The sequence below is a fragment of the Cloeon dipterum genome, chromosome 3 (genome assembly GCF_949628265.1).
Source record: "Cloeon dipterum chromosome 3, ieCloDipt1.1, whole genome shotgun sequence".
Taxonomy (NCBI): domain Eukaryota; kingdom Metazoa; phylum Arthropoda; class Insecta; order Ephemeroptera; family Baetidae; genus Cloeon; species Cloeon dipterum.
Window position 1 is genome coordinate 6,785,768 of NC_088788.1, and position 54,441 is coordinate 6,840,208.

At 35.1% G+C, this 54,441-nt stretch overlaps 2 protein-coding genes across 5 annotated transcripts; both read right to left on the reverse strand.

The window, feature by feature from the left end:
- Positions 1-3,041: 3,041 nt before the first annotated feature.
- fw (furrowed) lies at positions 3,042-43,144 on the reverse strand. The gene is made up of 20 exons (XM_065483599.1): positions 42,981-43,144; positions 25,982-26,111; positions 24,703-24,770; positions 12,506-12,715; positions 12,183-12,275; positions 12,001-12,123; positions 11,253-11,549; positions 10,984-11,133; positions 8,809-8,985; positions 8,276-8,455; positions 8,096-8,214; positions 7,722-7,956; positions 6,632-6,805; positions 6,055-6,237; positions 5,756-5,998; positions 5,328-5,507; positions 5,043-5,216; positions 4,802-4,981; positions 4,629-4,740; positions 3,042-3,499 (listed from the first exon to the last, which is right to left on the reverse strand). The coding sequence occupies exons 1-20, from the start codon at positions 43,054-43,056 to the stop codon at positions 3,223-3,225; spliced, it is 3,381 nt and encodes a 1,126-aa protein (XP_065339671.1). The 5' UTR covers positions 43,057-43,144; the 3' UTR covers positions 3,042-3,222.
- Positions 43,145-48,113: 4,969 nt separating this feature from the next.
- Positions 48,114-54,191, reverse strand: fln (flightin). Of its 4 annotated transcripts, none has more exons than XM_065483785.1 (3): positions 54,031-54,191; positions 49,898-50,357; positions 48,114-48,542 (listed from the first exon to the last, which is right to left on the reverse strand). In XM_065483785.1, exons 2-3 carry the CDS (start codon positions 50,350-50,352, stop codon positions 48,509-48,511), a joined length of 489 nt encoding a protein of 162 aa, XP_065339857.1. In that variant the 5' UTR covers positions 50,353-50,357; positions 54,031-54,191; the 3' UTR covers positions 48,114-48,508. The 4 variants fall into 4 exon arrangements, with proteins under 4 accessions (XP_065339857.1, XP_065339854.1, XP_065339855.1 ...); XM_065483782.1 differs by having other exon boundaries at positions 49,832-50,357; XM_065483783.1 differs by having other exon boundaries at positions 49,832-50,354; positions 54,031-54,166.
- Between the last annotated feature and the right edge of the window lie 250 nt (positions 54,192-54,441).

The window sequence follows — 54,441 nt, forward strand, 5'->3', positions numbered from 1 at the left end:
TGAATTAACAAAGGATTAATAAAGAACTAGGATTAACTCAAAGGTTTGTTTTTGTTACAAAATCAAAAATTCTTAATGGTAAATCACTAAAAATAAATATTTTTCAGTTAATACCACCCTGAATTTTTGTTCAGGAAGAAGGTTGGATTTCACAATTCGGCGGCGAACGCAAGCCTTTTTCGGAGGAAATATCCAAGATGATCGACGCTCAAGTGCACAAGCTTGTCGCTAGAGCCCTGAAGACCACAACTACTGATGTTCTCTCGCGACACAAAAAGAACTTAACTTTAGAAAGAAATTTGACATTTTAACTTTTTGATGCGATTAAGTATTATATTTGGGGTCGAACCAGATTGCTGAGAGCCTTCTTAAGGAGGACACCCTGAGCTCCAATGACGTCTCTGAGCTTATTGGACCTCGAACTTTTCTCACAAAAATTATAAAATGAGGTAGCTCTTTAGGGAAAAATATTTTTCAGTGAAACAGAGTAAAATTGACAAGAATTTTTAAAATAACTTTATATTTTTAGGGTTTTTAAATAAGTGGGTTTATTCATAGTTTATGTTTAAAATATGACGAAAAGTTTTATATAAAAGAAAACAGAGAAATGTAGAGAATCTATACTATCCTCAGTTTGCAAAGTTTTTATTGAATTTTCTCGGAGAAATTAAAGTAGTGTTGAGTATTAGGCAACTTGCGCAACACAAATGCAAGACAAATTGCCTAATTTCTAAAGTATTACTAATTTTGTAGTATTGTGTATTAAAATATAAATTAATAATTAAATACTACGCCCTGTCAAGAAAAAGACCAGCTAATTTTCCTGCCCCTGCATCGTGGTCTTTGTAGAAACGCAAGAAATTCATCCTGTGTAATTCACGTAATTCATCAACGCAAGTAGCAAAAATCGGGAAGCCTTCTAATCCTCCCAAATAGGAATGGACTCGAGATTACAATGCAAGAGAGCTAAGTGTAGGCCCAAATCAACCCGCACTTAACTCCCGAACATTACTTGGGTTCCCAAATTGCAACCATGGTTAGAATTTTAGATACGACCAAAATCATAAATAATATTGTATTGGGATAAATCTTTATTCTTTATCGAAAATATGGCTTTTTTAACTTAGGTATATTTGTCCTTTCATCGTAATCCCGAAAATAATTATTACCTAAAAGCAAATATCTCCAATTTATCGAAAAAAAATGGGAAAAGTTAGGTATTTGAAGCATCAAAGAAGAGAGTCCTATAATTTTTTCATCAATAAATTCACTCGCCTGCATTTTTAACTTTAATATTAGATGGAATTAACCGTTTAACAATTCTAACATCGAATATTTATCAAATTTCACGCCTCTAGTGAAGAAATTCAAGAGCGGAATTTGAACCCAGTAGTGTTATTTTATTTCAATGTACAGATAACAATCTAGACGATCTGTGAAAATATTCGAGTGATGCAGCTGAGGATGGCGAGCCAATGTTCCAAGCATTTTGTGAGTGAATTCACTTAATCCTGAGATCTCCTGGAAACCGGTCGCTGCTTCTCTGATATTTGCGGCTGAGCATACTTGAGGGACAAATTGTCAAAGGTAATTTTAATTTTTAGAGTGTGTGTGTGCTCGTGCTTTTTTATACAATACAACCAAATATAATGTTTGACTCATTTATTTATAATTTATAAAATTAGAAAAATTTTAGATTTTAGAATTGAATATATATAAACATGGATTATATCGTTAAATTGGAAGTATTTATTTTAATTCTTTTTTTTTAAGTTGCAATCAAGAGGGAAGTGTTTATAATATTTCTTTTAACTCAGAATCAGGTGTAATTTTTGTGGTGTTTCCTATTAGAATTTATTAAAATTTAAGCTTGACATTCCTGAAATTGTCCACATGTCTTACATATTTATTCATTCTTATTGCTCGTAAGGGACAAATAAACTAATTTTTCAAATTGCGTTTCCTGTTGGAGAATTAGGAAATTTTTACAATAACAGGTTTTGCTGGTAAATACCAATATGAGAGGCTCAGGATTAAATCTACTAATAATGTTGTGTAAATCGTGTTTGTTTCTCAGAAAAATGCCTGATAATTCTGGAAAAAAATGGACACGCACCCCCCGAAAATGCCCAATGTAGTGATGAGAGCCAAGCGAAAAACGATCGTTGAAATCGTTGAATTAGAAAATATGCTAACTATAATTCCTTCAAACTCTTTTGATCGTGAATTTACGAAATGTTTTAAGTGCAAATTTGTGGTGATTGTATCCTCACAATGGATGTTTTTCAAAAGTTGCTTGCAAGCAGATCGGACGTGATAAATTTTATTGTTTATTGTGGCAGCATCGGTTTGAAACTTTTTTAGGACTTGATGAACATTTGCTTTTATTCCATTTTCATAATGCTATTTATAGCATGGTCCTAATTCGAGGGCTTTTTACACCCTTCCTAAAATCATCGATTTATTTCGTTCAATGCAATTTTGCTGTCCAATTTATAAATGTTTCAGTTTTGTAAACCGGCTATAATGTTCCTGTGGAAGAAGAGAATCGTGAGATCAGGTCCCAACAAAACTCTTGTCCCTGCTAATAGCGCCCAGTCCGAGTTTTTACAATGTGTAATTTGTAAAAACAACTTTGTTTTTTCAAATCGAATTCATTCTTACCGTCCTTGCTACTCATTGTCAGACAATCCTGTTTTCGTCCTTGAAATGAAATAATTTTTATTTCCCCATGTTTCAAGAAAAATTGTATAGATTTATATTTTAAGAAAAAAAAATTTTAACCAGAGCGCATAGTCAAATGTCTTATTTTTCCGCTACCTGTTAATTTGGATGTGATGGTTCTTGCAGAAATAAAATAAATATTAATGAAAGTTCAGGTTTTAATTTTGCATTCCAGACACTTATTTGGTTCAATTTCTTGCAGAAAAGTTTAAGAAAAGAAAATCATTCTATTTTTGTATTAATTAAGAAAAATGCATTAAAATATAGTTTGGGTTTGGTAATAAAGGCAATTCAGGAATAAAAAAAACACATTGAGATTAAATTGTCGCACATAATTTAGACATACATCTAAAATTTATTCACGTATTCACACGCATCGGATCATAAAAATAAAAATTACCCAGCTATTATGTACACAGCTAACTAACTAAAAATAAAGGTTCACTCTCATTCGTCCTAAAGTCGTGTTCGTGTATCACAATTGTGGCGCCGCGCAGGTCAGCGAATGGCGACGCCGTTGATGGTGACCGTGCTCTCGACCCTGGTGGGCGTGGGCGACGGCTCGTAGTGGCCGCTGTCGCCGCTGTCCCGCCGGCCGGCCGTCTCGTACGGCGTGTCGTACGTGTTCGTCTCGCCGGCGATGTTCTCGTAGATGTTCGGTCCGCGGTTGTACGGGTCGCTCAGCGTCGCGTACGACATCACCGCCGCACGCGTCTCCTCCTTCACCTCGGCACCCTGCACGTTTTCAGAATTCTTCACCAGCGTTGGCCTCCGCCTGAAAAACGAGTTAATTTAGCTTAAAAATTAAAAACAATAAATAATGCACCAGTTTATTTTTATCGAGAAATTGATAAACGTTTAGTTAGTAGCCGCATTATAATAATTGTTATGAATTATGTTTTTGTTTGAAATTAAAGCTTTTTTTAAATTAAATTTAATTACAGCCGGTAATTTTTATTTGTAATTTTCCTATTGTGAGGATCGATGAGGCATCTTAAAACATGGAATAAAATAACGTATTAATTGAATTAGAGATCTTAAATACACCAGTTGCATAGGCACTAAATGTTCAAAGCCACCAACAGATGGCACCACCGTATACTTCCGTAATAAATTTAATTTTAAGGCACTTTCCGCTGCGATTTCAGACTCAATCCTTCCAATGTGCATTCTTCACATAATGAGCTTTCTTTTGACGTGCTGAAAACCAAAATCGGTTAGCCAATCGCCGTAGAATCGTGCAAAACCAATTTTTGTTTTTTGAAAAATAAAACATTTTCCAATCTGGATTTTCAGCACATCTGAAGATATAATTCTAAAAGCAGAATGCACAGCAGCAGGATTGAGTCTGAAATCGCAGCGGAAGTGCCTTAAAATTAAAATATTACGAAAGTATACGGTGGCACCATCTGTTGGCGGCTTTAACAACTAAGGGTTTATGCAACTGGTGAAAATCAGTAGGAAAACCCCTTGAAATTCCAATAAGACTAAAATCTCACAACTATCTAAAAACTACACACTCCGCCCCCTTTCATTGGGAACCAAACACCTTTAAAATGCAACTCCGGTAGCAGCAGGGGGATCCATTGTGATGTTTGATAGATATTCAGCTTATTAACAGTGTTTTTAAAGATAATTATGTTCAAATTTCCAGGAAATGAACCCATTATCCCATGTTTAATTTATTTTATCTCATAAACTACAATGCAGCTGCAGGATTTGTGACCAATCAGTCGCTCCTCTGTGACTATATTTTAAAGAAAAGCCAAAAGCAACCTCTCTCTTCTGAATTTCAATCACAATTCTTTACTGTTATTACATCTAAAAAATTCATACTTCCAGCCTGAGAAAGGGGGCATGTGTGTGACAATACAAAAAAAATGTTGAATTTCATAAAAACTCACAGTCTCATGTAAAAAACTCCGAGCAGGAGCAGCAGGAAGAGCAGCACTCCGGCGCAGATGCCGATGATGAGTCCCATCTGCTGGGAGGCTGCACTGTCCGCCAAGGAAGCTTCTGTAAAGTGATTTCCATTTAAATTAAATAACTCAAACTCTTACATATTAATTCAACTTACGTTCGCAAGTGGGCTCGTCTCCAGACCAGGATCCGTCCTCCTTGCAGCGCCTCAGGTATTGGCCAACCAGTTTATACTGCGGAATGCAGTGGTACTCGACAGGGCTCAGGTAGATCGTCGTCTGGTTGGGCAGCACCACGCGGCCGTTTTCGACTATTCCAGGGTGTCCGCAGTCAACGGCTAGAAAAAAAAATTAATTTTAATAGGACAGGTGCATTTTTGGGGGCTTGAAATTTTTTACCTCTGCAGGCGGGCATGTAGCCGCTCCAGGTTCCACCCTGGAGGCAGACGCGGGTGTCGTTGCCCTCCATGTTGTAGCCCCTGGGGCAGAAGTAGCGAGCAACGCCACCCACGCTGTACGAGCTCACCTGGGCGATCAGACCGTTGTCTTGCGTCGGGGACGGACACAGGATTTCTGTGGAAATTTAAAAATTAATACGCTTCAAGACAAAATTCTAACAGATTATTAATTTTTAAGACATTTAAATTAATCTCTGTAGGGATTCTATTCTTAGCAATGTTTTACCTGAGCAAACGGGAGGTGAGTGACTCCAAGAGCCATTTTCAAGGCACATTCTTCGCTCGTAACCGTCGATTTTGTAGTTCTTGACGCAGTCATAAAGCGCGACGACGCCGTAGTAGGTCGCGTTGGAGGCCAGGTTGACCCGTCCGAACGGAATTTCTTCCGGCTGACCACAGTCAACGTCTGAAAATTAATTAAATTGTATTATTTTCATGCAGTCAAACAGTCAACACAAAATAAAATTATCTTTTGACTATCCAATGTTCAATAACGGATCTTTGCTATATTTGTTTTTTAATTTAAAATTTTCCTATTCAATAAAAGATCATTGTATAAAAATACGATACTCTACATATTACCACAAAAATTATTACAGAAATAAAAATAATGTTTTAAATTTATAATTCTTCTTGATTTTTGTTTCAACTTACATTCACATTGTGGCACACCGCCACTCCAGATGCCCGACTCTTCGCAGGTGCGCAGCCCTTCGCCGATGAGTCGGTAGCCGCGTTCACACCTGTACTTGGCCTGCGCCGAAATCTTGTAGGTCGCGGCCGAGTTGGCGTTGCTCTCGGCCGCCGTCCTGATCAGGGTTCGTCCGTAGGCGCGGTCGTTACCTGTCACGCTCAGGATCGCGTGCTCGGCCAGCACAGGCTCCGGACAACGAATTTCTAGGAGAGAAATATTACATATTTTATCTCAATTTCATTAAAAATGTATTGCTAACCTTCACATCTTGGCGTGGATCCACTCCACGATCCGTCCTCCTGGCAAACGCGGTGCGCCTGGCCTCCGCTCAGTCTGTAATTCCGCACGCACGAGAACTCGACCTCGCTGTTCACGTAGGTCGTGTCGTTGAGCAACTTTACCGAGCCGTATGGCACAGGTGAGAATTTTCCACAGTCCACGTCTGCAAATTAAAGATTTAATTAAACTATTTCTTTTCTATACAGATTTTTTTTAAGAATCTTCGGAAGTCCAGACAATTCAGAAGAATTAACGGCTTGAAATAATTCCTTCAAAATAAAATGAATATAATAAGTTGCATTAAATTTATACCTTTGCATAAACAGTAAGATATATTTAATTTGTACATTGGTTGTTTAAAATGTAATTATTTTTTAATGTCAATATTTTTTTGTAGAAAAATTATTTAAAAAAATATTGAATATTTACGTATCATGCAATCAAACGACTAAAGACTTATACATCATTACGATCGAGGCTATTTGGGTAGAAAAATAACATTAGGAAAGAATTGGAGCAATTGTTGGAATTAAATGATGAAAATTGAGTCCACTCACATTGGCAGGAAGGAGCGCGCGAGGACCACTCTCCGTTGCTGTTGCACTCGCGCGTGGGCTCTCCACGCAGCAAGTGTCCCGGCTCGCAGTGGTACTCGATGCGCGAATGCACGTTGAAATCGTAGCCGATCACGAAGCCACCATTCGGCACCTCAGGCTCCTCGCACGTAATCACTGCAAAACGGGGCAAATTCGATATCAATCTCGACGCGTCAACCTCCCAAATCTGATCACTGCACGCATGCTTTCGCTGCTCGAATTAATTTTTTACACAAATAAAGATTCTATCTGCTCTGGCAAAATTGAAAATTATTTATGACCGGGTGTGAACGTGAACTACAAATTCAACAGTGAGGAACGAGATATTTATTGTTCGAGAAAAGGAGGAAGGAATTAAAATTCTCAGTGTGAAAATAAAAGATCTAAAAATAATTTTTAGCGTTAAAGAGGAATGATACTGGAAAAGCCGGGAAAATGCTTGTTGCAAATGCATAAACTCATCCCTTAGGATTCAGTTAAAGCCTAAATTGACCTAAAAAGCACTGTAATTTTTTGAGAAAATTGGCTGGAAAGTTAGCGTGCTTTTCAAATGGAAATGGCTGTCTCCTTACTTGAAATGCGATTTAATTTCAAAACCAAGAGTTTCTCCAATAAGTGGCATACACCGTTGGACAGATCTCGACGAGAGGAATCGGAATATGCCAAGAAAATATGTTCAAACACTGTACATTTTGGAGAAAATTGGCCAAATTTGAATTTTTAGTGTAGGAAGGTCCTTTTTTAATATTGCAAAATTGTTGAACAAATTGTTCATCGATCAATTGTTTAAGGCATCCAACAATTTAAATAATTTTCAATTGTTGCCCAGTATCATTCCACTTTAAATAAAATGATTTTGGCTGCCGGCAGGAAAATATAAATGTTTTCTTTTTCTGTAATTTGAATTTGTAGTGTAATTTTCATGACAATTAATTTTAAATTGTCTAGAAATGTTATTTGGCACAAATTTACCCGATTTAACACAGAATAAATATTTTTAAATAAAATATTTGAATTTTCACATTTATTTTATCCGAAATAGAATTCTTACGTTCGCAGGAGGGCGTGTGGGCGCTCCACTTTCCGTCGAGTCCGCAGGTGATGATGGAGTCGCCCTCGAGCCAGTAGTCGGCCTCGCACTCGTACCTGGCCACGCTGCCGGCCGTCGTGGTCGCGTTCAGCAACTCAACGCGGCCGTGGAACGTGTTGGCCGGCGCCCCGCAGTCCACAAATCGACACTCTGGCGCGCGGCCCGACCACGTGCCCCCCAGGCCGCAAGTCAGAACCTTTGAAAAAAGGGAAGATGAATTAGAAATAAAGGTTTCATAAAGTAAATTTTATATTAAAATTTAAATTAGCAGGAGAACGAAATTTCTTAATGCTGCGAAAATTAATTTTTGTTAAAATTATTGCATTAAAACTTACAGCTTCGCCGAGAAGGATGAAGCCAGCTTGGCACTTGTAGGTGGCAGTGGAGCCAGCTTTGCGTCCTGTCATCTCCACGCGTCCTCCGGCAACCTCCGGCGGCTCGGGACACCAGGCAACTATAAAAATAATTTAGTTTTATAATTTTGTTGTTTTAATAAATAATTGATGTTTGCTTACAGAGACACTGAGGCTCTTCTCCGGACCAGACACCCTCGTCACCGCACTTTTTCTTTGCGTCACCCTTCAGGGTGTAGTTGCTCTCGCAGGTGACTTCGGCCAATGCTCCGTGTGTCGTTCTTCCACTCAGCATCTGCACTGAGCCGTGTTCTGGAGCCTTGATCGAACCGCAGTCCACGTCTAAAGTAAAGAGATTAAATAAATTTAAATGGAAAGACTCAAATTAAATTAATGTTAAAAATATTATTAAATTATGTATTTAATTAAAAAACAATATATGCTATTTTTCTATTTCTTATTAAAATTTCAAAATAAAAAATAGGCATTTTTCAACAATTATAAGTTAGCCGATGCAATTTTATGTTTTATTAAGGCAAGAAACTATTAAACAGTAAATAATAAAAATTCTTTGAAGAGATCTCAAATTTGTATCATTGATTAAATGATTTATCATTCATCTGAGTGAAATAAATTTGCAAAAAATTAATATTTTGTTGCAATAAGGGAATGAGAAATTGCATATGTTAACTCACATTTGCAAGTGGGAGCCACGCCCGACCAGAAGCCAGTGTTGAGGCACTCGCGGGTCGCGTTCCCGACCAGCATGTGACCCTCGGGACACGAGTAGGTGATCGACTTGCCGACGACGTGATCTCCGCCGGCGATGCTCGTGTTCAGGTTGCGATCTGGACTGCCGCACGCGGCCGGCTCTGCAAAAATTAAACACAAATTCGATTACTTTCACGCACGCAACCAAGAAAATAACTAAAATTCGTGACTGTTTATTCTTTACTTTTATAAATACGGAATTTTATTTCTATTGGCTGCGAACTATATTACATTTTATCTTATTTTAAATTAATCTTGAATGTTTTGGTTATAAATTTTCAGTTTTTTGTTGTTTTTTCTGCCAAAATAATCACTGGTAGAAAATTAAATTTTATCCTTTATAATTTTAAATTACGTATATTATTTAAATTTTGAATCAACACAAAAATGAATATTATTAAAGCATGTTTGGCTTTAAAAACTATTACATAATAAATAATTTTAAATAGTAAAGCAATAAAAAACAAATTTATTAATGTAAATTATGCTTAAATACTATTTAAAAAGTGTTAAAATTGTAAATTTCTTTTTAATAATGACAAACGTATATTAAAATTATAGATAATAACAATAATGTTTTAAAAAAAAGTAATTTTCCTATAAAATTGCAAGTAAATTGAAAATATTTTTCACTTTACATCCTTTCAAATTGAGAAAGGCCGTGATAATCGAGAAACAAGGTCTCACAGCGCCGACAATTAAAAAATGATCCGGGCCAGTGACCGTGGAGAGAAGCAGCTTTTTACGAATCTACGCCGCCTTTCTTCTTTCATTTCATCGAAAGTGCGCGGCTCCATTTTTCTCTCTACGCAACGTGCGATCCGAGAGTGAAATTAATCGAGCGGGCGCCGATCGTTAAATCCGCGAGAGATGATTAGTCGCGTGTGAGAGAATGTCGCCCGCATTTCCAATGTGTCACTTTCTTTCGCGCGCGCGCGCGCGCGTAATTAGAATAAGAAATCGGCGCCGCGGATGAATGGAACAAACAACAAGACAGCACAGAGCAGCACGCCCGGTGAATAACAATAATGAAGGTGCCATGGGAGACTTTGTAATAATTGCAACAGCACTAATATTTCTTCTTTCCTTCACGCTGTAATGAGCTCGGTATGCAGCGGTACGTGCAAATATTCTTTTTTGGATGATTCTTTTTAGTTTTCTCCTGATGATTGTAAGTGAGAGAAAGTAATGTTTGATTTTAACCACCGAGATAAATTGTTCAAACAGCTACAGCTGTTATTAAAAATTGAAATGAATAAATAGAATATCATTTGATTACAAATAAATCATAAAATTTTTCTTAAGAATAAGTAGGTCTAATCCTAGATATTTTTAAAAGATTTTATTTTAATTTTTTAGCCAGATCAGTTGCTATAAATCAAGTTTAATGTTGCGACAATTTTAACAATTTAATCAAATTTAATTAAAAAAAGGAAAAAATATTTTATATTTTTTAAACTGTGTTAATTTAACTAGACATAATATAAATGGTTCAATTATTTTGACATTTTAAATTTGCTTAAAAAATTTTTACAAATGTTTGTTAACTTTTTATATTTATTTCATACCTGAATTTTAATTTTGGAGCAAAATATTTCTAAGCGTATTTTTTTGAAAAATTTTGGAAGGTATAAAATGATCTAAATTAAAAAAAATGTTTGTAATTTGTATTAGAATCACCCAAAAAGTGTTTTTAAGTCCAAATAAATTACGCATAAAACAGCGGGGGCGGGAAGTGCGGTAAAATTGGTTCGCACTGCGCAGATCCAAAATGTCGCCTGATTGTTGGAAATAAAAAGCTCGATTTGGATTCCCTTACGAGTGTCAAGAGTTTGTTTTTACGATCCAAAAGACACAATTAGTAAAAGTAATGCAAATTTTGTCACAATATTAACGAAAACTTGCTTCTTTTCGCGCATTTTCCCGTGACCGTTTTTTCGCGCCATATTCCACCGGCCGCCATATCTGCGCGTCACACGAATCTGGCCCTCGCTGATATAAAAAATGGTTTTATTAAAAAAAATGGTACAACACTTCTTGTTGCCTTGCATTTTTGTTTTGAGTCGGTCATCAGTAATAAAATAAAGCAATACACTCACGGTGCTGGCACACCCAGTGGAGGTAGTCAAGGTTGCAACCGACGTCGTTCCACTGCCACCCGCGGCCACCGTCCAAAACCACGCAGTTCTGCTCGCCATTGTAGTTATTTGGCTGGTCCTTTCCCCACACAGGCTTGCCAACCGCCTCTCCTGCAAGAAAAAAAATCCAAATAAGATTGAAATTTAAATATGACAAATTAACAGTCAATTTCAGCTTTAAATGAATCCATATTATTTTTTTTTAACAAAAAAAATATTTCTTCTCTTACCGTTGACCCATCGCCAGGTGCGGGAGGTGTATCCAGGGTCGCGGGTGGCGCCGAGCCACACGAGCTGAGTCTTCAGCTTGGGCTTCCTGCGTTCCAGTTCGGAGAGGACGAAGCCGTTGTGCGCTGTGCCAGGGGCGTGCAGCAGGTCTCCGCCGGGCACCCGCCGACATGAGGCCCTCGCCTGCTCGTAAGAGGCGCCCTTGGTTGTGTGGAACTCGTAGCACGTGCGCGAGAAGACGGCCGACTCGCTGCCCTCCTGCACCACGCCGCTCGGCACGCAACGCTCGTTCGAAAATTCTAAAAGGATTTTTATTCGTTAAATTTACACAAATTTAAGAATTAAATGCAAAACAGTCAAATATAATATTTCTAGTTTTTAATTTACTGACAAAATATAAAATTGAATATTAAGTTGCTATTTTTGCAATTTTAAAAATTTAGATTTTCTTTTAAATTGCAAATTTAAAAATTATTTTTAAATTTTTACAAAATAAATTGAATAATTTAGTTTTTTACACATTTGACTAATTCCTTTAAATTATATAATTTATTTTTAAATATTCCCAACTGTCTTCAGTGAATATTTATGTTACAAAATAATCGTCTTATTATTCTATAGATAAAGTCGTCGAATTCTACTGTACAAATTAAATTAATTTAACTAGATGATCAATAAATATCAAAAGAATCTCGTGACAATCAATAAAAAGTACATCATTTAAAATATTAATTTCAAAAAATCCCTTACCGTCAGTGGTGAAAACCTCCACCTCGCAGAGGGAGAGAGACCCTTCGACGCCGACCATTTGCACGGCAACGTGTCTGCCGACGATCGGCCTGGCACAAGTGAAAATTTTTGTCGTGCCCTCATCTGCAGAAAAATTAATAAATAAAAATGTTTAAAATCATTTCAAAAAATTATTTATTCACCTATCGTGCCTGGATACCACGCACAAAGAGGGTTTCTCTGCAAATCAGAACTGTTGCCCACCCTGATTTCCAGGTCCTGCAGCAATTGGTGACCTGAAAGCAGGAATTGTTATTGTTTATAAAGATTATTGATTTTTTGATACTAAGATAGACATAATTCAATTTTGAGCCTCCTTAATTATTTTTTTAATGATTAAAAGATTCATTTGTAGAGCTTTAATTAATTAAACAATCAGTTTCGTAAAAATACGGCTCAACGCATTATGATAAATTTATTTTAAAGTTTTTTAAATTAACAAATATTCAATTTTTGTAATTCCTACCGCAGCATCCTCTTGAAGTGAGTCTGACGGCCCTGACAGGGTACTCCCTGAGCAGATCAACTCTCCACCAGGGCGAGGGCTCCCTGCCCGTCTCGGTGCACCTTTTGCCGTCATGGATGACCTCTTTGTCACCGTCGACCGCGTTCGGCGCGGCGCCGCCTCTCATCGACGACGACTGGTTCGCCGGCTTCCTGTAAGCCACGTTTGTGCCTGAAAAAAAATTAAAACCGACAGTCATTAAATTTAGAAATTATTAGATTATTTGTCAACGAATTGATCCGGGTAAAAATTAGACTCAATTTTCGAGAAATTATAGATTAGCAATTTGAACAAGTAAGTGCTAATTTTACAAATTGTCCGAAAGTGAGCTAAAGTTAAAAATTTATAATTCAATTATTTCCTGCCATTATATCGTCTTTTGCCAATTAACGAAACGGGAGACGGAGATGAGAGAAACTTAATTTGAGCCGCAATAATTACGATAAAAGTAGAGAATATACGCTCGATCTGACCTCGACTCTCGCGCCGCGCGGCAAATGATTTTATGTATGTATAATGCGTGAATCAGCAGACAAAGTAGCCCATCCAGCACTCCATAGAAGCGGCTAATAAAAAAGAACAGGTGCTTCCGCGGCCCAAACACGGCGATTACACCGCAAAGTGCTTTCTTCCGAATGCGCGAGAGCAGCAAGCAGCAACTACTTTTCTTTCGGCCTGGCTGGCACAGTTTTCTTCCAAAGCTCTTTTTGTCTCACAATCCAGTGAGCGAGAAATATTTTTTTTTGCGTTGTATGCTTTCATTATGCTGAGATAATTTTCACTTCAATCTTACTTTTGTATTCTCTTTTTGTAATTGTTAGCGGATCGGACAGATTTTGATTTGGGGTTTTAATCCGTAATTAAAACACTAGTAAAGACATTTAATATCTGAACAGCTTTAAGAAGATATAATACTTTCTTACAATCTAATTTTTGTTTTACAATTGTTCCAGCTCATTTCTTTTTATGGATAAATAATTTAAATTATTTCAGGATGCCATATCAATGTAGTGCCATTAGAGAATATCGATTCCGTTAATGAAAAAGGTAAGTCGACTAACTATTAATAAAAAAAGGTAAAAAGTTAAGCTTCTTTAATAAAAAGTTGCATATTTTATCTTTAATCAATTTTCCTTGAAAAAATATATTAATATATTGAAAATAAAATAAATACAAATAAAAATGAATTTAAAATGCAAAACTATAAAAATATTTTTAGCATTAATATTTATTAAACTTAACCTAATTGTTAATTATTAAAATAATTACTACCATATCTACTGCAATTTAGTTATAAAAGTAATGTTTTCTGAGTCGAAATTAAAGGGTAAAAATGTCATTGTTAGCATACTAATTAGTTCGTCGAGTTTATTGTTATTGTTTGTGGAATGATACAGGGCAACAATTGAAAATTATTTGAAATGTTGGATGCCATAAACAATGGATCGATAAACAATTTGTTCAACAATTTGCAATAATAAAAAAGGACCATTCCTACATTAAAAATTCAAATTTAGCCAATTTTCTCCTTAATTTAGAGTGTTTGAACATATTTTCCTGGCATATTCCGATTCCTCTCGTCGAGATCTGTCCAATTGTGTATGCCACTTATTGGGGAAACTCTTGGTTTTGAAATAAAATCGGATTTCAAGTAAGGAGACAGCCATTACCATTTGAAAAGCACGCTAACTTTGCAGCCAATTTTCTCAAAAAATTACAGCGCTCCTTAGGTCAATTTAGGCTTTAACTGAATCCTAAGGGATGATTTTATGCATTGGCAACAAGCATTTTCCAGGCTTCCGCAGTATCATTCCTCTTTAAGCAACAATTTATCTCTGCAAAGTGCAATAAACAATTCACTTCTAACAGCAGTTATTTTCATCGAGCCGATTTTCTATCGAAATTTTAAATTTAGCTCTTTCCTCATTTTTAAAGAGTATATACGCGTATTTCAAGTAAAGGTTAAATGGATTTTTCATTGTTATTCTGTAAAGCTTTACTTTTCAAATTATCCCGTTCACGTTTGTGTTCTATTTACAGTCCCAGCGACAGCACCTCGTGCCAGGTGTCTACGGTTTTTTGAACCGGTGAGACACCTGTCATGCATAACAATGCTTTTTTGAACGTGTGTATCTTTTACTGTTTTTAGCCACACAAATGAACGTGATGGGACAAACTTGACCGAAAATGTACGTAATTCGTAGTTAAAGTGGTATGATACTGGGCAACAATTGAAAATTATTTGAAATGTTGGATGCCTTAAACAATTGACCGATAAACAATTTGTTCAGCAATTATAAATAATAAAAAAGGACCTTCCTACACCAAAAATTCAAATTTTGCCAATTTTCTCCAAAATTTGCAGTGCTTGAACATATTTTCTTGGCATATTCCGATTCCTCTCGTCCAGATCTGTCCAACGGTGTATGCTACTCATTGGGGAAACTCTTGGTTTTGAAATTAAATCGGATTTCAAGTAAGGAGACAGCCATTGCCATTTGAAAAGCACGGTAACTTTCCAGCCAATTTTCTCAAAAAATTACAGTGCTTTTTAGGTCAATTTAGGCTTTAACTGAATCCTTAGGGATGAGTTAATGCATTGGCAAAAACCAATTTCCAGGCTTTTCCAGTATCATTCCTCTTAAACAAACGCTCATTTTTCCCTACCATTCGATGGATTGTTAGTTTTGACTGTTTAATTGTTGGAAAACAGTTTATTCTTTATTATTTTCGGAAGATGACCCAAATTGTGAGTGAAATCATTTAAATTTTGACCCCTTTTATCCCTAATCATGGGCTTTTCCTCCAGATGTTAATAATTTTGAAATCGTTCGTCTCAAGTGCGATTTGCGCCACGAGCCTGCTAATTTCGAACCTGGCCCTGTGGACCGTGATGCGATGTGATGGTTTCATTGCAAAACCCTACAGGACACTGGCTGATTTGTAATTAATTTGCAGACGTTGAATACAACGAGTGCTCGAGCCCTCTTTGCCTGATTGCGGCCATCAGCGTGGCCACCGACGTGCACATAACGACCTCCGCGCTTCTTACTCCGCTCGCCTTTCATTTATTTGGCTTGGTAATAATTTATCAAAGAATATTATTTATGTACAATTCAACCAAAAGATAATGACACAAACAATTTAAATTTTAAATCATTCCACGTGATTTGAAGTAATTTTTTGTAAATATTTTATTAAATTGTTTTAAACACAGCACGAAGATAGAAATTAGTTTTCACAAATGTTAACTGGATTTTGGTACTTTCATGAAATGAAAATGAAAAATGATTAATAAGTGGGCAAGAATTTCTTCATCCTCAAGTAGAGAATTTATACAATATATTTATAATTATTTTAATTTTTCAGTCATCTGAAAATGCAGCCTCAGAGGCACTGTGGCTGTCAATAGTGAGTCTTTTGCTGCTTCCAAGTCAGCCGATTGCTTTTCACAGCCTTCTGAGTAAGTACATATAATTATATTTAAATATGATATAATGATAATTAAAGAAATTCATAATAAATTATTTATACAGGTTTAAGGAGATTGGGAATTATTTATGGAGCGTCCTTGTGTCACCTGACTCTCCTCAACTGGTTTTCAAGAAACTGAACAGCATATTAAATTATTCAAGTCAAAATTAGCAAGAAAAATCATGACTTGGTGTTTAAAAAAGTTGCTGGCAAAATAAATTAATTTACCCAGATGGTCTTTTAATATTTTTGGCGTCAGTTCTAGTTTACCTTGAAATTCAATTGCACAATAAACTCATGGAAAATAATAATAATAAAAAGTAAACCTTTGTGATTCTTACAAAAAGTCAATTTTTTAACCCTAGAAAATTATCTAGAAATTCAGCTATATTTTTTTAAAGGTTCAGCACTCTGCCTGCTGACAATAATTATTGTTTTTTTTTATAAAAAAACTTCATGTTTTTAAAAAAACATCAAGATTAGCATATTATTGATTAATTAATATTAATTAATTCAAGTCTGAAAGCGTAATTCATTATTGTCCAGCGACATTCTTTTAAAAACACGTAACCTCTGCTTCTTTAACAATCAACAATGGCTGCTTCCCGTGTTTTAATTTGAGCTACTTGACATTCCTCGCGAAATATATGTTCGAAAACAATTCATCGGCCCACATTTTCATTGTCTCCTGAAGGTGGAGTCGCGAGAACGACACACTCTCGCACCTGCTTTTTTTTGTTCAAAGAGGCTTCGTCATTGCGCCATTTACGTCGATTGGGTATTATTACGCGCGCCGTGCAAAGTGCCGATTCCTTTTCCTGGTCAGCTCGCTCTTTCTCTCTGCTCTGCTGTCATCGCGGCGAGAAATTTAATAACGGTAGCCGCGCAGGCGAGTGCAGTGTTACACACACACACACACACACAACACACAAACTGCAGCTAGGTGCAAAAAATAGATAATAATATACGAAGGCTCAGATGCAGCAGCTGCTCGGTTGGAATTTCTAGGTTGATCTCCTGGATGCAAATGATCGGATATTTTAATTGGTTGATTAGAGGAAAAATATAAACACTGCTCCAGGGTTGCTAATAACCTGCATTTTTCAAAAACAAAAAATGCAATGCAGTGGTAAAAAGCATATTTTATATTTTAACCAGTTTCTAGCAATCAATGTTTGCACTGTAGTTTTAAATAATTTTCTAATTATTTGCTCGTGGCCTCGACTTGAAAAATTGTCGGAGAGAAATTTTGCCAACAAGTGGCAATTTAAAAGAAAGAATCTATACAGCAGAGAAAATTTTGACCACTCCAAATACAAAATTTAGATTTTCACAGGGGAAAAATGGAATAAATTAATTTCTCGCGCAAGAAATTGGTAAAAATTGAGTGGTGGTAAAAACTGGGTGGAAAGCAATTGCACAATTAAGGAATGTTTGATAGGAAGGGTTTAAAATAGCTGCACAACCCAGGAAAACCCTGTTTCCAATGTTAGCAATTAAATTGAGTAAATTTAAAGCAAATACGTTATAGCCTTGTGATTTGTTTTCTTTTAGAAAAGTTAGCAAAATGGGGAGAACTCTCTCCCTACTTGAAATCTTATTTTATTTTTGAAGAAAGGGTTTCCCAAAATACCGTTGGATAGATCTTGAAGAAAGGAATCGAAATTTACCAAGAAAATATGGCAAAGAGCGCTGTAAATTTTGGAAACGATTGGCAAAATTTGAATTTTCACCGCAACAAGGTCATTTTTTTACAAATTGCTCGTTGTATTGAAGGTGGCAATTTAATTATGTATTTATACATCATGCTTTTTATTTATTTCATAAAATTATTCCGAAATTATTATCACATATTAGATCGAAGGAATAAAAATTACAAAAAAAGGTCACATCTTTCTCATTAAAGCATTAATTTCAACAATACTGTTGTGACACTCTTTGGCCTGTTACTGACCTTAGAGGCGCCATGACCAGGCGCCACGTCAGGGGACCCTCCAAAATGACACAATAAATACTCTTTTCACTATAGTGATTTAGTATTAGAATTAATCTTACGTCAGACTTGCTCTCTATACACGTCGACTCAAAGCCCAACAGTTATGATCCCAAGATTATTTAACACCCTGCCGGTTGAAATTAAAATGATACAAGACAAGACCCATAGAAGATAACCAACTATTTCTAAATATTGTGAAAAGAATATTGAAACAACACAAATATATGTTTTATAAATAGTTGTAGATAGGATTAGTTTTGACGTATTTTAATCAGTCAACAACTTAAATATTAACTTAAACTAAATAAAAAAATAGTATAAATCATTTGAATTTTTCTAAAGCATTTTACCAGTTTCAAAATGACATAATAAATATCTAAAATCTAAAGGGACCATGAATTACAATATCGTGTGGAAATTTGGAACAAGGAATGAGATTTAACTTAGTTATTTATAAATTCAGCGAATTCCTGTGCAACAAAGGAAAAATGGCCCAGCAGGCTAGATCATTTTGTAATTCAGGCCTCGTCGGGAGCAAAAAAAACGTCGTGGGACAACGATGATTTGCAACAACAGCGAGCTATATAGTGGGTTTGTGGCATAACGGGGACAAAAACACGAGTGTGTGAGTAATAGCAGCGCAGCAAGCAAGCAAGTTTGTTGAACAACTCGGTGTGCATGTCGTGAAAATTGCACTCTTGTGTACATATTTGCACGCGCGGTGTGCTGTTTGTCCCACAATTAGACTCTGCCAGCGAATAAAAGGAGCCTAATCGAAAGCGCATACATATACATACACATATGTATTATTGTGTGACGCACCACTTATGCAAATCATTAGGCCGCTGAGCACGACCTCTGAGCAACCTGTCTAACTGGACAGTAATCAAGGGAATCGATCAGTCAATTATTATATTTTTAAATAAGATTCTTCAATACTTCATTTTAGAAGAATCTGTAGCTCTGATGAACGTTTGCAATAAACATTCGTATCATTCGTATTTGTAAAATATCTATTATCTATATTTTTATCCCCACATTTTCGTGTTTTCATGTTTTTTTGTAAACCTTAATTTCATTTGTTCTTTTTTCCCCCTAGCACATTTTTAAATCAAATTTTATTTCATTTTTTAAAGTTGATAAAATTTACTGGTTTGAATTTATGAAAATTTAAACAAAACTTTTAATTAACACAAAATTTATTATTTATAAAAAATAATCTAGATTGAAAAAAGCAGAAATTGACTCAATTATTTTAAGTTTTTAGAATGATTTAATATTTTCTTTCCAGATTTTTAATTTAGCAAAGAACATTTTTTCAGTATTTGTAAGAGAAAGTAGTCCAGAAAACCTGTTGGAGCAATAAAAAGGTCAATTTTCCCCATTTTTTCCGCTTGTCAAAGTGTGACCAATGACCAAGCAGGCACCAGCTTGTCTCCATCTCCGTAGCAAAAAATTCATTGGTTACACATCTGCAGGTTTTTGGCCTCTGCTTTGTTTGCATTCGGCTCGCGAGACTCCTTCTCGCTTTCCCATAAAAAGCTGAATTAACTAAGTAAGTAAGCAGTTCGCTCCCACGCACGCACGACTCTCGCGCTAAAAATGCAGTTTCATCGCTGCATCTGAGATTTATTGTCTTTATATTTATTTTCTTCTCTTGTGAAACGGCGGAATAGCGACTCAGCCGAGCATGGAAAAGCCAAAAGCCGAGGTGCATTTTGCAAGCTGCCGAGAATTCCGCTCGCTCGCTCGCTCGCTAAGCAGCCAACCTTGTGCCGGAAGTTCCGCCAGCCTTGGCTCTTTATCTTTCCAGCCTTTTTTCTTTTGCACAAAGGACGAATAAGGTGAAAAATTACATAAGGGACGACCGACGAACAACTGATAACTAGTTATTTAGTATTAGGGTTTCAAAAAAATTAAATTTATCACAAAGTAGATGAAGCTTCGTATCAAATCGAATCGCTATTGATCAGTAATATATAAATTGATACTGGTACGTTCATTCGGTTCGAAATATATATTTATTTTCTATGAAAGAAAGCTGTAATAATATATGAGAAATTTAATTAAATTACAAAAGATTTTTGTAACTTATAATTAAATATAGAAATAAAAAAACCATTTTGTGTATTAAAATGAAATAAAAAATTAGAATTAGTTACTGAACTATTTGATAAATTTGCTTAAATATTTTTTAAAATTATTTTTATGTAGATCTGAATAGTAAAAAATGTTTATTCTCTTCATTTTTAAGTTGGCGTTTTTTAATGCAACGTTTCAATTAAGAGCCTTGGATAGAATTTTAAATATCTTACGCTTCATCCTTTGTTGTTGATCAGTTCTAATTTATTTAGGCAAATTGAGGTTTTAAATGCTTGTAGAATTACTTTTAAATTTGCTAAAATGGGGACAGATAATCGGAATTTGGCTTTGAAATTTTGATTTCTTCTTCAGGATAAGAAATAAATAAACCACGTCCGTCAAAATCAAAGTTACTGAACCACGTATTAATTTTAAAATTTAACTATGTGCAAAAAATTAATAAAAAAGCTCATCAAATAATTGAGTTTACTCAACCCTACCCTAGAAAAGAAATTTTTCAAACATAAATTCGTTAGAGTGCTCTGTGTACGTCCAAAGAATAATTTTTTAACATTAAAATCATAATAATATCGACCTTTTCATCTGTGAGAACGGCTAATTTAGCCTAGAATATTCAACTGGAATTTCCAAGTTTATTAACATCAAACGGTTAACGAGTGCAAAAAGCGTTTAAATCAGTGGGGGCCAAATTCGTGCGACGCACAGATATGGCGTCCGGTAGAGTATGGCGCGAAAAAACGGTCACGTGAAAATGCGCGAAAAGAAGCAAGTTTTCGTTAATATTGTGACACAATTTGCATTACTCTTAACTAATTGTGTCTCTTGGATCTTAAAAACAAATTCTTGACACTCGTATGGTAATCCAAAGAGAGCTATTTGTTTCCCACATTCAGACGCCATCTTGGATCTGCGCAGTGCGAACCAATTTTATCGCACATCTGGGCCCCGCTGTTTAAAATTAAAATAAAATTTGTTTATCCTATAAAATTAATTTTCAAGCAATAATTATTTTTAAAAAAAAACCTGAATCTGTACAAAGATCTCGTTTGTCACTCTCGAGTGCTAAATTGAAAAGAAAAAGTAAATCAAGCGAGTCGTCATTCTAAATATGGTGAATCCAGTCCGTCCACCTCCGACCTTTCACGTGCATTTTCGAAAGGTCCGCGCCCGTCAGCTATACGTACACACACCGTTTATATGTATGCCTGGCTCACGATTATCGCCTGCTGCAATATAATAATAGTTGCGGCGTGGAAGGGAAAGGGAATCGAGCGAGTGACCAGTTTGAAGTTTGCGCGACCACGCCTGTGCGACCGCCGCCGACTCGCTTTCCTCCGCGATCCGATCAAGCAAGTGCATTCTAATTGCACGGATCACTTGCCGACCTGCATGCAATTACGCTGCGCTTTCCTTATCTCAAACCGATCGTTATTGTTGTGCTCCAATGAGGAAATATCAAATAATAATAAGCGCGTGGAAATTTTCGGCCGTTTAACAAAACCAACGCATTGTTTCGAACTGTCTCCTGATTATTTTGTTATGAAATTTGAGGGATCGTTAAAATAACAACCGACAGGTTATAGGTTTCCCTTTCAAATTAGTTCAGGCTTATATATTAAAGACAGTTCCTATTTGTTTATCAATATTTTAGAAATAAATAAATTATAAAATCAGAAACAAAAAAGTGGAAAATAATTTCCAAGAGTCAAAATTCAACCCTTGAAAAGTATGGTTTTTCGGGAATGTTGACTAAAATTTTTATAGCCAGATCAGTTCATTTTTTAGACATAGTCGTCCTCAAGCAATGTACAGTAGTGGTTCAATAATTGGAACAAAAATCAAACAAAAAATCGTTTTTCAAATAAATCTTGAATTTTTAATGCCTTGAAACCTTCCAGGAAGATGAAATTACAAATTGGATATACAACCTCTAAATTTTTCAGAAGAAAAATATTGGGCTAAAAAAGCAAATCGGAGTTGCATGGCAAATTGAGGCTTGTTATTCGTAATTTTGAGAAGTAGATCTTTTTATGGAAAAATGCTCGATTTAATACATGTTAGAAAAAAGATTTTGGCTTATATTTTAATCCTGGAATAACTTAAAATGAGAAAATTATTTCCATAACATTCATTTTTTACTATTAAATATTTCCAATTCAATTTTCTCAGTTTGCTTAAATCATGTCAAAATAATTTCATTTAATTAATAATATTTTTACTAATTTAACAAAATATTACATTAGAATTTTAATTATGAATAATATATGTTTTCTAAAAGGTCAAATAATTTGTATAAATATGATCTGACGCCAGCAAACGGAACCTAGATATAAACAAAACTTTAATGCCTAAAAACCATTATTTTAAATGACATTTAGAGCGCGTTTAACTAATAGAAAATTTAGGATTATGAACAGACAACCCGGAAATAAAAATGGGAAGTAATCTAAAAATATGAGTCCGTTTGAGCCTAAAAAATCGATCGCAGTCCAAATAGAATGTAATTATTTGCACGACGGCAATCAATATATTTCGTTTCTTCGCAAATTTTTAGAGAAATGAGTGGCTTTTGCGATATACGTTGGATAGATAATATCGAAAATTACAGTCCAATTTTTAATGAAATTACTGCAAAAACAAAATAGAGATTTAAGCAACATCGAACACTCGGTTTATAGCAGCACAGGATTGATAAATAATGTTTGGTCTACTCAGGACAAAGGCCAACTCTAAGGTTTTATTGGTTTTATTAAAAAATATGTAATGGAAATAACAAAAAATATGTTTTTACAGTAATGATACTAAAAATAAAATAATAATAATGATGAAATTGTATAAACAAAATTATTTTCGTAAACTTTTCAAATTGCAAAAATTGAAAAACATTTTTTCTTAATTTTTTAGCAAATGCAGACGGTTTTAGATGGTGGTAGACGAATTTAAATATGGTTTGATGGCTTTAAATTGCTTATTTAGTGCTTTTTCGAGGGCCCCGCAATGATTTGTGGCTCAGTAAAAATTCAATCATCTAAATTTCTCAGCCTAATTCAGAAAAAAAATAAATTAACAAATATTTGTAATAAACTTTTATAACGGCCGCATAGAAAACCACAATTGAGAAGTGTGCCAAATTCAAATTCGCCATAAACAAAAATCTAGAATTGAGTCACTAGACAGGCTAATCAGGCTGGAATGATTCTTGCCCGGGCGCACAATGAGCAATTCTTTCTCTCGCGTTATTTCTTAACGTCCGATGCAAATGTATAAATTTATTATTTTTCAACACACCGCACGCGATCGCTGAGCCGGAATAATAACACGTTGGCGTTCGTTTCTTTGCCGATCCTCCACGCAGCCAGATTGAAAAGCATCTATTCTATCTCTTGGCTGAGTTTTTTATTATTAGCGTATGTACACCCGCGCATTAGGCTCCGACTGACTGCTCTTTAGGATCTCGTCACGCCTATTGACGCTCGCGTGTGTGCTTTCCATTGTCTCCCAGCATCCGAATCGCCGCTGGTTCTTTTCCCTCGCGTGCGAATGGTTTAATTAATTCCTGCTGGACTGTGATCGATTTATTTGGTATTTGGCTCAAATACATATTTTCTTAGTCTAATTCCAATTTATTTCTTGGTGCCTGTCTATGTATATTATCCGATATTTCTCTACGTAATTTCATGAACATTACTAAAAAACTATGTTATTTATGAAAATCTGATCATTCAATAACGTCAGATCACATTTATAAAAATATATTACTCATATTAAAACATTATTCTCTTTTTAAAATTTAAAGATAATATTCAGTTAAATAAGTAAAAATTTATTTTGTATATTTTAAATTTAATATAAAAATTACATGATGTTAAAACAAACTGAAAAAATTAATCTAAAAATGTTTGATAGCTAAAAATAAATGTTTAGCAAAGAATTTTAAATATTTATTAATTTAGTTTTTATTTTTAACTGGTCCAGATAATAGTTCATAAGTTCCAGCACAAACAGGCCAAATTGGAATAAATAATTATTCCTTTAAACATACATTTTTCTTCATATTTACACAAAATGTGACGATCTTGTTGCATATACAATAATTTTGACCCTTTTTGTAACCTTTATGGCCTCTGAGGAAATCTAGTATCGACGTGGAAGGCCAATTTTATGAAATTTGCGTGCGTTGAAATCTCTTTTGTGATAACCATATAGAAAACAAAAATTGCCTTGCGAGGCCGGCGAAGAAATGAATAATTGAAAAAGCGTGAGATTCGTGATTAAGAGGTCAAGAGGAGCACGACGCTTTTATATTAATATTTGAAAAATGCATATCTCATTTTCTATTGTCTCTCTCTCTCGGCGCAAGAGTGTCGAACGAACAGTTCACGAAATTAGAATCGCCTTGAATTTTCGATTTTCGCATATCTTCAGCGGTCAAGAATCGTTAACTGCGACGGCATCAAGGAGAAATTCCCTCGCTGCTAATTAGGAAGACGGCATTATTTTTTTTTCTTAACTGCCAGATTTACGATGGAGAGCACTTTACGAGAGAATTTCACGAGTTCGGAGGAATTTTTATTTTTTAACTCACCGCAGAATGGGAGGTCTCCCTGCCAGACCGCGCGAGATCCTTGTTGGACGCAGGGCAACGAGATCGATCTGAAAAATTTGTAAAAATCTTATTATATTAAAGGGACAAATTTATTAAAAATGGAAAAAATACAGTCTCTCTAAAATTTAAAGCATTTTCTTGGCATATTTTAAATCCTCTCGTCGAGATCTATTCAACGGTGTTTGCAACTCTTTTGGGAAACTATTTGTAGTGAAATAAAACGAGATTTCACGTAGGAAGAGTGTCTTTAACATAACTGAAAAGCATCTAACTTTGCAGCCACTTAACTCAAATATTTAAAAAAATTGTTTTTAACTGAATTAAAAGGGATTGTTTTATTTATTCCATGTAAAAAGTAATTTCTAGGGGTTAAATCTTTTTTAATCCGAAATATTTTGTAAAATTGTAAATTTTCGTAAAGTAAAAAAAAGCAGACAGTACAAATGGTGATCAGATGTAATTTTAAATAATTTTTTATTCCACATGGAACAAAGACTTATATTAAAATTGACACATCATGCACTGTTGGATAGATCTGGGTGAAATTAGGAACTAAAATTAGTTCTAAAATTAATGCCAAGCACTGTGAGTTTGAAGTAAATTGCCAAAATTTGAATTTTACCTCGAAAGTTCGTAGTGCATTTAATTGTTAAATTGATCAATTTAAATTAATATTTATTTTAATTAAACTGTTTGAGCTATTCTTTATATCACTAGATATAATGAACGCTTTATTCCCACTGAGTTGCAAGAATGAATTTCGGTAAGTAAAAATGAGATAAATAAAGAAACCTGTCACCTATTGGAAGCCCAATTTTCCTCCTAAACGTGTTTAATTGATTTTCTAAAGTCTTCTTCATTCCAATTAAAAATAGATACATATTAAGAAAACTAAAAAATATAATCATTTTACTACATACTGAGCGTGAAAAGAAGAAAAGTTATCTCAAGGAATACATTAAAATTACATAATTAATTAATGAATTAATGTATCTCCAGCAAAACAGGTCAGAAAGTGATATTTTATATAACAAACTACCGCAATTAAATGAGAATAATAAAAGCAGAGCATATTGTGCTGTCAGAGCGCACTGCTTGTGTGAAGCAACATTCATTCACAAACAACATTTTAACGCTCACTGGCCGATAAGCACGCGAGTGCAGAGCGTCGATAAAGAAATTTCCCAGCACGTTCATTATTGCAGGTGAAAGAAAGCTGCAGGTTGGGTGAGAGAAAGAGCAGAGGAAGAGGACTCACCCGAAGAGCTCGTAGCCGTCGTCGCACGAGTAGGTGGCCGTGGCGCCCACGCCGGGGGTGCTGCTGCTCAGGCTCACCCTCGAGTTCAGAGGAACCGCCGGCAGCGGACACTGCTGTCCCACGCTCAGACCTGAGAAGCAGAATAATAACAAATTAATTAATTGATTGAAATTGAGATTGTGGTTAATTCTGCATATATATGTATTTTCTAAGTAGGAATTCATCTGATGCAGAGAACTATTTTGCGGACATAAAATTGTGGAATATATAAAATCCATATATCTAAGAGTTTTAAAGATTGGATAATTTGAACTGTTTTTAGTTGTTTTAATATTTTTGTAAATGATAATCAATGCAAATAAATTTCTGTGAGTATCAAAAAACATTTGATTAAAAAAAAATAACAAAGAGAATACATGAAGATTGCAGTTTATTAAATTTTTTGTTAAAATTGTTTTTGATTAATTTATGTAACGAACTTTATAATTTGAATATTTTTTAAAAAAATATATAATTTTGCTAGTATATTTAGTACAAATAATTTTATATTTTTTATTTGCTTTTTGAATAATTTTAATTTAAAAAAAATATAAAATCAAACTTAATCAGCTATTGAATTGAGCTATAATGAAACAAATAACTAAGTCTAACTTGCCTTTTATTATACACATTAAATTTAAATGAAGAATACTATTTTTGGCTGGAACCATTTAATGTTTAAAGTTTGCAATTATTTATTTACTAAGGAGCGTGTTATTTATAAATAAGCGAAATAACTTTTTTCCATTTCATATCCCAGTTATAAAAAAATATATAATCAACTGGCGGTAATTATCATAATTAGGAAGAGGCACCAATCTCTTCCGCCTACGCTAATTTTATAAATGAGATTCGATTTGGCGGAGGTATGCAAAGCGAAATATCAAGGTCTTTCTTTCGACCAGAATGTTTTCTTTTGTTGATCTCTTCCTATACACAAGACGAAAGATAGCAAAGATGGGCTGACCTGAAGGTCACGGCCGCTGGCACATTCGAGCGCGTGATTTTACAAAATAAATATAACCAGCAAGAGTCCGCGCCCAGTACATTTGACAGGTGGTAGAATCGAGCCGGAACAATTTATCCCATTGAGACTAATTCACGGTTCCCATAGCCGGCAATTCCGCGCGAGCCTTTGTTGTTGCGCGCAGCCTTGTCTGCGCTAAATGCAGCTTGTATTATGTGTTCTTCTACATTCAGGTTTAAATAAATAATGCAACCTTGGGCTCGTCCTCTTTTTTTCTCTCACGACGGATCAAATTGGAGACACGATGAGAAACGGATGCTTGCTGCATTTTTGCGTCATTTTTTTTTTATCAAATGACAACTGCAGCAGCCGTGACTCGTGAGAAGTGAAGAGATTTCCAAGTACAAAAATAAATTAAAGGCTTAAGCTTTTAAGCAACACTTCTACCACCTCAAGTCAATTTTACTGAATCTTAAAAATTGCATGGGGCTTAATTTTTTAATTGATTTTCATCGTAATCCTCACAACAAAAAGGAAAATAAAGTTTTAAAAAAATCTCAAAATGTTTATAAACATAAGATTGTTTTGAGTTTTATTTTAAATTATGAAAAAAAGGTAAAACAGCTCGCAGTTTATTTTTTAAATTTGCTGAAATAATTATCTAGTATTTTTTTATATCTGCAGACAAAAACCAGCTATCAAACAAGCATAAAATCACAGTCAGAAATCACTCACCAACGGCTTGAGCTGAGAACTGATGATTAATTCAACAAGAAATGTTTTTAAATTTATTTTATTTTTAATTTCAAACCCCTCAAAATTTCAATTTAATTAATATAAATTAAATTGAATGTTTCAGCTCAATTTTAAAATATTTAAAGAGGAATGATACTGGAAAAGCCTGGAAAATGCTTGTTGCCAATGCATAAACTCGTCCCTTGGGATTCAGTTAAAGCCTAAATTGACCTAAGAAGCGCTGTAATTTTTTGAGAAAATTGGCTGGAAAGGTACCGTGCTTTTCAAATGGTAATGGCTGTCTCCTTACTTGAAATCCGATTTAATTTCAAAACCAAGAGTTTCCCCAATAAGTGGCATACACAATTGGACAGATCTCGACGAGAGGAATCGGAATATGCCGAGAAAATATGTTCAAACACTGTACATTTTGGAGAAAATTGACAAAATTTGAATTTTTACTGGAGTAAGGTCCTTTTTTATAATTTCAAATTGTTGAAGTAATTGTTTATCGATCAATTGTTTATGGCGTCCAAAAATTCAAATAATTTTCAATTGCTGCCCTGTATCATTCCACTTTAAATTGCCAAGAGTAAATTCCTGAACCGTCTTGAACGAAACCATATTCAGTTTTTTTTTCGAATTGCCAACAAATAAAATAATGCAGACGCATTGTTTGGCGACAAAGTTCAAGGCTCGCAGACCGCACAGATCCATCTGTTGCCACGCATGTTATCGGAACAGCACCATAAACCAAGTGTGGGAATCGAAGGTCGAAAATGTTCGTATGCGATTTTAATGTGGTTTTTACAGAAATAAAAATCATGCCGTGGGATTTGACCTCGCGGGCAATTATTTAAAAAAAATAGGGACTAACTGTACAATTTCATTAGCGCAGCGCAGGAAACTTTTTTCCTTCCTGCTCCACTTTGAGTTATTGCAAATCATCCGATGCATTACTGTCGATGTACAGCTTTGTTACGTAAAAAAGGTTGTAATACAATTTCCACGTTGCATAGAACAGTCGCATCTTGATAAGGCATCATCACGCGCCGTTTGATCATTATTTTATTATTGCGCTGAGAGCTAATCAAAGCAGTCGAGCTATAATTGCTCGTGAGTACGTACTCTCGCTTTCAGCGCCACGCGTTGTGACTTTTGTTGCCTGCAGGATAACTCAGTGAGTAAAATTCTGTTCGTTGCGAACTTATAATCATACCAACTACAGAGACTCTAAACTCTAACTAAAATTAAACAGTTTTTGAAATGGGTGACCACTCGAGGTTGTTTTCATATTGGGAATAAATGAAAACAGGCTTCTTTCTCGTCGTTCTTTTAGTTCTCGACTATAATTTCGACGTCACCCAGTACGTTCTAATCACGAGTAAACAATTAAAAACCAATACAATATGACGTTACAATTCAAATTACAACAATTTCAGAGATAAACATTTTTCTAATTAAAATATTTTACATTTGATCAACTTAGCCGGCTAGTGTTATTTGCCATTCAACTGCGTTTCGAGTTTTTATTAATTTAAACACATAATTATATTTATAAAATTTATATGGCTCTAATTGATATCGAATAAACGTTTTAGGAAGAATTTGAATATTCAGAAAATTAAAAATGCAAAATCAGTTTTTAAATAAAATATTGTTTTAAAGAAATTTCTGTCTTTCTAATTTAATAACGAATTTAAAAACAAACAGAGTATTAAAACTCAAAGGTTTTACTAAAAGTAGACTAAACATTGTGTATAGAAAAAAGCAAGTTGTGAAACCTCCAGCATTGCGTTCCTTTTATTGAAACGCAATTAGGCTATAGGTAATCGCCCCGTGAAATTAATTCACGTATTCTGGAAGGGTGCTCACCAGCAAGTAGCAAGTTGGAAAGGTTTCACAATCCTCCCTAGCATAGAGTTCACAATAGCCCTCTTTGTTCCGAAAACACCCTCTGCATCGCAAAAACCGCTTCGTTTCGGGTTTTACTGCAATTTTGAACATTTTACTCGCATGTATAAGTATATAGGAGATCATAAATATATCCGTTTTGGATTTTAGAAATTAAATTTCAGTGAAAAAGACTTAAAAACGGATCAATTATAATTTCATAGAATTTTCCATGCTCTCTGTCATGTTTGGCGCAATACATGTCATTTTAAGCTTCGGTTAAATCCAAAATTGTAGGAACTTCCAACTTTTTGGCGCCAAAAAAGCAGTGATACATTTTAGGGCAATGCAAAATTGGTAAGCCCTGCATTTTGAGAGCCTAGAAGTTACAATAAGAAACAAGTCCATCGTCGAAAGCGGCTCCCAACCATTGAAGAGATATAAAAAAATGAAATCCATTGGAAGTAATATAATCTAACTGTTCAATTTTGCATTTCTTTAAAATGAGGAATAGATTATAAACTAAACCTTTTAATTATAAACTTAATTTTTGTTCTAGATGGAATGTTAAATGTTAAAAAAACCCTTTTGGCGTCTGATACTGAACAGTTTTTTGTTTTTTTGCGCAGCGATTAAATTGAATTTCCCTTATTTTTCCTTTAAATCCGGAGAAGAAGCGAGATTTCACTGCTCACGCGACGCGACGCGGATTATCATATTATCTACACGCGTGATAACAATTCACAAATGCAGTCGTCACGCCGGCAAACAAGGGATATAAAGAAATAATTTATTTCGTTGCTGGCGGCGGCGGTGGCAGTTGGAGCCCAGCACTAGAAAGCGAACCAAAAACGAAGGAAAAGTATTCAAATTTTCATGCTCTCAAAGGCATGATTGGAAATTGCGCGCGCGAGACAGAAAGCAGTCAGCTGCATGGCGCAATTTCGTCCTCTCGCGACAGATGTAGCGCCAAATCGCGTGGGAAAACATCTGCTTTATTAATTATTATAAAAATTAGAAAATGCAGCTTACAATTTCTCTCCCACGCATTCCTTTTCTTTTATTCAAATATAATCACTCAATAATAAAATTTATGGCTTTTGATACATTTCAAGAATTAAAGGAGGCTGCGGTTTTCTCAGCTTAATTAGTCAAGAGAGCTATTATTAAAAATTAATTTCCGAGAAAGGTCGACTGAATTAAATAAATAACATTCTGTAACTTCACAACGCGGTGGGAAAATAAACATGAAGGCAAAACGGTTTTGGACCGTTGCATAAGCTGTGTGTGAATATAAAACGGTCCTTAAGTCATTATTTGGCTCACTCACACTTAAGAAAAGAGGCTCATTTCGTAACTGCGAGTTGGTATATGATGATAATTAATAGCATTTTGATAAATGTAACGAGATGTTCTTGAAACTGCTGCACTTAACTAATGTTTGAATGAAGCCTAATGTTGAGCCAATAATTTATATTATTTATATGTTTATTTAAAATATATGACTTTCAAATAATATAAAAACTAAAATATTTAAAAAGGTACTTAAAATTATAAAAACACGTAAAAATTATTTTACTAGATGCTAAATAATAAGTTTTTAAAAAACCTAAATTTGACAAAAACTATTTTTATTTAACTGAATAATTTTATCTTTTTTTAATTTATTAAGTTTTATTTTTTAATATCTAATAAAACATTGTAAAATTGCGTTTTGGAATTTGTGTTTGACCCTGTTACATTAGTGTATAGAATTCATATTAATTAAAGTTAAGTAATAAAGCAGGTGGCGCAGAAAAATAATGAGATTGTGATCGCTGCGCCACGGATTAAATGAGCCAGCAGCTCTCTCGACAGACTGCTTCGATTGGTTTTCTGCTCTTTTTTGCACCGCAACGCGAATTGGATGTGCACTCAAGTGAGCTGTGCTGTGCAGCTGCAGTTAGTTTGCTGCTTTCTCTCCGATTTGTACGACCTTTGCAGTCGCAACTTTGGATTTGCCACGCTAAGCACTTGACAGAAATGAAATTGAACAGAGATCGCACTTTTCGTGACGAGGCATGACAAAACAAAAGTGTATAGATGCATGCGCTTCTGGAGATCTATAATTTGCCAGAGGCTTTTCAAGAGGAATAAATTATGTGTGATGCATCTCACACGAAATGTTTTTTATTATTTTTATCTAGATCGGGTATACACGCACGTGTCGCTGCGGAGAAATCTCGATCGTCCGGATGCTGCATCGAGTTTAGTGCACGGCCCACCGCAATCGTGCATCTACTTAATCGCATTCCTGCACAGAATGAGAATGGAATAAAGAGGAATTGTCTGCTTTTAACTTTCGGGAAGTGAGTGGTCTTCTTTGTTTTTTTTAGATGCGATTGTTGGAATGAAGCCGCAGGCACTGGATTTTTATTTAGACCTGAAATTGAATTTAGTTTCATGCTTCCTTTTTTACGGCCGTTGCAGGACAATTTTGGAAAAAAGACCTTTTAAAGAGGAATGATACTTCAAAAGCCTGGAACATGCTTGTTGCCAATGAATAAACTCATTTCTTAGGATTCAGTTGAAGCCTAAATTTACCCAAGAAGCACTGTAATTTTTTGAGAAAATTTGCTGGAAAGTTACCGTGCTCTTCAAATGGTAATGGCTGTCTCCTTACTTGAAATCCGATTTAATTTCAAAACCAAGAGTTTCCCCGATAAGTGGCATACACAGTTGGACAGATCTCGACGAGAGGAATCGGAATATGCCAAGAAAATATGTTCAAGCACAGTAAATTTTCAAGAAAATTGGCAAAATTTGAATTTTTACTGTAGGAAGGTCCTATCTTATTATTGCAAATTGTTGAACAAATTGTTTATCGATCAATTGTTCATGGCATCCAACATTTCAAATGATTTTTAATTGTTGCCTTGCATCATTCCACTTTAATTATGTGTAGTATCTCATCTCCTCGTGCGGTGCAATTTCAAATACAGTATTTGGGTTGCTTTGGATTCCTCTCGACCATCCCAATAAAATTAGCTTACACCAAGTTTGATTTTCTTGGTCAATTCTAAGGTCCAATTTTGTAATATTGAAAGTATTTTTGTTTCTAATCTGTCCCATGGCCTGTGAACTCTTGAAATATTTAAGTAAAATTTCTAGAATTTCTCTTCAGAAATGAAAAAAAAAATGTTTTTTCTACTTTTTTTGTGTTTTGCATATAATGTCAACTCCAAATATCGGATTCCGACCATTAGAATTGCAAAACCTACCCACCGTTTGACTCGTCTAGAGCTCCCCTGACCAACTGCGAAGGGTTTAAGGTGGGGGGGGGGGGGGAGCTTTCCCTAGAAAATTGATTTTTCCCTGACCATCATGATGACAAAACAACATGGAAATGATTTTTTTTCTTAGAAACGTTTTTAAATCTTCAATGCTAATAACTTAATTAATTATTGGGAATCCTGGGTTTGAGCAATAACAATTTTACATCATTTTTAAAAATATAACGACTTTAAATTGATTGTTTAAACGCTTTAAGTCGTTTTAAAAACAAAAACTGCTATTAATTACAAATAATTTAGCAATGGAGATCATTTTTGTAGTTTTAAATAAATTTTTGCGGCCTTTTCTTAGAGTTGCTAATTTATATAACGATAAAATTCAACAGTCTCCGAAGTGTCTATTTATTATAAAAAGGATAATTATTTGATATGTACTAGAATCATTTCTTCCTTATTCTTCATGTAAATTTTGCAGCTCTTAACCCTTTGACCCAGATGAATTTGGCAGAGCGAGAGACACGCTCAGCACTCACTCACGTCAGTGAGTCAGAGAGCGGCGAGGGGGCCGTTATTCACGCACTGTCCGCCCCGTTATCACTGCCCTGGCACTCGTCGTCGTCATTCAGTGTGCGGCGGCGGCGGCGACAAATGCAGCCTGACCCCCGAGAGGCCGAGAGCGCGTATCGCACACCGTTAATTGAAACTGGAAACGCCAACGCGCGCGCGTATGTAAGGCCTTTATTTCATTATTTGCTGTTAGCGAGCGGCCGCTAACGACGCTTGCCAAAAATTACCAGCCAACGGATAATTCCTCGACACACGTACACGGGTGTGATGCAAGAATTTTAAAAAGGTCTATGGACTTTAGTCAGTGGCTCGCGAAAACTCGTGTGTCCCGCTTCGACAACACTTCTTTTCTCGCCTAATCAACGGGAAATTTTAATAATTTGGTTCGTTTATTCTGGTTAAAGGTCAAACAGAGAGAGCTATGATGAAATCGATTTTGTTTATGTATTTTCGACACTTAAAATGAGGAAGATTCTTGAGATATTTGTGAAAGAATTCAATAAAAAAATGCAATTTTTAAACCAAATTTATCAATACATGTTAATTAGTTAAAAGATTTTTCTTTCACTTATAGTGAATACAATATTAAAGCGTCTTTACAATTTTAAAGTTAAAGGAAAAAATAAAAATTTCAAATTTTGCTTGTAGAATTTAATAAAAGCATCGCCGTGAATATCAGTTTTTGGGTGTGGAAGAAATCAAGGAGTGAATATATTTTGAAGTGGAAAAGGTTTGCTTTTAATTTAAATCAGCTGAACAGCGCTTATTTTCTTTTTAATGATATCGATTTATTTATTTTAAAAAAATGATAATAAAAAGTTAACTCTTGCCGACCAATTTTTTAAAATTAATTTTGACCAAAAGTGCCCCAAAATCCAATTTTAATTAATTTAATCAATTTAATTGATTGCTTCCCGGGCGAGAAAAAAAATATGAAAATTTGATAGTAAGAAGATAAAAAAATATGTAGTATTTTTGATTCCTGAAAGTTTTTTTATTTCAAAAATTGCACATTTGTTAAAGGGGTCTGTGTTTGGCCTCGTTAAAATTCAGCAGTTGATAGTAGCGTCAAAAACTGCCTATATTCAGAAATCTGATTCAATTTCCAGTTTTTTTCCTATTGAGCAAATTTTTCTCAAATTTACCATTTTCACCAAAAATTTGTATGAAAACTTCAACTGGCCGCAAGGGAACTTTTAAAATTAAGCGGGACAATCCAAATACCCAAAATTAAGTTAATTTATCGCAATTTCAAAATTTCTTTGAGAATTCTCCATTTGAAACAATGCTAACCTTGAAGCCGATTGTCTTGAAAATTTATACCTATGAATTTTTTTTTAACTGAAAATGATCCTTAGGACCTACAATCAAATGATTCACATCATCATTTCACTTTTAGCACTTTCTTTCGAGAAAAAACAGCTCTGGTTCTGATAGATCCTTTCCTTGTTTTTATTTTAGTTTGAAATGTGAGGGGATGACACAATCATGATTTATTATAAAAGGCTTTCAAGGTCCAATAAGGGATAAGAACAATAATTCATTTTTAAAATCTAAAAAGGTCTCATTACTATAAATGGATTTTCAATTAAAAAATAATAAGTGCCCTCCTACACGACAATGACGGATCATTACTGGCGCCACGTAATCAATATAAAAAAAAAAAACTTTGAAATATGCTGAGACTGACATGACAAGTCGTCTGCATCGAGCAAAAGTGAAATCCAATCTGGCCAAAATTCGACTGGTGGAAAATACTCAGCTCGCCGAGCGACAGACACACTCGAGTGCGTGTTTGCGTCGGTGTCAAACATGCACACAAATTGTGCACATTGGAGGTGCGCAATTAGTCCCGACGAAAGAGTGAAAGCAGCCGCGAGAATGGAAACTTGAACGCCGGCCGGCCAACGTCGATTCACTTTTGACCTTTATCCACTACATTTCCAGCAGATCTCTGCAATTCATTATGATAAGTTTTATTGTAAGATAATTTTTGGTTATGCAAACGTTTCTGTATGTACACTTAGCTTTTGCGGGTCGTATTTTAATAATTCTGATTTTCCATATAGCAAACAGTTGAAATTTTAAATTAAAAACTATTTTGACGTGTCAACTTCTGTAAAAATATTGTTATTTTTAGTTCAAAACACAAAGAACAGTAATTATTTATTTAGATTATTACATTAAATATTTTTAAGCATTTTTCTTTTAGGCAAAAATTCTTTTTTTTGCTCTAAGTGTTGTAGATTTGGCTTTGTTTAAATGTATAGCAAATAAATACAAAAGTTGGATCCCTTGAAACTCTTGTGAGAATTATACTCAAATAATAGCGATTTCCGTCATATCATTTGTTTTAAATTCCTCGAGATATAAAATTATGCGAAAATTATAGAGGTATCATGAATGATATTGAATTTTCACGCAAAATCGTTAAACACACACAGATCGTGTACAGTTAAGAAATGCAAAGGTGGCGCAGTAAATTTTCGAGAAAATCGGTTTCAAAGTTAACATTGTTTTAAATGGAGAATTCGCAAAGGAAATTATTTGCAATCGCAATACATTTTAAGTATTTTAATTTTTCTCCAAAAATCCAATTGACATTTTCAGACAAATTTTGTGCGAAAATAGTAAATTTGAGAAAAGTTTGCTCAATAGGAAATAAACTGGATATTTAATCATCTTTCTGAATTTAGTCAGTTTTTGGCGCTACTATGAACCGATGAATTTAAATGAGGCCAAACACTGACCGCTTTCGAAAATCTGCAATTTTTGGAAAATAAAAAATAACTTTCAAGACTCAAAAGTACTATTTTTTATCTTCTCACTATTAAATTTTCATATTTTTTCTCTCCCCGGAATAAATTAATTTCCTTTTGCTCAGAAAAGGGCGTAACCTGTAAAATTCAAGAATTTTTATTTTGAGGACCCCTGGTCAGAAGTAAATGAAAAAAATTGGTCGGTCAGGGATAACTTTTCATGTAATATAATTTTTTTAAATAGTAAAATCACTAACGTTCCACTTTTAAATTTAAAAAAGTGTCAATTTTGTATCTATCTCGGCTCCGAACGAACAACAATTATTTCTACGGTCACATCCGCGTGGCGTGCTCTCCTTTTGACAAAAATAATTGTTAGCTCTGATCTCTGATCCAGCTCAGCGCGGAGAGATCCAAACGCAGAGCAATAAAATTATTAGCACATCTTCTCCACTCATTAGCGGCGGTCCGCAGCCAAATTGAAACATAATTTCTACATTATTTCCCCGGTCGACGCCTGGTTTCTTTCCACCGCAGGAATCTTCATTTTCGCCGTGAAATGCATCTCGTTTTCCTTTCTTTGCTCTGGACAAACGGCGCCGCGCGCTTTCTACATAAGTGCTTGCACTTTCATGAACGGACGGACACTATCGTCAAATTGAACGTACAAACGCAGACAGACAAATAGTGTACATCCTTTGAGCGAACACCTGTTGGCAGCAGGTGGTATAGATTCGATTTCTCGATTACTCGCAGCAGCTTTTTGGCCTCGCGCCGCTCGCGAATGGCCTCTGCACTTTAATACTTTTACTTCGTTCGCACGAAAATGTTCTTTGATATGTTTGGTTCGTTAGTGGAGAAGATATCAATAGGATGTTGAGTGAGTGAGCATTGCTCAATACGTGCAATTGTATAGTGGAGATCAATATTTATGAACTATTCTTCTTCAATCATGCGGTTGCAATATGTTGAGCTGCTATTATCAATGATTATACGAGACCAATGAAAATTAAATTTTAAATTCACAATTTCGGTGTTTTACTTACCAACTATTTAAAAAAAATCATTTTAAACGATTAAAAGTGATTGTTTTTCACATTTACAAGATCGTAATTGAAAAAAATAGAGCTTATTATTATTTATTACATAAAAAACAAGTAGTAAAAAGATGTACTTCAGATTTTAGATAACAAATAAGTGCAACAATAAACAATTTATCATTTTAGGAGTATATATAATAAAAATTACATTTCCATGCACTTTAAAGAGTTGAAATATTTATTGCCTCTGCCTCTGTATGTTTCATCAGGAGAAACGATTGCCGGCAATAATCGTTTTCGGCAAGAAAACGAGTGTCACGCGCGCGCGTTGGCCAACCTTTCAAGAAACATATAAGACGTGAACATTGTTTACTGCAGCAACTAAATCGGGAATAAAGCAGTAAAAAGCATAGGCAGTCCAGCCAGAAGCAACGAACGCGCGGAACTAATTAAAGAATTCCCAATTAAAATTTATATCCACTCGTAATAACCGATTCATTAGGAGCAGAAAGAAAATTTTCTTTGATCGAAACAACAAATATATTAAAAAATAAAATCATGCTTCTAAGAACAATCTCACTATGAATATATCTAAAAAATGTTAAAACATATTCCCAGCGAGAATTTTTGCTGGCAATCTATCTAAAATTCAGTAGCTTCCGAATTTTCAGTTCTTAATTGGCTTTTAAAAAATCAATCAGAGAGAAATAAATAATATTAAATTTACGCAGGTTTATACTTTGAATTGATATTATTTTAATCAAGGATATATTTATTTATGCTGCAAAATCCTAGATTGGCACTGGAACATTTTTTAAAAAAGTGGCTGTAAATTAAATATCGTTTTTAAGTGGAGAGGACTGTCACCTTACTTGAAATCCGATTTTATTTCACAACAAAGAGTTTCCCTAAAAGATTTCCTACGCTGTTGGACAGATTTCGATAAGCAAAATCGAAATCTACCATGTAAATGTGGTCAAGCATCGTAAATTTGAGAAAAAAATTGATTTTTTCCATAGCAAGGTCCTTTTTTGATTATTCAACAATTCAAAAAATTTTCAGTTGTCGCCCTGTATTGATCCACTTTAATTGTTGCCTTAAAGTGGAATGATACAGGGCAACAATTGAAAATTATTTGATTTGTTGGGTGCCATAAACAATTGATCGATAAACAAATTGTTTAACAATTTGCAATAGTAAAAAAAGGACCTTCCTACTGTAAAAATTCAAATTTTGCCTATTTCCTCCAAAATGTACAGTGCTTGAACATATTTTCTTGGCATATTCCGATTCCTCTCATCGAGATCTGTTCAACGGTGTATGCCACTTATTGGGGGAACTCTTGGTTTTGAAATTAAATCGGATTTCAAGTAAGGAGACAGCCATTACCATTTGAAAAGCACGGTAACTTTCCAGCCAATTTTCTCAAAAAATTACAGCGCTTCTTAGGTCAATTTAGGCTTTAACTGAATCCTAAGGGATGAGTTTATGCATTGGCAACAAGCATTTTCCAGGCTTTTGCAGTATCATTCCTCTTTAACTGAATTATGCAGCATCTAAATTCAATTAAAAAGGTAAATCAACCTAATTCCCTCTCCATGTATGGAAATAAAAAATTGCTCTCCAATGCATTGTCTCCTTTTGGCCTTTGAAGATGTAGACAGACGTCAATTTGGCAATTACGATAATCAGATATGGGCCCTAATTGCGAGGAGAATAGTTGCGGCCTTCGCAGCTCACTATTATCAATAGTAACGCGAAACCAATTTAATTTCTGGCTCTAAAAGGCACAAAAAGCTGCAGCATCCTGCCGGCCGGACTGCTTTTGAAGGTCGAATGTGCGATCTCTGCTCAAACGAACTCTCTGCCGCTTCCCTGGTGCAAACGAAGGGCGAGGCCCACCTTATTTGCCGCCTTTCCCACTCGCCAGACGCCTACTAGTTAAATATTTCACCTCTGAAAGCGCGCCAAAGTTCATGCACTGGCCAAAATTGCGAGGCTTGGGCGTTTCTGATTTATCATTGAATTATGCTAATTTGGCAGATTTAAAAAAAAATGTGATCTCTATAATGACGTAAGAAAACTGGAGGTATCGTTAATTTAAAACCAAAATCAGGTCAACTAGCTGCTAAAGAAATTAAAATCAGGTTTTTAATTTTTTATTTAATATAGTTGCCAGCTGCTTATTTTAATTTATATCGTCTCAAGGGGTGTGATTAGTTTATTATTTATTCAAATATTTAGTACAATTGTAAAATTTTAAGCCTATATATTTTCAAACATTTATTTGTACAAACAGCCTAGAAAGTAAATATTCGATCAAAACCTATGTAACAAAATAAATTAATTTTTAAATGCATCAATTTTAAATTGTTTTTGTCTTTAATAATTGGAAAATAACCATTTTATTTTAGAATAATCTAACTCTGTAAAATCTATATTGAACTATTTACAAATTTTCTTGACATTTTTGCTTAGGATGTAACGATTTTCCCAGCATCTCCAGCCATTGAGGCTTAAATTCAGGTGAGTAACACACAAGTCGTGAAAAACTTTGCATTGCATGAATGTTGTCACCTGGATAAAAGGAGAACACCTTGCAATAATGGCGTCATGCCTTTGATTCGCGTCTCTCTTTCACTCGATCCCTCCTGGTATAGAGTCAGTGACACGTCACTTTCGCAGCCCCTGCTCTGCACTCTGCAGCCGTGCGCGGTCTCTCGTTACACATTTTAATATGTACATCGGCGCGGCGTTTGTTTTCAAGGCAATCCACTCGGGTTCCGGCCGGCCGTTGCTGCCTGCCCGCCGAGCACCGTCTGAATATTTTTTTTCGGGCCTTGTGATAATGCACTGCTGTTTTTACGCCATTTCACGCGGTAATAATTGCGAAGGTTGGGGTCTCCTAGCCACGCGGCTTCCTGCCATTCAGTTTCGTTTTTCGTCCGAAGCAAAGTAGAGTGAGACGGAATGCTGATTTTTTTTTTGTTATTTTCAAAGCTCAGCTAGGTGACATGAATTTATAAAAAATAAGGACAAAAAGAAGGCTATCAATGAGTTAAAAAAATGTTAAATTTATAAATTAAATAATTTTCTTGATTTATTTTAATATTTTTTCAATTACTAGGGAATTTCCCAAAATTTTTAAACTATAGAGCTAAATAAATAATAAAAATTTAAAATTCAGGAACGAAAATGTATTCAATTCGTTGTAATCAAAGGATTTCTGATAAAGCATTTAACATATATCGCAATTAAAATGTGTAATTTTGCTAAATTAAGCTTATCTATTAAATAGAACGATTTTTCAGATATCTCAGCAAGTCAATTTTGCAAAAAAAAACGTAAATCATTCGAAGCCCATGACATTAATTAACAAAATGAGTCTTGCGTTATTTCCTTTTATTAATTTCAACCTTTAATTTGTGACTATTTACAAAATAAAACGGACTTATTAAAGAAATCGCCGTTCAAACCTCGTTTCCCTTGCTCCAATCTCGACTAGCTGGTTAACTCTAATTATATACACACTAATTTTAAATCGAGTAGGCCCCGCATTAAGAACAAACTCGTTTTGCTCAATTTGCATCCGATTAATATAAAACGAAAGACGTGGACGAAAGAAAGAGCAAGTGTTTTCGAAAGTCCTTCGCTGCTGTGAGAAGAGTCTGTCCTAGAAATCCACATCTGCGCTCGCCGGCAGCAGAGGAAAGAAATCTCGCTGAAAACGGCACAAAAACAAGCCAAAGGACGCGCTATTCAGTGATAAAAAATAAATTCATCAGCATTCGTGGGAAGAATTCGATAAAAGACTACTTTCTTTTGCAATGGGAAGTTGAGAGAGACAAATTTAATTATTCTCTGTGTAAGCATTCAGTTTGTAAATTGATACATTTATTTTCGCTGTCACGCAACCTTGAGTTATTGTTGCTGATGACAATCAAAGCGTGTCGAATCCGCTTTGTTGCCAAATGCATGGCAATTATTTGCGGCAGGAGTATGTAGCAAATTAAAAATAAAAAACAAGAGAATTTTGAAAATATAATCAAACACGAGAAGAATTTAAATTTAATTCTCTGATAATGAGAGATGTCTTGTTCATTGCAATTTATTTTTTTAAAGAAATTTAGTACGTTATTTTTTAATTACAAAAGAGGTAGCTTAATTAATTAAAGGTGCCAATTTTTTTAGAAATAAACTAATATTTTGAAAATGATAATATAAAAAAATAATGTAGCCAATAGTAAACCGTGTAAAATAATAATAAAAAATTTTCTCATTGAAAACAATTTATTCCACGGTCAAATAAATATAATTTAAATTTTCCCCTATTGGTCTTCAATCTCAAAATGAACTCTTTTAACTACATTCAATTATCGTTGCTCCTTCCTCTCTATCTTCTAGAAATCTGTGGAATTTTCTCTTCTCCGTCGCTATTAAAAATCATAGTTTGAGGCCAGAATAAAAATTCCGGTCTAAAAAAACACCCGACATTTCGCCGCCCACCGTTTCGGTTTCAAGAAACGGATTAGCCTCAAAGAGGAAATAACAAGAACGAATTATAGAATTTCTCCAATTTGTCGTCGCCCCCAATCGCAATTCCCGGCAAATCGTTTCCACAAAACGCTTTGTGCTTTTCAACGGACGAAAGGAGAATAAAAAAAGGATCTCCCGCGAGCCATTTGTGATCGAACGCACGGAGAGGGAGAGAAAATAAATGCGTGCTGCAGTATTTAACACGACTAACCTACATTTCCAACTTCTCCATAGCGTGTATAGTTGTCGCTCAGGATGAATACATAAATAAATAGAGAAGACGCAGGAAAGCAAGCGACGCGATTTAATGATAATGGAAACGCGGCTCTCGGCACGAGAGTGGCGTCGCTAATGAAGAGAGCAGCAAACAGCAAACAGCAGCAGCGTGGAATAATTAGCGAATGCATTTATGGCATCTTTAATTTCATTTCTCTTTAATCTCATATATACAGCATGCTACTTATACAATTTGAAAATATGAAATGACAAAAATAATTTAATTTTAGTTCCTTTAAACTATTAAGCAATTATTTTAAATATTTATATTTAGTTTTTAATATTAATTTTGAAATACAAAATGTTTTTTGTGTTTAAAATTGAGTTTAATCAACTGTAGAATTAATTGTGTACAATTCTACAAAAATTTTAAATTATTTTCCAAAGATTTTTAGCCCTAATTATTTGTATATAAAAATTTCAAAGCTTGCCAATAGAATTGATTATAAAGCTAGTTAAGCTAACTCGGTATGAATTTCAATATTTTTTAAAATTTTAATAATAAAAGCGAAACAAAAGTAGCCAATTCAATTTTCTCAACCCAATAAGAGCAGGCATTGAAGTCTCCTCGCTGATTTTTTTTATTAAATAAAATTGTTGAATGAGATTGTGTTACATTTCGCCTCTCTCAATGCAAATGAAAATGCTGTGTGTATGTTTGACGTAAGGTGAAACCTTTCACAAGGCGCCGCAATTGTGCCCACCAAGGTCTTTCCCGCAGCACTTTTGAATGCCGCTGAGTGAGAAACAGCTTTAAAAACATGGCCAATGCAGGTGGCTACCTGTTTTCTTTCACGCATATGTTTAAGATCAGGCCAAAAAATGATTTAAATTTGATGACAAGCCGAAGGAGAAATAAATAAACTATGGAATAAATCAGCAAAATAAATTAACTCACTAAAAAATAACACTCACCGATCGAGAGGGTCCAAAGGGCCCAGGCAAGGGCCGAGGGGCCCGGGGGGCTCCTCGTGCGTCCGCGCTGCGACATTACCCGGCCATAAAAAAAACGACACACGAAAAACTTGAACACTTGGACACTGCGGCACTGCTCCAAAGGGACCGAACCTGAACTGACTGACTGAAGGCTCGAGAGAGGCGCAACCTGCGAGAGCCAGGTGAGCGGCGACGGGGCCCCTCCGGACCCCTCCCTCCCCCCGGCCCCCCAGACGCTGCGCTTGCTCAGCCGTAACGGGACAAAAGCGGCGTAGCACACCACACACGTAAATATAGCAACATTTGCGCTTGCTTTCAGTCGCCCACTGTTACATGAAATAATGGCTCGTAAACGCACTTTGTTAGAAAACTCGGGGTTTTAGGTTTTAGCTCACAACAGTTTTCCGGATGAATTCGTTCTAAGGAGAGTAAAAAAATAATTTTGTTCAATTTCTCGACTTGAGGAAAAATTTGGTTGCATTTATCAATTTATAATAATTAACGCATCTTAATTAAGAAGGATGTTTAATTTAGATTTATTTTCAATTATAAAAAGGTTCCTTGATTATCATTTGAGGTGTGCTCATAATGGAAAATGAATCCTCGTTGATTTCAGAGTTTGATTATTTGAACAACTATATTTTTGCATTTTTTTTAAAAAAAAATCCAACTTTACACGTACGTGATTGATAAAGCGGAACTTTTTTTAATAAAATTTAAATTGCATATTTTATAACTTATTAAAATTTTTACTTAACTCTTTTTAAATATAAAATATTTTAATGTGTGAATATTAAATTTGTATTAATTTTTTTAAGTTATTTTTAGTGTTTTGCTAGTATTAGAAAATTTGAAAAAAATATTGAAAAAATATGTAAATTTAAGTTAAGTTTCAAACCATTTTTTGGTTAACATTTTAGTAATTTAAATATACTACTAATCATCCAAGATGAAATTGAAATTTGCAGTAGTGTGAATAAAGACAAAAGACACCTCACGATTGCGACATTTTTAAAGTTTGTAGCGTTTGTAGTAAAATATTGATTCTATCCATTTACGATAATCTGAATGATACGAAAACATAAATTCCTTTGAAACTGGTTCTTTTCTAGATAAAGTTGACAATGACTAACCTATGAATTGCAGTTTTCAATCTATCTTAAAATATCTTTGTTCGTTCATTTCTCCGAACTTAAAGCGTCAAAATGAGTCAATAACAGTTTTCTAAACTCACCGAAGCACTTAAAATTAACATGTTTCACATTTCTAGAGGCTTTGCACCTTTGACAATGTATCTATTAAATGTTTCGATCTGCAGCAGTGAACCCCTGATATAAAAAAGCGAACAATTTCTACATCTACCAGGATTATCTCAATAATTTTAATGATAAATTTACAATACTAATTTAGAAAATAGGATCTTTTTAAGCCCATATTGGTAAAATGCATAAAAACATTCAAGAACACTTTTACAAGTACCTTTAAAATTTTTCTTTTATTTGGTCTTAAAAGGAGCCGGCTGTGACATAACATACTCGTGGAATAGGTGCGTTGCTAGGCTTTTGGTTTGATTTGGGATTAAACTGACTTAATTAAATTAGCCGTGTTACGTTTGCATATTTAATTGACAAACATGTCCATCACATTGATTTGTTTTCCTTTATCTCACGAATTGGAGCACCGAAACTGGTCGAGTTTTAAATTAAGTCTTCTTATTAATTAACCTCTCAAAAACTATTATTGTAATAATTTACTAAAATTCTGTTTTAATCAGGGGGGCTAAAAAATAATATTCTCAACCTTTCATCAGAAGTCTTACATCTTTATTGTGAAAAATCAGCCACCACCACACCGACAATTAAAACATCTGTCATCCTTATATAAAATACTAAAATCTTCTCTTGTTTCAAATAAATTAGAAAGGCCCGGCGCATAGAGATATTTTCCTCGAACGAATTGACAGCTGTCAATCGATCAGCGGCCGACCGCAAAGTGCATAGAGCCGTTCTCCGAGAGAGAAAACACACACGGTGGATTGAAGATGATTCGCTGCAGTTTCGCAACGTAGAGTCTCGGTGGCGCAGCGGGTCTCTGAACTCCTGTCTCGTGTGTGAGTGCGAGTTGCAGCATAAAAGTGTGTGCTGCTCTAGTTGGACCAGCTTATTTGCGCCTGCTGGCTCGATTACCTGGGCACAATAATATGTTACCGGCTTTTGCACGATCTCCAGCGGCAGAAAAAGTGAAAGTGGTAGTGAATTTGCGCTCGCATTGATTTCATGGCGAGCGGGGGAGGCCGCCAATGAAAGGGTCGGCCAGACGCCCACGCGTTTGGCTCAAAAATGCTGCTTCTGCGCCGAGAATTATTAAACAAAAAAAATGCCTCAGTTGGACTTGTATTGGATTTATACTTAAAAAATTATTAAATAATTCTTATTTTAGCCAAAAAATCCTATGAAATTGAATGAATATTTGGTTTGCTGCTTAAATTTCAAAGACAAATATGGCTCTCCTCTAATTGAAAATCAGGATTTATTTAATTTAGACGATCGACAATTTTTTTCAGAGCTTCCATTCGTTGTAGGTCCATCCAATGAGCTCGAATCATGAAATTTAAAGGTATTTTAACCGTCTAAATCTGCGAATACCGTCTAAATAAGTGCATGATTGCTTCGCCAAGAGAAATTTTAGCCACAGATTTATTTTTTAAGGAAAGATAATATTTTTCCATGCGAAGAGAATAGAAAAATGCTTTCTATGTCACTGTTTTCAGTGGGTTGGGTGGGTCCCGATTAAGACGTCCCTTAAACCAACCCCTAACCACCCCTTGAACACAATTCCCAACTTAAACTGAAAAATGTTAAAAATATTTTGCATTTCAAAATATTTCCTGTCATTTTTCATATTTTTTTTGCAATCTTCCGCACTTTGATTTTGTTCACTTTTTACTGATTGGAATGGTTGAAGAGTTGATCGAGCATACAATTGGAATTAAATTTATAAATTTAATTAATTTAAATTTTACACATCTTTATATTTTATATTATGCAAAATTTATTTAAATATTTTATATGTTTTTGTCTAGTTTTTTATTTTTTATAGTTTTTTTATAATAAATTTTTTAAATTCTAGATATAGTTTTGTAAAATATGTTTTTGCTTTTATTTTAAAATGTTCTTTTTATTTTAAGGTAAAATTAAACATAATTTATAAATATAATTTTGGTCTTCCGCTTCTGTAAGTTAGATTCTTTATAAAGTTCTAATTTCTGTTCAGTGTGAACGACCTTCTTAAATTAATATATTTCATACAAAAATCTAAATGATATAAAACTACGTATCCATAACCTGGATAATATTATAGATAGAGTTTTGATGTTGACTAAACTGTAACTTCAATCTGTCTTAAAATTTCTTTATTGATTTATTTCTACATATTTTAAGCCTCATAATTAGGCAATAATATTTTTTAAACTCAATAAAGCACTTAAGCCGCATGTTTCACACTTCAAGAGGCTTTGCACCTTTAACAATGCATCAATTAAATATTTCAATCTGCAGCAGTGAACCCCTGATATTAAAAAGCGAACGTAAAGTCGTCACAATATTCCAATTTCTACATCTACCAGGATTATTTTAATAATGACAATACCTAATTACGATCTTTTAAATCCAAAAGGCTTAAAATGTCACGTTGAAGTCCATAGTGGCGAAATGCACAAACACTCGAGTTCATTTCAGTAAAGGATAAAATGATACTGTTTAATTTAACTCAAAACATTGTCTAAATTCATCCCTGCTTGTCAATAAAATGACATTTTCCTAAATGACGTTCATTTGGGCTAAAATTTTGACTAAATCGGCTCAGACACCGTCTATTTTACTCCAATCAACAGTCTAAAATTAGTCGGTTATTTCCCCAAATAAAAAAAAACATTTTCATATTTTTACAGCCCTTAAAGTTATGAAAGGAGTAGAAATCAAACGATAAACTCGTTGGCAAACTGTTTATTTTTAAATCAATAACTGCAAAATGTTGTTCATTGTTGTCCTGTAAAGATCCACCTGCCGCTGTTCGTGACGAATGAATAGGAACGGGCGCAGCTGTAGCTTAATTGTTTCCATCGATGTATCATCTTCCTCGTTGCAAGTTCATTTCCGCGTTCCAAAATTATTATAGTTGAACGGAAAAAGGTTTAGTTCAAATTAAAAAATAAATTTAGGTCAAGTTTGAAATAAATATTTTTAAGCTGAAAAATCTAGAAATTCAAATAATTTATATATTTAATAGTTAGGAAATGTGTCTTCAACTGTGAATTTAGCTCGCTGATTACACCACACATTTAATTAATTTTTTATTTAACTTTCATGTTATTTCTTCGAGTATGAAAATTCCAAATCAAATTGCTGACAATAAATTCAATTTCCATATCTTCATGTTGTCAATAAACAAAAAATATTCGAGTCTAGGTTCTTAAAGAGGAAGTTGCGGCTGAAAGGGGCGAAAAAGTAGGGGTCGGTGCGGCAACGTCAGGTGTAGAATTTCGCCAACCGCCTCCCTTTCGCTTCGTTTCGCCGGTCTGGCGGCCATCCTGTCGTTAAATGTATTATTCTGTGTTTTCGCCTGCGGTGAGTCACTCGCGCCGAATTTATAATCGTGCGAATCGCACTTTCAGAGACGCAGCTTGACCTCTTTTAATTTAAAGGCTGCCGAATATTCTCGAAAAAATGCTGATTCAATTCTCAAAATAGCAAAACCATAGATACAAAAAAAAACTTGAAATTTTAAGAGCAATTAAACGTAACAAAGATTTGTTAAATATGGAACAAAATTAAGTTTTAAGCTAGTCACAACTGTTTGAATTTTAAAAACTCATTTTAAATGAATTAATTTTAATTTTGAATGTATAACGATCCAATTTATTGGTTAATATTATTTGTTACAGTTAAGGAACACTGTCTTTTTGCTATTCTTACCTGGAGGTTAGGCCACCTGCGAAACACCTGCTGCCAAACGTTTCTCCTTTCAGCGGGCAGAGCGCGCTTTGATCAGGCCTAAACGCAATTTTCTATATTCTCGGTTAAAAGACGATTAAAAACAGTGAGAGAGCGAGTGTTTAAGATGTTATGTGACCAATCCATTTTATTAGATCCACTTGTTATAAATCCATTCGATAATACACAGCAAGAGACAAAGAGTTGAGTGAGTACACTTGCGAGAAATGGCGATGTTTGAACAAACCAGTACAGAAAAAAGAACGAGCAAGTTTCAGAGAAAAATAAATATTCTTTTTTCGTTTTGAGATACCTCAGAGCGCGCATTTATTGGAGTAAAAAATTGTCGGTACATTTTTTGCGAAGAGAAAGATCGATCGCGGCAAGGAGGGGACAAGAAGAAGAAGAAGAAAAATATGATAAAGCGGAAAACAGCCAGCTATAAAGATAGATCCGAGGAAAAGAAAGAAAAATGTGAAGAAGAATAATAAGAATATTTGCGATCGGTGCAGACTCTTAGAAGCGCATTGTGGCTCTTCGGTTGACGGACCTGAAAAGAAGATTATAAAATTAGTTTGTATTTATTGGAAATCTCGGCTGGAAGGTTTTAAAACTTCTTTTGATTTTTTATCTACTTTTATTAAAATTAATCAAAGCTAAAAACCAATAAATTTGTTAATACACCCCAACAGATTGTTAAATCATTATTCTACTCAATACTTTAGTTTGCTAATTATCGTATAATTTTGTTTTAAAATACTGGGTAGAAAATGGTGCAAAAGTAGTAGAGCCAATTTAATTCCTTCGCGGTTTTAATTCAAATATCACACAAAACACGTTTTTCTGTTTCTAGTTTTAATTGTTGTCGTTGTTGTTTCCGTAGTTTTCAGATTCCCCAAGTGTCCAATTGTCCATATATAAATGTTTATGCGTTTTTTAAAAGGACGTAATAGGCGGAATTTAAAATCATGTCCAAAAAATATGAATGTTATTCAAAAAAAGATAAATAATAGTAAAAATGTTTGAAACTCAATTTTTCAGACATTATACTATAACTTTCAATATCTTCCAACAGATAGCATGACGGTTATATTACGATTTTCACTACGAATTCAACTATTTTTAGCTTTCGAAATTTTTATCGAGGTTTCAACCACGTTTGGCTGAACCTATTTTGATTTTCTGCAAGTCAAAAAGCGTAAATTTCAATGAATATGCCAAAAAATTTAAATGACTGGAAGCGCTATCTTGTTGTTAGCTTTGAAGACTTGTTAGCTATTGAAATTTATTGGAAAATTGACAATTTTTTAGATTAAACTCTTCTAAATCGCATTCTGGCCTCCTAAAGATAATTTATTTGCTGTGCTTGAAACACAAATCTGTTCAGCTAATCAACAAAAACTCTTTTCTTTAAATATCAGCCGTGATTGCTTGCACAAATTTTGGTTTTAAATACAACAAAATAAAATCTCATTTGCAGGTCTAAAACGCAAACTATAGTTAAAAATGTGATCAAAGGTTATTGTCAGCGCTACCAAGTGGCAGCTCCGGATACTAATTAATGGCAACAGGATTTAACTGAAATGGTATGGAGGATAGCCATGAGACGTGTTTTAGGTCTCTAACTGTTCTAAACAAACATCTTAGACACGATTTTGTGAATTTCCACCTGGTCCTTTGACATTTTAGTAAAACTCCGGATTGGAAGCAGAGGAGAGATTAGAAAGCTGCTTGGAAGAAGAAAGAAAATAAAAGAGAAATTGATCGGGCCTGTGCTGAGCCACCCCCTCCGTCTGCAGATGCGCCTGGCTTGTCTAGCGGCTGGTTTTCGGGGCTTACCTGCAGGTGTTAGCGGAGGAGGGCGGCGCTCACAGATAGGTGCCCGAATGCCGCCTGTTGACGTACTCTCGCGTGTGGTAGTAGTAGGCTTGGTTGCTGGAACGGATGGTTTGGAGCAGGTCCGAGTCCTTGGCCGTGTCCCTGGCCGAGCGGATGCGCTCTGGGTAGGTGCGCAGGGCGCGCTCGGCCCAGGTCTGCGGCCGCGGAAGGTCGAGCGCCTGGCCGCGTTGCCTGCCGTCCAGGTACTTGATCACGTCGTCGTAGTAGCTGTGGCGGTAGTCGTACAGGTAGCTGTAGTTCAGGTTGCGCTTCCTGTTGAAGTACTTGCACAGGATCGGCCTGTTGGGGTCGTGGCGCTTCGGTGCAGGTGGCGCATCCTCGGCGGCAACCTCGCCCTCGGCCGCCGCGGCGACCTCACCTTCGAGAGCCGGAGCACCCTCGGCACCCTCTGCCGGCGCGGCAGGGGTTTCCACTGCGGGCGTCTCTTCTACGTCTCCCCAGGGATCTGCTTCATCATCCATGGCTTCTAAGGAACACAATGACGAAAATATATTTTGTTTAAATATCTTTTAATGAAGTTGACTGTCAAATTAGGCTTCAGGAAAGAGATGGTAGGATAGAATTTAAATTTACACGAATGAAATAGTAATTTAAATCCAGTCACTGTAGCTTATTTTTACTTAAAATGATTGGTTTTGATGAGTTGAAAATTGAAAACTAAAATTTGTCCAGCCAATCGCCGTAGAGAGTAAAGTTTTTTGTTTTGAAATTTTTGTTTTTCACATTTTTGCGGTGATTGGCTGGGTTGATTTTTGGTTTAAATAAAGTTATTTTAAGTGAAAATTACACAGAGGCAGGATTGAGTCTAAAATCACTTCGGAAGTGCCTTGAAATTGAAAGTAACCACCGGCTACTAAAAACTAAGATTTTTCTCAAATAAATGGTGAATTATGTCTAAAAATTGGAGGTTAGTTGAGTGAAATTTAAGGAAAAAATTAACTCATTATTCTGAGGCCTTGTAAATCTTCAAATTAAAATTGATGCTGCAGGATTAACAGCAAAGAATTTGTAATCGGCGATTTAAATAGATCATTTTTAATTCTAGGGAACAAAATCATATGCTAGAGGGCGAAAATAATTTAAATATTTGAATAAAAATATTTAAATATCACGGATTTATACATTTTTGTTTGCTTTGATAAAATTTAGAGTTTTTTCTGCTCCAAACAATCGGTCTTTGCCTGTTTTTAAGTGGCAATATTTAAAAATTATGTTTTCATTATTTTATCGTTCATGTATTGGTGTTGGTTACTGTGAAGATATGGATTTCACGCATCGATTAAAGCTTTTCCCTTAAAGATCTGAGGCTTCAAAAGATTAAGAAATGACTGGTATAAATGGTTAAGTAATCTAAAAAAGTCAAGTACAAAATCGTGATTCGTAAACAACATGATTTTTTACGTGAGTTAACCTAAATAATTAACAAATTTTGTGAAGGTTAAATATAGTCAATTTTTTCCTCTTTCAAAAATGGGTTTGAGCCAAATTAATTTGAAAAAGAATCATTAATTTCGTAATTTTCAAAGGTAAAATTTTTAGAAAGTAACATCAAATTATGTCTGAAAACACATCAAAATTTTGAGCAGCAAAAATAACACACAGAGGGATCACCCTTAATAGAAATATTTCATTTTCTCTCAGCATATAATTATTATTTTTTAAAAAATCGGGTTGTCTCATTTGATTTCTAGTTATTGCAGAATCAAATAAAATAAAGACAAATGGTAAGTAATCCTAAATAGATTGCTGGTTTTTCTGTGAGTGGTTTTATCTACATGGGCATTTTGTTTTAAGCAAATTAAATTGCATCATTTAATCTTTAAAATTCTTAATAATTATTTAATTTTACTAAATCTGTAAGGCAAAATGGTCCTAAATTTGCGCCATTCAATTAGAGTTGCTTGCACTACTTATATAATCAATTTATTAAATTTTTAACGGTTGTTTGACTGTCTAATAGTCAAATTTCAATTAGAGTTAGAATTTTTCTCGATGATATATATTGCCTTAAAAGGGAAAACCAGTATACGAAAACACTTTTAGCTGTTATTAATCCAATTACCAACAGGATATTTTTATACTTTTTAATAGCAATTCTTTGTTCTTATACGTGAATGATGATAATTATTACTTCTGCTATTTATATTTTAAATTTAGAATGTGAATTTATTAAAAAAATAATAATTTGTTAATTAATACTTTTATTGAGTAAATATTTAAAAGTGCTAAAATGCTTTAATTTTTTAATTGAGTTATTTAAGCAGTTAAGTTTCAAATTATAAAATATGCTGCTGAAGAGAGAGTGCACGCGTCGCAAGCGGAACGGAGCTGACACTCGGCAGAAAATGGTTTGTCAGATATTAATCGTGCTGCTGGCCGCGGTCCAAGCGAAAACTTATCAACTCGCGAGTTTGGCTTCATTAGCGTCGAAATTTCCATCTGATCATGCCGAGCGAAAGCACAACTGACACCCGTGTACGTGCAAAACTTTGTACCGAGAGTAATTATTATTATTTCGAGAAGAAGATTTAGCAGCGCGGCGATCGGCAATGCGCGGTGGCACGCTAATTGGCGCGCGGCGTCCGCCTTTTGTGCCGCTGCCAACGGATGGAATTAATCTGAAGCGAGGAAATATTGGTCTCAATTTTTTGATCGAGCCGAAGAAAGAGAGAAGAAAGAAAGAAAGGGAGCGGTGGGGCCGGCGCAGTGTTCGTTTTTGGTGCGTCGTCTGCTGGGGCTCTGGGTGTATTAGTGGCGGACACGGTGACTAATTATATACCCCATCGGCGCGAGCCCCGGGCCGATACGCCGGCATTCTTTCCGTCGTTCCTATACCGCGCCTGCCGACGAACCCCTCTGACGCAATCACAAATATAATTCGCCAAGAGAATAAGGCCGACCGAGTGGTCGGAACAAAAAATACATCTCTGCCACCGAGCATCTGGCACACCGCGCCTTTTTATCTGCCGCAGAAATGGATTTTATAAGAGCCACTTGTGGATCGCTCTGGCACATCTGCAGAAAGGGTTTAAAAAATGTAATCAAGCTGCCAAGCCGAATAAATTACTGTCCAACACGGATTTTAATCATAAAAAATGCTGAAATCAAATTAAAAAAGGATTTATAATCTAGGCTAGGAGATTAATTTTTTTTAGAGCTTCAAATTGTCAAAGGGCCTTTAGCCGTGTGATTCTAGGCCATATAATTCACCCAAAGCTGTCATAAATGCCTAAAAAATCTGAAAATCAATATAAATTCGGTAAATTCTTAGTTCATGTTTCCAAATTTTGAGTTTTCCGGGGTTGTTAAAGAAGCCAAAAATTATTTTTTGATTTGTTTTCTAGTCCCAAATATTTTTTATTTGTATAAAAACGTTTTTATTGCAAATTGTTAGAGGTCATTTGCAATTTTAAATATTTGGAGCAAAAATAAGGAATCGTTGTTAGTTTTTTTAATTCAATCTTTCCTAAACCTTTTTAGAATTATAAATAAAATTAATATTACAATCTTGTTGTTTAGAAGTATTTTGATTATTTATTTCTCGAGACATAAATTTTTAAAGAAGATATAAATTCTTAAAAAATAATAATCGTGATTTTAGTGCTTCCAAAAATCGCAGAGGTGAGTTTTAAAGCAGATTAACTAAAAAAAATGGGTTTAAGAATTCACCTATTTTAGAACAAATAAAATTATATGAAACAAAAAATAAAACAAGGCTTGGAAATTGTCGGAAGAAACGCACAAATTAAAATGAAATTTGTATTTTGAACTATTTAAATCCTTTCATTATGGAGTAAAATAATTCACCCCTTGTAGTCTTGCTGTGGAAACCCCCAGCTTTTTAATTCTTCTTCGTTCAAAGGCTACGAGAATTAATTAAATACAGCTTACGTGCCGCGGGCTGCAATTGACGCACAGAGAGATCATGTGATCGCGATCAGAATGTCACTCTCAAACTGAATCATCCCCGCGTTTATTTTCGGAAACGGGTTCGATTTCACCGCTCGAAAACGAAATATTTGAGAAAGAGAGCGTTATTTCGCGGGCACTTTTTCTGGACAGTTTTTGGGAAGGGGTGGTTGGCCAGGGGATGCACTGGGGTGCAGCGGCGCGGTGACGTCAGCGGCGGCCGTGCTCACCTGGTGTGTGGATTCGCGGCGGCGGAAGGTGCTCGACTGGTCGCGGCGGTGCTCACCGGCCGCCGTCCACCCGCTCCTTTCTTTGTTCCCCACCACCCCTTTGTCTTCCCGCGGCCCTTCTCGCTCGCTCTCTCTCTCTCTCTCTCTCGCAACAATGAGTACCCGCGGCGGCACGCGAGCCACCCCTTTGTCTCGCGTTCGCATTCTGCTGGCACCGGCGAATCGCGGCCACGGCAATTGCTTTTTTCTTTTTTTTCTCTCTGGCGCAACGCGGATCGCCTTACCCCAGGGTGGCCCAAAGGTCGACACCCCGTTTGTCACCAGCCCAGATTTATTAACTATGGCCGAGTAAATCTAGCCTCTGCAAATTATTCACTCTGCCGCTTGCCGTCGACAAACATGAATTTGCTA

Bases quoted from the DNA above. Each gene is read 5' to 3' on its own strand.
- fln (XM_065483782.1), bottom strand. From the start codon at position 50,352: ATGGATGATGAAGCAGATCCCTGGGGAGACGTAGAAGAGACGCCCGCA.
- fw (XM_065483599.1), bottom strand. From the start codon at position 43,056: ATGTCGCAGCGCGGACGCACGAGGAGCCCCCCGGGCCCCTCGGCCCTT. The intron at 24,771-25,981 runs GTGAGTCCTCTT...CAAATTTTTCAG, and splicing joins GACGGCTACGAGCTCTTCGG to ATCGATCTCGTTGCCCTGCG. The intron at 11,550-12,000 runs GTAAGGGATTTT...AAATCCTTTTAG, and splicing joins GGAGGTTTTCACCACTGACG to AATTTTCGAACGAGCGTTGC.